Source organism: Meriones unguiculatus, chromosome 8 (assembly GCF_030254825.1).
Source record: "Meriones unguiculatus strain TT.TT164.6M chromosome 8, Bangor_MerUng_6.1, whole genome shotgun sequence".
Taxonomy (NCBI): domain Eukaryota; kingdom Metazoa; phylum Chordata; class Mammalia; order Rodentia; family Muridae; genus Meriones; species Meriones unguiculatus.
The window spans coordinates 47,932,247-48,004,335 of NC_083356.1; positions in this window are offsets into that span (position 1 = coordinate 47,932,247).

A 72,089-nucleotide genomic window follows, 5' to 3' on the forward strand; every position below is an offset into this window, starting at 1 on the left:
AGCTGTTCTACAGGGCAACAGTAATAAAAACTGCATGGTATTGGCATAGAAACAGAAAGGAGGATCAATGGAACTGCATAGAAGACCCAGAAATAAACCCACACACCTATGAATACTCGATATTTGACAAAGAAGCCAAATCCATTTAATGGAAAAAAGACAGAATCTTCAATAAATGGTGCTGGACCAACTGGATGTCTACATGCAGAAAAATGAAAATAGATCCATATTTATCACCCTGCACAAAACTAAAGTCAAAGTGGATCAAGGACCTCAACATAAAACCAGATACTCTCAATCAGTTGGAAAAAAAAGTGGGGAACAGCCTAGAACTCATTGGCACAGGAGACAACTTCCTGAACAGAACACCAACAGCACAGGCTCTAAGAGCAACAATCAATAAATGGGACCTCATGAAACTGAAAAGCTTCTGTAAAGCAAAAGACACTGTCATCAAAACAAAACGACTGCCTACAGATTGGGAAAGAATCTTCACCAACCGTTTATCTGACAGAGGGCTAATATCCAGTATATATAAAGAACTATAGAAGCAGAAAAGCAACAAACCAAGTAATCCCATTAAAAAATGGGGAATGGAGCTAAACAGAGAATTCTTGAAAGAGGAACATCGAATGGCAGAGAAACACTTAAAGAAATGCTCAACCTCATTAGCCATTAGGGAAATGCAAATCAAAACGACCCTGAGATTTCACCTTACACCCATCAGAATGGCCAAGATGAAAAACTCAAGTGATAACACATGCTGGAGAGGTTGTGGAGAAAGGGGAACCCTCCTCCATTGCTGGTGGGAATGTAAACTGGTACAACCACTTTGGAAGTCAATCTGGCGCTTTATCAGACAATTAGGAGTAGTGCTACCTCAAGACCCAGCTATACCCCTCCTAGGCATATAGCCAAAATTTGCTCAAGTACACAACAAGGACATTTGTTCAACCATGTTTGTAGCAGCTTTATTTGTAATAGCCAGAACTTGGAAACAACCCAGATGTCCCTCAACAGAGGAATGGATACAGAAATTGTGGTATTTTTACACAATGGAATACTACTCGGCAATCAAAAAGGAGGAAATCATGAAATTTGCAGGCAAATGGTGGGATCTAGAAAAGATCATTCTGTGTGAAGTATCCCAGAAGGAGAAAGACAAACATGGTATATACTCGCTTATATAGACCTACAAGATATGATAAACATAATGAAATCTACACACCTAAAGAAGATAATCAAGAAAGTGGACACGGGTAAAAATGATCAATCCTCATTTAGAAAGACAAATGAGATGTGCATTGAATGTATGACAGGAGTCTACCGCAAAAGGCATCTGAAAGACTCTACCTAGCAGTGTTTCAAAGCAGACACTAAGACTCATAACCAAACCCTCGACAGAGTGCAGGGAATCATATGAAAGAAGGGGAGTTAGTATAATATGGAAAGGATAGGAGCTCTACAAGGACCAAATATATCCGGGCACAGGGTCTTTTCTGAGACTGACACTCAACCAAGGACCATCTATGGATATAACCTTGAACTTCTGCTTGGATGTGGCCTGTGGTAGCTCAGTAACCAAGTAGTTTTCCAAAGTAAGGGGAACAAGGAGTATTTCTAACAGGATCTCAAGGGCAGGCTCTTTGACTCCCCCCTCCACAGGGGAGGAGCAGTCCTGTTAGGCCACAGAGGAGGACTCTACAGCCAGCCCTGAAGATACCTGATAAAACAGGGTCAAATGAAAGGGGAAGAGGTCCTCCTCTATCAGTGGACTTAGAAAAGGGCAGGGAGGAGACCAGGGAGGAAGTGTGGGGTTTTGGAGGGAATGAGGGAGCGGGATACAGCTGGGACACAGAGTTAACAAAATGTAACTAAAAAGAAAAATAAAATTAAGAAAAAAACCTGTACTCCACAAAAGTGAAAAACTAAATGAAATGAATAATTTTTAATAATAATTTTTATTTTTATATTAATCACAGGTTATGTACTTTGTATCCCAACAGTAGCCCCTGCCCTCATTCTCTCCCAATCCTACCCTCCCTCCCTCATCTCCTCCCTGCCCCTTTCCAAGTCCATTGAGAGGGGAGGTCCTCCTCCCCTTTCAACTGACCCTAGCTTATCAGGTCTCTTGAGGACTGGCTGCAATGTCCTCTTCTAGCTACTACTTATCAGAGTTAAACTTACAGTATATAGACCTTGACAGGTTATTTAGCAACAGTTCTCAAACTGACAAACCTCTATCTCCCAAAATGTTTATGTTACAATTCATAACAGTATCAACATTACAGTTATGAAATGGCAACACAAATAATTTCATAGTTCGTGGTCACCACAACATGAGGAACTGTATTAAGATTGGTATGCAAATTAGGAAGGTTGAGAACCTTGATACAGGAAGGCACCGGGTGGGGCACATGGATCTCCCTGGGAGGGGAAATAGAATAAATTTCATGAGTAGACTGGAAGCATGTAGTGATACAATTCAGAGGATCAAGTTGAGTGAGGACAGGATATAGGGGTGAGGGGGGAAATTTGGGGAACATTTGAAGAATGGCATGGAAACCTAGTGAGTGGGAAAATCCCTAAAATATATCATGGTAATTCTGTATAAGTACCACGAGCTAACCGATTGCGCCACTGGAGCTCCTATTGAGGTAATTCTAATGAGGCCTCCTGATAATGGGGGTGATGAAGTCTCAGCTGGCCATCTTTTGTCACCAAATGAGGCTTCCAGTGCCAGAACTGGGTTGCATTCAGTTGAATTGTTGGCCAAGGGAGTCCCATGGAGATCACCAAACAACCCAGTTTATTGCTAAGACAATGGTTTTTTTTTTTGTTTTTTGTTTTTTTTTTCCCAAACTGACCGCAGGGCTCCATTGCTGAGGACAATATCCATACAACTCACTGAACATGGAAAGGTGAACTGGAGCCCACATGAAGACTTCAGTCCTATTTTTAGTGTCTATGGTATGAGTAGGTACTCTGCAGGCTACTAACAAAGCAACGTAACCCACCCACAAAACCTTTGACCTACAATATGCTACAAGATGACCTACAATATGACCTATAAGACATGCTAGGAAGATGGTCCACAGAACTTGTAGGAAGAGTCAAACAATGTCTGATTTGACTTAAGGTCCAGTCCACAAGAGGGAACCCATACCTGGTACTGTTTGATGACTTAGAGCCAGAGACTAGATAACACAGAGATGTAGAGTAAAACTAAACATTACTGGTCTTAAAAAAGTAACAATAAAATGACTGTTAATGTATTCTGCTATACCCATAGATTGGTGCCTTGTTCAGTCATTATCAGAGAAGCATCCTTCTGAAGCAGATGTGAACAAATACAGAGATGTACAGCCAGACATTATGGAGAGGGAGAAGAAGAAAAATAGGGAAAGAGAGGGGGAGGGATGAAGAAATAGGGGAGATCTTGGAACTCATAGCTTTAAATGGAATGGGAATCCTCCAGAAGAGAAGGCAAAAAGAACATAAGAGTCAAAGGGGATGGAGGACACCAGGAGAGCAAGCCCCTCTTAATCACCTAAGAAAGACTTATAAACTCACAGAGATTAAAGCAGTAAGAACACAGCCTTCACAGGTCTTCACCAGGTCCTCTGTGTGTGTGTCTCTGTGTATATGTGTCTGTGTGTATAATTTGTTATATACATACATACATAATTGTTATATATAATTATATGCTTTATATACATAATAACTTTCAGCTTAGTATTTTGTGAGCTTCCTGAGTGTTTAAACAAGTGTGTCTTTGAGTCTTGTACCTACTCTTGGAGCTCTCTTCTTCTGCTGAATTGTCTTGTCCAGCCTCTACGGAATGGCTTTTGTTTGATCTTATTTTGTTAAGTTTCATTGTTATCTCCTAGAAGCCTTTTATTTTTTTCAGTTTGAACAGTTATATTTATTTATATTTTTTCACAATTTAATAATTATATATCCAGATTGAAACCCCCTCCCTCAACTCCTTCTAATCCCACCTTCCCTCCTTCATCCTCCCCATCTCCTTCCCTTAATCCACTGAAAGGGGGAATTCTCCTCCTCTGCCATCTGCCCATAGCTTATTAATCTCATCAGGACTGCCTGGATCCTCTTCCTCTGTGTCCTGGCAAGACTGCATCGCTAGGGACAGGTAATCAAAGAGTAGGCAATCTAGTTCATGACAGAGGCCACACCTGCTCCTCTTACTCTGGTACCTACATGGAGACTGAAGTGCCAATTGGCTACATTTTAGCAGGGGGTCTAGGTCCTCTCGGTGCATGGTCATTGGTTGGTGTGTGAGTCTCTGCAGGACCCTGTGGGCTCAGATCCTTTAGCTTTTTTGGTCTCTTTGTGGGGCTCCTGTCCCCTCCATGTTCTTCTATTCCCCACCCCTTCTTCCATAAGATTCCCTGTGCTCTGTCCAAAGTATGGCCCTGAGTCTCAGCATCTGATTTGATCCCCTGTTGGATGAGCCTTTCAGAGGACCCTCTATAGCAGCTGTCATCTGGTTTCCTCTTTTCCACCTCTTCTGGTATCTATCCTGTTTGCCAGTCTGAATGAGATTTAAGCATACTCCCTAGGTTCCTCCTTAGTGTTTAGCTTCTTCAGGTCTGTAGATTTTAGTATGGCTATCCTGTATTATAAAGCTAATGTTCACTTATAAGTGAGTGTATGCCATGTCTGTCTTTCTGGTTCTAGGTTACCTCACTCAGGATGATCTTCTCTAATTCCATCCATTTGCCTGCAGATTTGATGATTTCCTTGTTTTTAATAGCTAAGTAGTATTCCATTGTACAACTGTGCCACAATTTCTCCATCCATTCCTCCTTGAGGGACATCTAGGTTGTTTCCAGATTCTGGCTATTACAAATAAAGCTGACACAAACATGATTGAGCAAATGTTATTGTTGTGTACTTGAGCATCTTTTGGATATATGCCTTGGAGTGGTATGGTTGGATCTTGAGGAAGCGCTATTCGTAATTTTCTGAGAAAGCACCGATTGATTTCCAGAGTGGTTGTACAAGTGTACATTCCCACCAGCAGTCGAGGAGGGTTCTTTCTCCAGCATGAGTTGTCACTTGAGTTTTTGATCTTAGCCATTCTGATGGGTGTCAGGTAAAATCTCAGGGTCATTTTGATTTGCATTTCCCTGATGACTAAGGACATTGAGCATTTCTTTAAGTGTTTCTCTGTCATTCTCTGTTTAGCTCTGTAGCCCACTTTTTAATTGGATTACTTGATTTGTTGCTTTTTAACTTCTTAAATTCTTTATATATTCTGGATATTAGCCCTCTGTCAGATATAGGGTTGGTGAAGATCATCTCCCAGTCTGTAAGATGTCATTTTGTTATATTGACAGTGTCCTTTGCTTTACAGAAGCTTTTCAGTTCCACAGCTACCATTTATTATTTGTAGATCTTAGCACCTAAGCTATTCGTGTTCTGTTCAGGAAATTGTCTCCTGTGCCAGTGAGTTTGAGGCTCTTCCCCACTTTTTCTTCCAACAGATTTAGAGAGACAGAAAAGCAGTGGATCAGAGGAGCAGTAATGAAGGGAGGTACAGGAATCGATAGAGGGAGGGTAAATTATAATCTTACTGTATGAGAAAAGAATCTATTTTCATAAAACAAAAAGAAATAAGATTAAAGGCTAAATTTTGATGTATTTGTTTTATATATAATACAAACACTTTTTTGAATTAGTAAATTGGTAAAAAAAAAAGATTGTCTAGGGATTTATGAATTCTATCTAAAGTTTTGGTTCTAAGAAGAAAATTATTTTTTCAGGGGGCTGGGGGATGAGTCAGGTATCACATATACATTGCTGTTCTTTTTAAAATTTATTTATTTTTATGTACATTTGGTGTTTGGCATAATATATATCTGTGTGAGGGAGTTGTATCCACTGGAATTTGAGTTACAGACAGACAGTTGTGAGCTGCCATGTGGGTGTTGGGAATTGAACGAGGGTCCTCTGGGAGAGCAGCCAATTCTCTTAATGGCTGAGCCATCTCTCTAGCCTCACTCCCATTGCTGTTCTTTAACTTACCTTGCAATAGAGGTGGCCTTAGAATTTATCTTCTTGCCTCTACTTGCTAAGTGTTGGGATTAAAGTGTGCACCACCATACTATTTAGATGTGAAGTAGCTCTCAATCAGACGCATGGGAAAATGATCAGAGCTTTATTTTCAAACCATAGTATGTTTTCTGTATAAAAAGTAGGTTGGGAGAAGACCATGTGGATTTCTTGGAAGGATACTGGTAGATGATGGTAGCTTGATTTTGGGTGATAAGAGTGGAGTTACTTAGAAGTGAAATGTGGTTAAGAGCTAAAAATGAAAACCAAAAATTAGTGAACTAGGTTAAATGAGAAATTAAGAAATGGAAAGATGCCAAGATCTATGCTTCTGGAATAAACCTCAGAAGAAAAATATTAAACAATGAAGAAATATATTTGTGATACAGTTGAATGTTTAAGAAGAAACATTTATCTTAGAACACACGACAGTTGAGGTGTTCATGAAATGGCCAAGGGAGTGATGGAGATAATTAATGAGGACGGAGACAGACCCAGAGTAGAAGTGGTAGAGAGAAAGAGAGGGAGGGAGACTGAAAGACAGAAGAATAGATATGCACACACATAAGAGAGAGAGAGAGAAACAAGGCAAAGAAGGCTAAGACCAAACCTTAAACAACCTTAAAATTTAAGACAGATTGTGCATCACCTTTCCAAATGAGTTTCTTTGGAAGAGGAGCTGGAGAACGTGTAATTGGAGAAGCCAAGAGAGTATTTCTGGTAAGAAAGCTTGATAAAGAAACACCTAAGAGGAAGATTGGAAAACAACATTGGATTTAGTAATATGGATAGAAAGCAGACATTTATAGCCTCAGCAAGAACAGATTTAGTTGAGTCATGGGAACAGAAGCTAGAATGAATTCACATGACTGTAGCTTGATCTTGAGTGGAGGAATTGAGATGGGGTCAAGAGGTAAAGGTGAAAAAAAATAAGTTGACAAGAGTGAATGTGAAATTAAAAAAATGGGAGGAGCCAAGCTTTCGGTCCCTGGAATAAAAATTAAAACAGGAACTCAATGACTGGCTCTTTGACCTCCCCACCTCCCAAGGGAGGAGCAGTACTGTTAGGCCACAGAGGAGGACTTTGCAGCCAGTCTTGAAAATACCTGACAAAAGGGAGTCATATGAAAGGGGAGGAGGTCCTCCCCTATTAGTGGACTTGGAAAGGGGCAGGGAGGAGATGAAGGAGGGAGGGTGGGATTGGGGAGGGAATGAGGGATATAGCTGGGATACAGAATTAACAAAATGTAACTAATGAGAAAAATAAAATTATGTAAAAAATTATATATGAATGATATTAAATAATGGAGGAGCATATTTGTGATACGGGTGGTATGACACAGAAATGAACACTGCTTAGAAAGACAGACTTGAAATAAAAGTTGTTATTACACACAAAGAGGTCGGTACCTTAGGCAACTGGGGGGATGCTGTTGCTCCATTGATTTTAAAAATGGGCTAGCAAGCCATTGTAAATATATGTAACAAGTATCAAGAGGAAGGGATATTTTGAAGGTATTACCACATTGTGGAGAAAACACAGAAATAGTTGGCAGAAAGGCAGATGTCAAGAGGGCAACAGTAAGACATACTGCAAGTATGCAGGACAAAGGGACAGACAGCAGAGAAACAACAAAACCCTGAAGATGTGAGATGTGCCACGAGAGAGACACAGATGCAAAAGTAACAACAGCAGCAGCAACCACACATCCTAGATATGGCAGACAGTGCAAACTAAACTTTTCGTTTCAGTTTAACAGACATAACCCATGAGAGGCTCCATGAAGGTGCTTTTATATTTTTGTTCCTTGTTGTAACCCCAGGACCTACACCTATGATTTCTGTACAGAAAGGCTTCAAAAAATAAGTGGTCAACATCAAAATAAATTAGGTTTGTCTGTTGAAATTTTATTGGTGAGTGAACTGAGAATTAGTGAGGTTGGGTGATATCCTAATCATGAAAGCAACAAATAAGAACATCCAGATTCCTTCATGCTCAAGACCGTTGATTGACACGCCAAGCTCCCTTTCCTTTGGAATCATACTGGATGAAGCAAACATTTTCAAATAATTTTATGTTCAACATTCTATATTCATAGTGCTAAGGATTCTGAAGTATTAACTTCAAGTTTACGAAAGGCATGTCTGCCCAGTATCAGTTTGATAACCAATGATAGAATATTATTGCCAAGCTATCCAGACAACCAACACTGGTTTCAGTTTCTTTTTTCTTCAAACAGTGCAGTATGCTAGATCCAGCCATCTTTTTTAGCATATGTACACTCTTGTTCTGAGCTTGTGATGCAATTTTTTTTGTTCCACTCTAAGCCATCAAGATAGCTCGCCTAACATTCTCTAACTTGAGTTCGCAATGATAATTATATTTTTTTCCTGTTATCTTACTTCTCCCTCTAAATCCAAGTGACCAAATCCAATTTTCTTTCCAAATTTTCAGAGAAGCTAGTATCTCCTGAAATTGTGAAGCCTAGGGATTTCCAGGGAGCCAGGGATTGTGCCACCATGAGACTCTCTGAGCACTCCACATTTTAAACCTTTGTGTGAAGCAAAAGTTGAGCTTGGTGAATGCAAATGCTCACTCTGGCATACCAAGAAATCAAAGGAAATAATACAGAATCAAACCTATGGAGAGTAGGAAATGTTAGCAAAACAAGAAGAAAAGTGCTTTCTTTATATATGCTGACTTTGTTCCAATGAGGAAGTCAGAATTAGGAATATTATTTTTAGTATGTTATGGTTGGTCAAATTCCAGAGTATATGGTCTTCACTCCCATTCTCACATGTGAGTTCTACTCTCATATATTCAATCTTTGCTCGTCTCAATAAAGGTACACTAAAGAACCTGCAAAGGTATTGTCTAGAGGTCCTCAGCAGAGTTAATCCAACTGACTTTTGTTGTCAGCACACTTGTAATGAGTACAGAGAGTTTTATAGAGAGCACTGTTATAAAATTTGGCATGACAAGTCTCGTTTCTATTCAGAAGTGTTTGAACATTTTGGGAGGGATAATTTAGACTGTTTCAATTCTCTGCCTTTGAGATATTGAAAGTGGACTCATACTTATGCCTTAACTTTGTGCTCCCAGAACCTTGCATGAAAATAGCCATGCCTCCCACTCTCTTACACTGTCATTGTTTTGCTTTAAAATGATAGGTGTTAGAATTTCTATAAGAGAGAAAAATGTTACTTTAAAAAAAATACATCATATTTTTCTAGTTTCCAGCTAAGCATTTACATATTTTACACTTTCTGTGTTCTGGTACCTCAGTCCTTAGACACCAAGTTATCCAAGGAAAGAAATACGACAGTCCTTGTTCTCCTTAGTCAGAAATTTCAAGTTAGTTAAAGGTACAGAGCTTTTTGTCCTCTGTACTCTTTTCTGGTATAACCCAATGGTAGTTCTTCCTACAAATGGAAATAGTCTCATGGGATCCTCCAGAAGAGAGAGAAGAGTTCAGAGTTCATATTAGCTTTCCCATGTGTCCTTACATAAGTGAGTTGACTTCCTGGAATATGTGCTTCCAGATTGTAAAATAAAGTTTTTAGTAAAGAAATGCATTTATTTAGATAATTGTTTTATTTCTTAAAGGCCCTAAGCATTTTTTTTACCCAAGATACAATACTGAACAAGATAGATTATGCTACTGTTTTCATGGACCACAATATATGGTAGCTGAGAAAGATATCTAACACTCATGTATTAAAATTGTGAAATTAATATCAATGAGACTATATGCTTCAAGATCTCATGTTCTTGACTTTATCAATTATTGTACTACTCAGCAATTATTTGCATTTCTTTTAATTGTACTTAATAATTATTTGATTCTCTATCACCTCTGTGACTATAAACGTTTCCATTTCTTGGAACAACACTACCTCATTGATATCTACTTAGTGTTCAAGATCCAGATTGAGTATTATCATCCAAGAAAATGTCTAAACATATGGGTTTTATAACACAGACCGTCTTGAGTATCCCTGGCACTCAAATGCTTCCTGCAATCAAAATATCTTGATTGTCTTTATTTGCCAATACCAATGTTAAGCACTGACTCATGAAGTGCAAGTATTTCATCTTTTGCCTTTTATTCCCTGAATACAGAGTTATGTTTGGCAACTGTTTTATAAATTTGATGATCATATGAATATCACCTTAATTTAGTTACTTCTAGGTGCCAGATGATGTGAATAGGTTTATTATGTAAGCTTTTAAAAATTTCACAACCACCTTGTATTGTGTTTGTAAAATTACTATCTCCCTTTAGATATAGAGAAACAAAGGCATACATTGGCTTGGTAATTTCTTCAAAGAAATATAGATAGAGAGCTAAAAACTGAGCTTGAAGCTGACTTTGCACAGATTTATTTTTTATTCTACCATAGGGTGAAGAGTGCAGGTTTTCCTGTATTAACATTTATATGTGGAGCCTAGTATTTGCAAAGGCAATACTTTTTCTAAGAAGTCCAAGGCTGGTGTTGAAAATGGCCTTCCTATGGTAACTTGTGCACCTTATGGCACTCTAGGTGGAAAAACAACATACTTTTTCAAATGAATGGAAATATATGCACAGACTCCTCTGTTGAGTATGGTCAGGGTGTGACTAATCTGCAACTCTCCTTGGGTCACATGCATGCATACATGTGTGTATACACATGGTTTATAGATATATGTATATATCTCATCAAAACAACTGTGTATATCTAAGAAGAAGTATATACTAAGAAGAAGCAGACAAATACTAGATGAGCTCATATCTTGGGTCTTGGGAATCTTAAGATAATTCTAAAATAAAGATGTCTTCAGTTTTCAGGAACAAGTCTATAGCTGTAGTAAACCTCAAACACAAACTTTGAGGTTTTGGCAATGTTGACTCTTACAAACAAGGTGCGTGGAGGTGGCTAGAGTATGTTTCTGTTGACCAGATTTAGAAAGCAAAACAGAACTATCTTCATTTGAAGGCAGAAGTCTCAAGTTCCCCCTTGACTAGGTTCTGTGAAAGATACATCAGATACCGAGGCTCAGTTCCCAGAACACAATTTACACGGGAGTTAGGGAATTAGGTTAGGGTTAGTTAAGGGTCAGGACCATGGTCAGTGCTGGACCTTTGCTTTCAGGAATTCAAAAATACAATTAGATAATTGAGACAAAAATGTTGGTTCTTTTTCATCTAGAGGTAGTTGCATTTTGTAGAAAATACTGGTGTTTCTCTCATAGTGCCAACATTTGTGTTACTAAAAACTCAGACATTGTACAACACAGAACAGTGAAAGTAACAAGACTGATGGGGAAATAAAGAATGCAGAAAGACACTCCAAACTGTGCAATTTGGAAATAACATTATGACAACAACAACAAAAAAAAAAAAAAAATGAAAGGGGCACAGATTTCTAGCTTCCGTTAGACATCCTTCTAGTTCACATCTGGCCAGAGAAGGACTTTGTCATAATCAGCCTTAAAGTACAGAGTTCTTTGTATTCCTTAAAGATGTAAAGATTCAAGTCTGGAGAGCTTTATAATAACTAAAAATCAGTTTCATAAGGTCACATTTATGCCATTACCATGCAGTGTTTATTACTATTGCTCTGGAACCTAGCATTGCTTTTTTGTGAGAGGCTCCACACAGCAGTGGATTGAAACAAATGCTGAGACTCACAGCCAAGCACTGGGTGGAGTGCAGAAGGTCTTGTGGAAGAGTTTGGTTAAGGACAGAAGGACCCGGAGGGGACAGAAGCTCCATTAGAAGACCAACAGAGCCAACAAACCGAGGCCCTGGGGTGCTTAAGGAGACTGCACAACCAGCCAAGAACCATGCATGGACCAAGGACCCCTAAACAGATGTATCCAATGGGCAGCTCAGTTCTCATATGGGTGGCCTAGTAAGAGAAATAGAGAGTGACTCTGACATAGCCTCTGTTGCCTGTTTTTTGATCACTTTCCCCTGTCAGGGCTGCCTCACCAGGCCACAGGGGATGAGGATGAACTCAGTCCTGATGAGACTTGATGGACTTGGGTGGGTGGGTGGAGTTCCCCTTTTCTGAGGAGTAGGGGAGGGGAAATAGAAAGAAGAGGGAGGGAGAATAGGTTTGGGTGGAAAGTGAGTAAGTTAAACGAACAAACAGAAAAAGAACTAAAAATCAAACATGAAATGTAGCCTCTTTCCTTAATCCATCATTTTAGAGAAGGGATTAAAGTCTGTTACTGTGTGTTGGCAGCTTGCAGTGAGTTTAAGGCAGCAGAACAAGCAGAGCTGGCCCTGAAGCACCAGATGAAAGTGCTTGTGTAGATGTTCTACATTTTGAAAAAAGAACTTTATGCATTATTCTCATTTTATTTAATTTTGACAAAGCTTTCTGTGGATTACTTTAAAATGATAGTCACTGGATAACAATACATGAAAACCAACATTATTTCTATGCATGTGGATACCTTTTCCAAGTCACAAGCCATATACACAGTAAAAAATAAACCAAAGAACTGGTTAATTTGAAGGAAGAGATCATATAACAAACAATGTTATATTAGCCAGCTTAAAGTTTTCCTTACAGTTTCTGGGACCCACGTTTTATTAATCTGTAGAAGTGTCCTAGAGCACACGGGCCAGGAGAAATCTCATTCAGGAAAATGCTTGCTGCCCAAGCCTAAGGACTAGAGTTGGATCCATAGCACTCACATTAAAAGCCATGTGATGTAAATTCTTAACATCAGAGCAGGTGCATGAGAGGATCTGTGAAGCACCTTGACCAACCAACCTAGCTCAACAGATGAGCTCCATATTGAGTGAGAAACACGTGCTCAAAAAGTAAAGTGGACAGAGTGGCAGAGGCAGGTACTTTGGCATTGACTGCTGGCTTCTAGATGCACATTTGTGCAATGCACCCACTCACATGCACAAACACTCAAGGATAAGTACATAACACACACACACACACACACACACACACACACACAAACTCAGTCAACGAGACCTTGCTTATAGACAAGCAGCATAGCTAGTGAATGTTATAAGATGCAGGAAAAAAAAAAGATGAAATGGCTTTGATGACACTAATGAATAGTTTTCATTCTGTTAACTAGAGCCTTTCAGTGACTATTCTCCATTAAATCTGTATTCCTTTTCCTCTTTTACCTTCTTTTTCTCTTTCCTTGCTTTCTTGTCTTCAACTTTCTATGCTTCCACTAGTATTTTCTTCTTTTGTTCTTTTTCTTTATTCATGGCATGTTAAATATTTGTCATGGACTGAAAAAATAATTGCCAGATCCTAAAGATGAAATGACAAACAAAACCAGAGCTTAGAATGTGTGTCAGAGGAGGTGGTAACATAAAGTCAATTCCCACAAATCAATGGGTGGTTGGCTTCGCCAAGGAAAAAAACTGCTTCCTTGAGGAAATAACCTCAGTGGAATGAGAGGGAGTAAAAGGATGCTGAGGAGGGAAAGACTTTGCTGACAAAGACAATTGCTTTTGAGAAGACCCTGACATCAACACACTTTGGATGTAGGAGTAGTGGACAGTGTGGTAGACAGACAGCACTCAGAGGGGTTTTGAAGGCAGACATGTTTTGAAGACAGATATGTGAGGACTGGATGACCATGGCTGGAATGAAGACTCACACTTTTAACCCCAGACACACAGGAATCACTGAAATATACCAAGCCAAGATATCAATGATTTGGCTAAATTGGTATTTTGCACATGTATTTATAATCATAGTAAAATAGCACTGATAACTGCATTTTATGTTTATTGCAATTTACATCTGCAACATACTTCCCCTGTGAGGAAAGAGCAGCCCTGATGTTTGCATCCTTATTGTCATATTGTTGATAGAAGGAAGGCCCCAAGGAGTTTGTTTCAGTAGGTTTGTTTTGTTGCCTGCTTTCAGTGCATGAGCTATTGCACCCTGTGAAATCACATCATAGATGGAAAACAAAGCCTACAGATAAAATAATTTGATGTTTCTTTGAGCATAAGTCCCTCATGTTGCCTACTCTCCATCTGGAAACAGCTTCTAGTTCCTCCTGAGCTCTCATTTATAAGTTACTTCTGTTTCAGTAACATTGAGGGTATTTCCAGGTTTTTCTGCCTCATTAAATGCACACATCTCTAAGATGTATCATCAAAATGAAAACTTTGGAAGGAGAGATCATTAGAATTGGTAAAAGAATAAAAGGAAAAGGAGTTAGAGTCTTGGCAAAAGACCATCTACCTGAGGCCACATGGACTCTTTCCCTTGGCAACCATTCCCGCTCTTAAGAATTTTTCTGAATAATTCAAGTTTTCTCATTTGCATTCTTTATCAGCCCTCCAAGATGGAGACAACACAGTTTGTTTCCTTATGTAGGAGCTTCTGGTCAAGGTAGTCACACTTCCTCCTGCCCTTCTGTTGCCTAAGCCTTGGCAACATAATATTAATAAAAAAAGGATTGCGAGTGCTCAGTCTTAGGTGGAATATTTATGTCACACCCTCAAGAGAGACCACAAGAACATCCCAAAGAGAAGGTAGGAAGATTGCAAGAGCTGGAGGATTAGGAGGAGTGCTATTGCACACTGACATCCAAGACATAGCAACTGCAACCATGACCTCACAGCAGCTGTGCCTATGTGCACAGAGCCTACACACAACTGAACCCTTCAACATACCATTGTAGATGAGGCATAATGCCTATGAGCTTCTGTTCTTCCATGAGGAGCAATTGGCAATTCATGGGTACTGGGGAGGAGTGTCGTTTTCTTAAGTGGTGTAGGAGCTGGTGAGTTTCAGGTTTATCCAAGATTGGTAGATGAATCCTATCCAAAGACATGAATGTAGGAGAGAGACTAATTGGAAAGAAGAGGCTCATGGGGGTGGGAGGAAGGTAGAAGAGGGTAATGGTAGTGAACATAATAATTGAATATCTATGCATATATCTATATATAATGCACATTATAAAACATGAGGGTAGCTTTTCATTGTCATTTTTTCTTGGATATATTCTCTCTTTTTCTATCTCTCTCTCACACACATGCCTATATTGCCTTTTGGTTATTATCACTCCCACCCTCATCTGTTCTCCATTACAAGTTCCTTTACATATACATGCACTTATAGAGATATCTATTATATATAGGGAACTACATATTAATAAAATTAAAAAAGACAGAGAAAAATTTGAACATTGTGAATTTTCTGTAGAATTTAATGGAACTGAATATTTCCTGGTAATGTTTCTATAGAATTCTCCACCGAAGCGTGCTTTGTACCCCCTTTAACTCCATCTCCTTCCCCTCCTCCCAGACAGCAGACTTGCTCTGAGGCCATCATCTTAATGAGCATGGTTTCTGTACTGCTGATGGTAATAATCCTCTCAGACCTTCTCTCTGGAGACAGGAAAGCAGCTCTACTCTTTTCAGTAGCCTGATTTCGGTATTTCTAGGCTTCAAAGTAGGGAGTCTGGTTCAGAGAAATCACCTTATCATGAAAGTATATGGGGCAAGAATTCTCTCCAAATGTTTGTCACTATCAAATCTTTGAATCTCCCAGATGACAAATGGGCACCATATAAACATATATAGAGATCAATCATTTTTTTATGTTAAAAGTTATTATTTTTGCTTTTACTGACAATTATTTTATTTTGTATTTATAATACATCCCAACTGAAGCCTCCCATCCCTCACCACTACCTAGCTCCCACCCCCCTCCTTCCCTCTTCCCTTTATCTACTGCTGTTCTGTTTCCCTTTGAAGGGTCATGCTCAATCATATTGAATTTGAAAGGTCTTAATAAGTATTCTCATGGTCACACTTGGTCAACACTCAAGGGTCACAAAACAAAATGAAAAGCAAAGAATGTGGGAAAGAAACTTGTAGAATGGTGAGTTGGAATGGGAGGGAGATAGAAGAGTGAGTATAATCAGGATGCAATATAATATATATATAATACATATATGTAATATGCATGTGTATAAAAAAATACACATATGTGAATTGGCAAAAAACAAATTTAAAAAATAAAAAAGATAGTCTCATGATTTAGAATGCACACATACATTTACAAACATGTACAACTTATCAAATGGTGACTAAGGTAGCAAGAACACAGTCTCAGCATCAACCTCTTGGTAGGAAAGTATTTAGTCATGTATGAGGTAATGTTCTGACATGGGTAGGGAATCAACAGGTTTTGAAACAGTTTAGAAAGTCATATAGTCTCCACAAACACAAGGAACAGCTTAGAAATAAACACAAAAAGGACAAACTACAGTAATGGAAAGTGAGTAACAAGGGAATGTCAAACAAAGACTAAATGAATAAAAAAAATGAAAAAGGAAACATACAGAAAGTACAATTTTTAAAGCAGCCAAAGTTGTGAGGGCTTGGGACCATAAAAGACTACACAATGATTCTAGATAAGAAATGGACCCGGGCATATGGTACTCTAATTAATGATATATTGTCTCTAATACATCGAGAAAAAAAACAATAAAGAATCAACAAGTACTTAAAGTAATTTTTTATTATCTTTAACTTTCTTGCATTAAAAAGTGCATATATGCCAAACAAGGTTAAGTGTTGCTATTTTATTGTAATTCCCTAATAAGAAACAAGGGAAGAAAGAGAGGAGGAGGAAAGTGTAGGCTTTGATTTTTCACCAAATCTTCTTTATTTAGGGTTCTTAAACACCTTTTACTCCTTTATTACCCCCTGACCTTAGATATGAGATTAGTAGGGAAAATTGCTTCAGACCTCTTTAACTACTTCCTGCTGATTAGGGTTGATGGGTCTTTATGGGATTACCAAACCCAGTCATCAGGATACCAGCAGTCCAATCCAAAGGTCAACCCCAAGCAGCAATATGAATCAACAAGTCAGCAAAAGCCTCAAGACTCAGTTGGATTGCCCCGAGAAATTCTCTGGAATGTTACTCTCTTTGAAGTCAAGTGTAGAAGCATGAAGATCAGCACAGCAATTTTGGTCTAAAAAGCCATGTCTCACTGTGTGTGGGACTCTATATATCTCCTATCCTCAGAGTCTACCTACAGATGCACTCAGGTGGACAAAGTCACGCCCATTGCAGAAGAGATCTTACAGCAAAATATCACATGCCCTCTCATAAGCCAACCTCCAGCAAAACCCGTGCCCAGCTTGCAACAAAACATCACATGGCAAAACAGAGTCTTCAAAGAAACCAGAAACCTCCACTTCAGGAGAGAGTGACAGAAGGTGGGGAGAGAGCTCTTATAATTGTATTATCTATTTACATAGTGCTTTAAAATCTGTCACAGAATTTTGCCTTATTTCACTTGAACCTCAAAAACACCCTTATAACTCAGATAAGGTGTAAACATTGATCATTTTACAGACAATTCAAATTGAAATAATATCATCTTTATCAAACTAATGGATACTGTACCAAAATGTAGGCCTTCTGCTTCCTTTCGAGTTCCATCTCCTTCTGCAAACTGGCAGAACATAAACTTTTTTTTTCATAAACTTTTTTGTTCTTGTTAGATTTCCTTAGAACTACTTGCGAAAACTTTTCCATAGATTTATTGAGGTATACTTAACATATATTAATTGTGTTTACATAAGGTATTTCATATGATGATTTGATACAAGATTGTGAAATGATCATCATGACAAAGCTAATTAACACGTCCATCATTTCATGTAATTACCATTTTTGTGATGTGAATGCTAGAGACACAGCTTTAGCAAACTTAAAATATACAATGTATTATTCACTACTTCATCACTAAGCTATAGGCGATATCACCAAGACGTCTTAATTTAACAGCTAAAGATTTGAACTCTGAACAACACCACCTCTTCCTGTGTGCTTCCAATCCCAGCCCAGGCAACCTCCATGCTATACTCTGTTTCTGTAGGTTAGCTCCCTTAGGTGCCATATATAAGTAGGAACCTGTGTTCTTTTGATTATTGGCTTATTTCACTTAGCACAATGCCCTCTGGGCTCATCTATGCTGCCCAACATCAATTAAATATAATGTTTAATTTATCCCACTGCCATTTTGAATGTTAGAGAAAAATACCCTCATGTCTTTAGTGATGCTGTTGTAAGGGGGATTATTTTCTTAAGTTTCTTTGGAGAAATGTTCATCAAACCCCTAAAACCAACTATTTTCACATTAAATTCTCTCTAAGATTTTATTTTTACGAACTTGTTGATAGATGATAGACAATAAAAGAAACACTTCCCAGTTTACCTTATGATACCACAATTAACTGGATAGCAAAAGCTTACTAAAGTATTATCAAACAATGATACACACTACTATCCTTTTGTATGCATTAAAATGATTAAAGTATAAGAAAATTGGCTTTATTATTGTGATAAAGGGAATTATATTGTAGGAATGTGAGATTTGCTTTTTAGAAATTGGCTAGAATTCATTATATTAATAGATAAAATCAGAAATATATACTTAACAGATGATGGAAAAGAAAACAATACTCATTTACTATATCATTCGCAAATTAAAAGCAGAGGTATTTTCCCACCTGACAAAGCCCACTTAGAACTCTGGAGCTAGTGCCATGTGAATGGAGAGATGTTCGACACCCTGCACACTCAGTCTCTATTGCACTGGAGCTCCTATTCACGTTAATGACTCTGGAGAGAGTAAACATGAGACACAGGACAAATAAAAGCCTGTTTCCATTTATACATTAAGCTATTATTTAGTTAGAAAATGGTAAGAATTATATCAAGTTGCTACTGCTCGGCAAAAAAATACAGGACATGAGATAAAATTTAAAAAGCAATTATATTTTATTCAGCTGAAGAAAACAATTTTAAAATTAAATTTAAAACGATTCCATTATTTTATCAACAAAACATACACAATGATGAATTCCTTTTAACAAGTTTAACCAAATATCCTAAAATGAAATGAGCTCTTTAGTAAAAACATCTCATGTGTCTTTGAGACAAAGAAGACTTAGAGACAGATACTATTAACTATTAGTATCAACTATTAACAATCCATATATATATATATATATATATATATAGAGAGAGAGAGAGAGAGAGAAATAAAGACTTACACTACATGACTTCAAAACTTACTCCATTGTTATAGCAATCAAGTCCTATGGTATAGGCACAGAAATATGAGTAATACTATAGCCAAGAAATAGCTCCTCAAGTAGTTAGTGATTTTTTGAGAAAGTCACCAATGAAATCTAATAGAGGAAGAAAATACTTTTCAACATAAGTGAACAGCTATACTCAAAGAGTGCACAATACTCTTTCTTTCATGCCACACAAAGTTAAACAGAGATGTATCTAGATCCAAATTTAAACAGAGCCATAAAATGCACAGGTGTTTTATGTAGCACACAGAAAGATTTCTTTCAAGCCTCAGGGCTGCACCAAGCTTTATATTTGGACACGGGAAGAAATAATCAAAGGAAAATACCAATAAGAGCTTAGCAAAACAGAAAATGTTTTGTCCAGTAAAAGAAACCATTTAGCTGGCACATGCCTTTAATCTTAGCATTAGAGAAGCAGAGGCAAGCTCATTTTTTGTGTGTCTTGTCTATATAATGAGTTATGGGCCAGTCAGGGATAGAAAGTAAGACCCCATTTCTAACTAAATAAAGAAATATAAAAAGAAAGTAAAAGATTTCATTGGATTATGGCAGGTTAGCAAAGTAATAAAATTCTATTTAGCAATTTATTGGCATTCAAAGTATACACAGAGTTCATAAAACTCAAAAATAAAAGGATGTCTGACCCAGTGTAAAGTTGGAAAAATCTCAAAGTACATTGCATAATAGAATATATATATATATATAAAACCATATGAAAATATGTTCAACATCAGTCATCATGAAATTCAAATTAAAATAATAATAAGCTACCACCGCATGATCACTAGAGGGGCTAAAATTAAAAAGCTGAGAACACCACGTGTTGGTGAGGATGTGAGCAAATGGAACGCTCATGTGTTACTTGAAGGGATTCCAAAAGTTTGCATCCACTCCAGAAGACAGACCACTAGTTTCCTTATAAAACTTAAATCATATATTTTTGCTTTTTGTTTTTTTTTTTTTGTTTTGTTTTTTGTTTTTTTGACACAGTCTCACTGTAGCCCAAGTTGTCCTTGAACTTACAATGATTCTCCTGCTTCATAGTCTCAAATGCTGGGATTAGGGTACCTGTCCATTGCATTTTAACTTTAAAGAGAAAGAATTCAGATTCCTGCATATACACATTGCCTGCACTTATCTTGCTATGCATACGCCTGAGAATGTCACCAAATAAACCGAGTACCAAACAACATACCCACCACTTCCGGTGTGCTCTTTAGCAGTCTGTGGGTTTCCTAAGAAGAAGAAACATCATTTGAAAGTGGGTTCTTTTTAATATATTTAAACTGTTTTGATAAACCCAAGCATCATGTAATTCAGAAAAGCTATGAAGCTTACTCTACTCATCCGTGACCAATCGCTATTATATCTAAGAGAAAACAGTTTCTCTTTCCGATGTGGTGGCACACTGCCCTCTGGCTCTCAGGAGGCAGATACAAGAGGCTTAGAACAAAAATGAAGGCCAACATTCTCTAAACAGCAAGTTTTAGGCCAGCTAGCCACCTACCACTACATAGAAAGACTGTCTCAAACAGCCAACAAGATAAAACAAAACAAGTCAGACATATATAAAACCAAATTTCCACGTATCTCTCTCCCCACCCCTGCCATACCAGTCTGAGTTTTGTTTTGACAGCTTTGGACACCTGGCATAGGAGAAATCAAGAATTTTTGTCTTCCCGTGGCTACCTCATTTCTCTTAGCAATATGTCCTGATTGCTTAGCCAGGTTATTGAAAATGTTGGCATGTTTCTGCATCTGCTGGGTAAATAAGCAGGAGAGATGGCTGTGTCATTGTTCATCTTTCTGTGAAAATCAAGATATATCTACACTACAACTCAGAAATCCTACTTCTACAAATTTACACTGCCTGTAAAATTATGTTAACAACAAACCTTGTTCGTGAACATCAACAGCAGCTTTGTTTATATTAGCAGAAATGGACACAAAATGCCCATCACCCCTCAAAATAAATATATGTTAAAAACATTATTCCAAATGAAAGAAATCTTGTACTTATCATGTAAACTGCCCATGATGCCATTTTTATGAAATGTTAAAACCCAGAAAATCTAATCTGTGGTAGAGTAACATCAGAACAGTATTGCCTATGGTGATCAAATTGAAGGAATAAATTGGCGAGGAGCCTAAGGGAAACTTCCTCTGTGTTGGTAATGTTCTATATATTTTAATAGAGGTCTGGAAGGTACAAGTACTTCCATTTATCAAAATCTCCTAATCGTGCACATTAAATTGATGTATTTCATGGTGTGTAACTTTTATAAAATGAAAAAACTATGAGAAAATATTGAAGTTTTGTTGATCATGCACATACCATTTGGAAGTCTGATTTTTTTTTGAAATCTTTGAAAATCAAGACAAATAGAAAGAGCATGTGCTATAATGTTGGTGGGAGGACCAAGGCCTTGTCTTTGTCACCTAGATTCGCTCACGGGCATTTGCTACACCTGGACCATCAAATGCTATCACATAGTAAAGGTGTTTTGGTGCTGGATGGGAATGACTTCCGCATGTTTTGAATAGCACAATTCCTTGGGTCAGGGTGTAATGTGCAATTCATTATTCCTCACCTATATTTAAGAGCAAACATTAATGCTATGATGTGAGTGTTTCTGTTGCTCCACACTCAATGCCTAATGCATCAGTACTAGGAGGTGCACCAAGTAGGATGAAATTAAGTCACAAGGATGCTGCTCTTACAGCTGTTACTATGAAAGGGCTCAAGGAAAAGAATTCACTCTTCGTCCTCCATAAGTCTCTTTGCCATTTAGTATGCAGAGAAGTTGTATCTTGGAAGCAGAGACCTGAAGTCTTTAGACACTGAATTTGATGACTTAATTTGGGAATTCTTAGCCTCTCAGAACTGGGAGAATACATTTATATTATTTATAAGTCTAATATTTTTTGTAGCAACAGGAGTGAATCCTCTCTGTCTGTCTGTCTGTCTGTCTCTCTCTCTCACACACACACATACACAAAAGCACACAAATCATGCTACTACTACCTTCTCCATTAGATTGTGATTTTGAACCATTTAAGTTCTCAGAAAAAGTGTGTGGCAAATAACAATGTGTGTGGCAAATTCTCAAAAAGTTGAGAATTTCAAGGTATGAAGTAAGAATGTAGCAGTTCTCTACACTTAAATCTGTTTGGTACATTTAGTTATGAGTATGTTAACTATGGATTGAACGTCATTTCTCTTTTTTTTTTAACTTTCTTATTTCATTTTATTTTGTCCATTAACACTAAAGGTAAGTGTATCTCATTTTATATTTCCATTGAACAACACTGTCTTAATCCATACCTATACTTTTTACATATTTCATAATAAACATAAAATATTTGCTTTGATTTTGCAATAAAATCTACATTTTACATTATGGGTAAAAACAATAGAACTAGTTAAATGTAACATAAAAAAGTCAAATTATTAACATGTTATTGGTAAGTGTTTCTTTTTTTTTTATAAGTTACATTTTATTAACTCTGTATCCCAGCCGTGTCCCGATCCCTCATTCCCTCCCAGTCCCTCCCTCCCTCCCTCATCTCCACCGTGCCCCTTTCCAAGTCCACTGATAGGGGGGACCTCCTCCCCATTCATCTGCAGGGCACCACAGCCCTCCAGTTTAAAACGTCATTTCTCTTTAATCTGTTTTCAGATTCAGTCTTCCATGGGTTTACATACAAGCTAGGCAGAAGAGACAATTCAAGACTATCTTCGTTCAATTATTCTTTGTTTTAGCACTTATTTGCATAGTTTATTTTCAAAGTTTTCCAGTGAACTTTGTGAAATAAGGCCTGTTATTCCTTTTAGTATTGTTATAGTCTAGGCTATACTATTTTCTTAGTGTCTTAATCAATTTCTTCTTTATAATAGTTGACTAATAAATTCCTGTTAAATAAGTTAAGCAAAAAAGATGTATTTAAAATGTTATTTAGAAGTGGTTGTCTGTATGGCATATTTTCCTGTAGAGACATTTTATAAACTATACAATATTTTAAAATTACAAGTTTGACAAAGCTGTCTGAATATTACATATACTCCAGCAGTGCAGAAAATCTAAAAGTTACCTCATAAACAATATCTACAGTCTTGAGTATAGATGGTTTTTATTATATAACATTTTCTCTGCAATAGAGAAAACGTTGCCAGTTACTAGCTTAGAAAAATAGATGCTGTATCAAAATAAGTCATTTATAAAAGTCAGCGATATAAATAACAATGCCTAACTTAACCAGGAATCAGATTTCCAGTGATCTCAAAGTGATCATAAATCCTTAAGTAAATGAAGTGGCCTGTGAATAAAGACAATGTGAAGGCATAAATCTAATGTGCTTTATTCTAAGACTAAAATATATAGCAACTGATTGACTCGACATGCTGAAAATTCAGCTTACTTACAGAAGTCTCTTTCATTTTAGAAAATTTCAGACTGTCTACAATACAATACTGTGGAAGCAACAGCATTGCTTATAGTAAGAACTAAGATTAATCTTAGTCTCAGGGTCTGGAAGCAATTATCAGAAAAATAAAATCTACGTAGAAATGTCCCCAAGGACCATTGAAGACAGTGTAATAATTGAAATTCATGATGTCTTCCTACATCCCTGAGCCTGAGTTCTGTCAGAGCAAAGTTAGCAGAAAGAACAGATGTGGCCTCAAATGCTAGCCTAGTCTTTTATGAAGTAATAATTTTAATAATTCTTGGAGGATTTCACGTGGCGTATTTTGATCATCTTCACCTTCCAGCATTTTCCCTAGACCCACCCCAACTTTCCCACAATGCGATGTTTTGAAATCACTTCACACTCTTTCTATCCTGTGAGCTGCCTCTTGGTTCCACCTGCAGTCTGCTTTGCTTTACTTTAGCCTTTTGAATGACGGAGATCCCATTTGTCAATTGTTGATCTGATTTTATGTGCTCCTGGGGCCCTATACAAAAAGTTTACACAGCCCTGAAAGTTGAAGTATATCCCCTAGTTTCCCTTCTAGCATTTTCAAGTCTTATGTTGGGATCCTCAGCCTATTTGCAGTTGATTTTTGTTCAGGGTGGGAGGTAAAGGTCTAATTTCATGCTTGCTTCTTGAAATCCATATTTCTCAGCACTATTTGTTGAAGATGTCATCTTCTATCCCAAATTTATAATGTATTTGTCAAAGATAATACAGCTGTGGTCGTATGGCATTGTACCTGTGTCCTCCAGTCTGCTATGGTGACCTATGTGTCTGTTTTAGTGCTAGTACCATGCTGTTTTCTTTACTATGGCTCTGTAGTTTAATTTGTAATCAGATATGTGGATATCTCTTACAGTGTTCATTTTGTCAGGGTTGCTTTAACTATCCATTGCTTTGTGTCTCAGTATACATTTTGAGATTACTACCATGTAGATGAAGAAAGATCCTCATATTTTGATTTGTATTGCATTCAATCTGTAGACTGCTTTTGGTTAGGTGGTTATTTTCATAAGATTAGTTACTCGAATCCATGGTTATAGGAGATCTTTCCATCTTCTTGTGTCTCCTTTATTTTTTTATTTAGTCTCTTAATGTTTTCACTGTAGAGATCTTTCATTTCCTAGGTTATGTTTATTCTCAGGTATTTTAAGTATTTTGGGGGGAGTGTTGGATGGGATTGCTTCTCTGATAGCTTTCACTAGTAGACTTGGCCCTGCTATGTAGTTGTGATATTAAATGCATTGTAAAATATAATATATATATAGTTAAATTATATATACTGTATATATATGTGTGTGTATATATAGTAAAATCATTCACATTTGACTATGGAACTAGGGAAGTAAACTTTTTATTTTATTAAATTTACATGTCAGTGTCCACTGTGAACCCCACGTATCATGTTATATAATGTAAGGTATAATAATGCTATGTAGCTCCTCTGAAGATAGTTTAGACCATGTAGTGAGAATTTTGACTTCTCTGTCTCTTATACCTGGCCTATTTCCTTCATTATGGTCTTTGTCAAGTGGATTGTCAGCTTTAAAAATTCAGAAATCAGTTGTCTCCCCTGATATACACTTTTCTCATCCAACCTTAGATGCATTGATTTTTTTTTAAATTTCTTATAACCTTATTTCTTTTCTTTCTCTGGTATTCTCAGATATTATGTGACAAAATTACTGTTATAAAAAAACTGACTTATGTAACAGTGCCTGACAGAATAAAAACAAATCTTGGAAATTAACAGACTCAATTCTGGCATATATAGCATGTGACCAATATGCTGGATTGGGTCAAACTGTTAAATCACATATAACATTTCATTGCATGTAGTTGTTTGTATGTGTGTATTTTCCTATTAGACCATAAATTCTCACAGATGCAGCCCATGACAGTTCAGTCTCCTAGTGGGTTCCATAGTAATGGGGACAGGGACTGTCTCTGACATGAACTGATTGGTCTGCTCTTTGATCACCTTCCCCTGATGGGGGAGCAGCCTTACCAGGCCACAGAGGAAGACAATGCAGCCACTCCTGATGAGACCTAACAGACTAGGATCAGAAGGAAGGAAAAGAAGACCTTCCCTACCAGTGGACTTGGAGAAGGGCATGCGTGGAGAAGGAGGAGGAAGGGAAGGTTTGGGAAGGGAGGAGGGAGGGAAGTACAGGGGGGCATACGAAGTAAATAAAGTATAATTAATTTTAAAAAAAAAACTGTTGTACATCTACACAATGGAATACTATTCAACTATTAAAAACAAGGACATCCCAGGCCACAGAAGAAGACAATGCACCCACTCTTAATGAGACCTGATAGACTAGGATCAGAAGGAAGGGGAGGAGGACCTCCCTTATCAGTGGACTGGGAGAGGGACAAGGGTGGGAAAGAGGGAGGGTGGGATTGGGAGGGGAGGAGGGAGGGAGGAAGAGGGGGGATACAAAGTGAATAAAATGTAATTAATAAAGATAATTTAAAAAAATAAAATTCTCAAGAGTGGACCATGTTGATTGAATATTTGTTTAGCTAACATGAAGACAGCATCAAGTATAATGTCAATCATCAATTAATGATACAATTAATGATAAGAAGAATTCCATACAAATCTTCAATTAATCTTTGATCTGAATTGTTTCATGAGGCATGAAGGACCAAGGCTGGATAGTTTCTGGTGCCCTTGCATTTATATTCTGATGAAGCAACTCTGACACTTTGCCCTCAGTGAGCAAATAATCAATGATTATGGTTTCCAGAATAAAACCACTGTTTTACATTGCTTTTCTTTCTATGGGACTCTGAGAAAGTATGTGACAAAATGTTGTGAAGCAAGCTGACTTATGTTTCGGTACCTGAAGTAATGAAAATTAATCTTGGGAATTAACAGACTCATTTCTGGCATATACAGCATGTGACCAATATGCTGGACTGGGTCGATTTCGGTGACATTTCATCTTAACGAATTCTCACAAAACAATACCTTGTGCAGCTTATAGAGAGATTTGAATTAATGTTTCTGCTCATATTTCAACAATATTTATTTCCTGTGACTAAAAATACAGTCCTTTACTGGTTGCTACTTTACTGACTGAACTTTCAGAAGAGCTGAGTTGTCACCTTTTTTTTTTTTTATTATGTTCTATTTATTCCTGCAGTGGTCTGTGCTTCCATAAGAGATACTCTCTGGCACACATGTCTGCTGGCAGTATATTCCTTCAGCTTTCACATTTCTTTCAGTTTTCCCCCCACATTTATTGTCTGTTTTTTACTTTTGGACAGCTTTCAAGGCTGGAAGTCCAGGTTTTATTAGCCTCCATAGTTTCTTGTCGCAAGTTTACTATCACTTTTACAGTTGCTCATTTGAAGTTAATTTGTCTTCCAACTCTTAAAATCAAGGCTTACTCTTCTGTTGGTTAAAATCATTTGAATATATTTAAATATATACTGACTTTTAAATCCAGCATGGGCTTTGCTAAATGTCTTGAACTTGGATGTTAGCTTCTATCAGTCCCAAACTTTCTCAGTCGCATTTATTCAAACAGAAGATATTTTTCTTTTTTGCATTGGAACTCCCATTGAAAGGGTTAGACTAACTTTGTAACCTATATGTCTTCTAAAGCCTATAGTTTTGAGTTTTAGGTCCAGGTTAAGCTAAAGCCTCTTAGTACCTTTCCAGAGAGTGAAGGAATGTGACCCTATCTGTGAGGACAGATATAAAAAAAGGGGGCAAGCAAGCAATGACCTTCACTCAGCAAAAGAAGGACCAGACCCTTGTCCTTGAGATAGCGTTTCTTAGCAACGAACCTAGACTTCTTTTGAGTAGCTTTTGACCTCCAGCCAAAAGTCTGTAGCCCCTAATCTTCAAGGATGAGCTAACCACCCCCACCTTAAATTGCAGCTGCATCCATACTTGGCAGGACTGGCCAAGCTTGAACACCTAAGACTAACCAATTATCTTACTTTATAGCTTCCTCATCCAATCCTAAATTGCCAAAACTGCAACTTCAAATTTCCCGCAATTTTTCTTTTAAAAACCTAAAGGCCTTTGTCTCCTGGTGCCACTCTTTGCTGACCAGAGGGGTGACCCCATTGTGCAATGGTTAATAAACCTCTTGCTTTTGCAACGAGTCTTGGTCTGGGGGAGTTTCTGGGAAGGGCATGATCTTGAACTCCTGAGCTGTGAGACCCCAGGTCTTACACCATTAGTGTGCATTCCTCACCCCAGTCTATAATTACTTTGAAAACAGTGTCTTTCTAGAGTTCTAACTGAAACCCTGAGATATTTATGAAAGTCTTTCTCTTTTTCCTTGGACCTGATAAACATTTTTTTTTTTGTAGCGGTGTTATTTGTTTTTGTTTTGTTTTCATATTCTAGTTTTTAAAATTTTTTATGTATGTATTTTTTAAAATTTTTTTCTTCACAATTTATTCATTATATATCCCAATTGAAGCCTCCTCCCTCAACTATCCCAGTCCCACCCTCCCCTTTGTTAGGATTGTACAGTGGCGTTATATGCTGGTTCATAAACCAAGCCATGTGACTGGTTCCATGTGGGAGGTTTTATTAAAGGAAGGGGAAGGGGGTCACAGAGACTGTCTTTGTGCACAGTAGGAGAGAGAGGGAGGAGAGAGAGAAAAAGACATGGTGGGGGGAGGGGGTGCCCTGAAAGAGGGGAAGAGCAGGAGAGAGGAAGAGAACACAAGAACAAAGACGGCAAGAGAGAGACAAAGTGGCTGGTTGGTACTTTTATGGAGCAACTTAACCATGCCTGCCAGGTGTAACTACCCGGCAGGAAACACATGATAACATCATAGGTTGCCTACCTACAAGCAGGCTGCCTAAATACTAACACCTTTCCCCTAGTCTATTGAAAGGAGGAGTTCTCCACTCTAGCCGTCTACCGACCTGAACAAGCTAACCACTAAGGAGGACCCTAGGAAGGATGCTTAAATCTCATTCAGAATGGCAAACAGGATAGACAGCAGAAGCAGTGGAAGGGAGGAAACAGGATGGGAGTCTACATATAGGATACTATGAAAGGATTCACCCAACAGGGGATCAAAGCAGATACCGAGACTCAGGCCATTCTTTGAGCAGAACGCAGGGGGTCTTATGGAGGAAGAGAGGGACTTGGAGGAGTCAGGAGCCCTACAAGGAGACCAACAAAACTAAAAGATCTGAGCCCAGGAAGTCCTGCAGAGATTGGTGCAACAATGGAGGACTATGCATGGAGAGGACCTAGACCCCCTGCTCAGATGTGGCCCATAGGCAGCTCAGTCTCAATGGGGGTCTCTGAGTGACAGTATCAGGGCTGCCTCTATCATGAATTAAGTTGACTGTTCTCTAATCACTCGCCCCTGATGATGCAGCCTTGCTAGGCCATGGAGGAAGAGGATATAAGCAGTCCTGATGAGACTTATCAAGCTGGGCAGATGACAATAGTGGAAAACATTTTTCTTATCACTCTGAAGCCTTGTGATTTCTGTTCAGTTCCCCAGTTTCTGGTTTTCCTGTGGCACTAGGTGGTGGTTTGAATAAGAATGGCCCCCATAGGCCCATAGAGTTGAATGCATGGTAGTTAGGGCATGACACTACATGAGAGGGTTTAAGAGGCGTGGCCTTGTTGGAGGAAGTGTGTCACTGGGCTTTTGGGCTTCTAATGCTCAAGCCAGGCCCAGTCTCTCTCTCTGTGTCTCTGTCTATTTCTCCCTGCTGCCTGCTCAGATATACAACTCTTAGATACCTCTCCAGGACCTGTCTGACTGTGTGCTGCCAAGTTTCCCACCATGACAATAATGGACTAAATTTCTGAATGTAAGCAAGCCCCAGTTAAATGCTCTCTTTTTAAATGTAAGAGTTGCAATGGTCGTGGCATCGCATCACTGCAATAGAACTTTGACTAAGACACAGGACATTGGAGTCTTGACCTATAAATGTGCAGAGCAGGAGCTTGTCAAGAGTCCTATGAAGAATGTTTATTCAGACTTTGAAGAACCTTAATTCTGATTTCTCCTATGTAATAACATGTCTTGTAATGCCAGCATTTTGGAAGCTTAAGATTCTAGACTAGTTGCTTTATTCAGTGAGACTTTTGTACTTGTCTTGGACTTTATTTTTGTGTATAAAAAACGCTATCATAGAAAGCCAGTATCCATGTGCTGTTCACCTTATGTTCCTTCTGTTTTAGTGAATATCATGCGTAGTGGTTGTAGGACAGTGTCTGGAGACAGTTATTTTCGTTTTTTGCTTACCTCTTACACATTCCTCCTTTTTTTTTTCTGGCAGGAAAATGGGTTTGGTACCAGATATTCTGTCTTCACCAGAATCAAAAAGCCCTCTTGGCATTTGGTATTTCCATGAGCATTCCCTAATAATGTCATGGTCTTGTATTTTCATTCTTTCTTAACCCCTTTCTCATTCCTGGCTTATTCTCAACAGCCGTAAGAGTCTTCCTATCTTTTCTAAGAATAGGTGACTTCAAACAAGTTATCAAGCCTTCCTAATTTTTTTTGTTCAATTAAAATTTAGCCATAGTGCCAATATATAATGCACAGTATTTCTCCAAATGTATTCTGCACCCCACAGATATTAGGGTTATGTGGAAAAGATTGATAAAAACATCATTTTCTGAGATATTTTGAAGTATACTGACTCAGAATCTCACCTTATTCAGCTCTGGGGATCTTCCTCACACATAGCAGGGACGCACTTGTATAAATCAAAGCTGAGAACACTGGGATAAGGCTGTGCAAAGATTAAATGAGTCATATTTGAAAACACCCAGACTTTGGTGCTTACTAAGCATCAGGTTCACTACAAATCGCCCCCTCATGTACCTTAGAATAATACTGCATTTTAAATTTTCTTCACTAAACTTTAAAACTAATATGCAAAGTACTGGGTTTCATTTTGGCATATGTGCTTTTTTCTTATTTATCTTCCTCTTTGACTTCTTGTTTTCTCCCCTCAATCTTCTTTTTAAAAACTGTTTCTTCTATTTCCCCTTTCTTTGCTATCTCCAAATCTTCCCGTAAATCCTCCTTTGTTCTCTTTCAAATTCATGGCCTTTTAAAAATCCATTGTTTATGCATGCTTTTAGGGCTGACCATTTGGAATTGGAGAACTGGCATGTTTTTCCCTCTGGAAGAATATTTCTCTTATTCTTAACACTTTTTAGTTACCTGCAGTTTGTGTGTGAGTGAGTATGTGTGTGCGTGCATGTGTATATGGTACTGAAGCCTGGGCCTTCCTCTCATCCACTTAATGTCTGTTTTTGTTGTCCTTGTTCATCTCATATTTAGGCAGTCATGTCGGTGAAACTAGAGTATGGTGTCTGGCATTCCTAGGAGATCAATACCGCAGCAAGCTCTCTGTTCTTCAGGCTCTTAAAATCTTTTTCTGCCCCTTCCCCTTTTGCAATGTTCCCTGAGCCTTGAATGCAAAACCATACCCCACTTAGTTATCTTCTCTCACAATAGCCCCCTCTTCTGTGTTCATGCCATAGGTATTCCATTATATGCTCTTCTTAAGATCTGCTCCTCCCCTCTCATGCTCCTTTAGAAAGTTATTTTAAACCCCTGTCAATATGTGAAACACTTTGACCCTTTTCAGAGAAGAATTATATATATTTAAAATCACTGAAATATCCCATAATCCAGACTTTCTTGTTAGCTATCGGAATGCTCAGTGAAATAGGTCAGCTATAAACTTGATGCATGGTAATATCAAACTCGAAAACCTATTAGTAGTCAAGATCTGTCAGAACTTCTCAACTTTGTGAAAGGTGGCGAAGAGTTACTATTTCTTCCTTGCTTCATAAATTCTGAATAAGAAACTTAAATTCAACAGGGTCATACACTGTATATGAGAAAAGAGAGCCAAGAACACTGCTGTTCTGCCGTGTGCTTCATCAAAACAAATTCTAGTAAAAAACGGAACCGAGAAACCAAAAGAGCTCTCAACATTACGGTCCACATACAGTTAATTGTCTTAATTGTTACAAGTGATTTAGAAGCTCTTAACATTTATTGAAGTAAAATAAAAATGAATAGCCCCCTAAGTCAGAGCTTCCTTAACTAACTGGCATACATAATCAATTGTGTACGGCATTTAACACGCATTTTTAGAAAATTGGCTTCCTTTTTAGAAATGACATCCAAGGCATAGCTGCAAGGCAATCACCATCAATTACCTGATTATTTCTGTTTTAGTAATGGCACAGTTCTCAGAGGAAATAGATTGTACCGTTGGCTTTTAAGGGTAATAATTAATCAAATGTCTTCTGCCCTCTAGCACAAGTTTGGAATCAACTGAGAAAATTTCTAGGAGTGAGATGAACAGGGATCAAACTCTTAGCCTTATTTTAGTGAGCTCAAATTGGGGAAAGTTCTTTGGGTCCCAAGGGACTGCGCTTTCTACCACCTTTACCCTGACTCGAACTGTGGAGTTGAAGTTAGACCTGCCAGTAAGCAAAGTGGCAACTCTTATTAACGGTGACTGAGAGAGATGGGATACAAAACTGTGTGTTCAGAAATGTTTACCCCTAATCTGTATTGGTTCACCTCAAGGAAGCAGGTCCAGAGCAGAATGTACTACCCATGTGCAGATGTAAACAAAGAGAATTGGCAACACACAAGTCATGCCTGTTTGATTCTTTCACTAAATACTAGTATACAAAATCTATTTCAGGATCCACATGAGACGTTGAAATGAAGAATGCTGTAACACTTAGGGTCATATAGAAATGTCATTCTAGGACATTTCTGTGTCTTTTGAAGGACAGAGAACTATAGATCTTTGTCAACCATTCCCATTCCCTCAGATCTCCCCAGCACAACCAACACAACTAAGTAAACTCAGAATAAATTGATCATAACCAAATGCTATCATCAGAATAAAAATATATATATTTTTAAAAAATCTCACATTTGGAAAGATGTGACTAGGAATGTGTAGTACCTATAGTATTTTTTTCTTCTTTTCTTTTCTTTTTTAATTAATTCAATGTACATCTTGGTCGTAGGCCCCTCCCTTCTCTCCTCCCAGTCCCACCCTCCCTCCTGCACTAAAGCTGTTACATAAATGAATACATGTAGTAACTCCCCAGTGTGTAAGTCACTGAGATGAAAACTAACCTTCAGGTTTCAGAAGGAGCCTGACTCTAGCCATATATACTAAACTCTTGTAGATTCTGCAAGTTCATACACTGTTGCATGGTAAGGCCTGAATGATGGGAGAATTAATGCCTACATCCTCTTATCCACCTTGGGTGCTCAGATCTAGCTCCTGAACCAGTAGATCAGTATCAAAATTTTCCTCCTCCTCCTCCCCACCTCCTCCTCCTCTTCTTCTTCTTCTTCTTCACCAAGCACACTGTTGACATTTTGCAGTATAGATACTGAGAACAACCTCTTCCTCCCACAACCACCAAAATGACAAAAACAAAGTCACTCCCACGAGGCATTTGGTTGATTCTGTGTTGTACATTTTACTGGAAGTTTTGGATAGAGGGATGGTGTCAGCAGAGTGACAAAGATGAACAAACACCGCTATTTTTCACAAAATGTAACATCATCAGCATGGTCCTTTCTACCCCCATTCCTCCCCTGCTTCCCCGGTATGATGTCTTTCCCCAACAGCTAAACTTGTTTCCAAACTATCAGCATTTCTTTCAGTTTCCTTCTTTCTCATTCTGAAGTTTACTCAAAGGCTTCAAGGTTAAACGTGCAGGCAGGCCCGTTTTGAGGTTTTGTTCCTCCTTCCTTGAGCTGTGAGTGTATGGGAATAGAGGTGCTGCCTAAAATTTATTTCCCCAATAAGATCAGAAGCACGATCATATTAGGAGCATCTTCCATCTAGTTTTAGTTTTAAATATTAATATTTTGTCTTCATTAAACACAAATTGGGTATCTGTCTACATATTACCTGTTATCTATCTCTCCATTCATCATCTGTTCATCCATACATTGATTCTGACCTATCGTCTATTTCTGTCTTTAAACTCAAGAACATAGTTATTTTCCATGTGCACAATCTTAGTGCTAGCTCTGTAGTTTAAGGAATGTGATTGCAAAATTTTAAAGTTTAGTGGACATTTGATTGCTTACCTAGTTGTGATGATAATTTTAATCTACATTGTGTGATTTCAGAATATTTAGTATACCTAACCCTTATAGATTTAAAAACCACTTTTTCTGTTTCTCTGTGTAATTTTTGACATTTCAACAGCTGTAACTGAATTACTTTTATTTCACACAGAAATGACATAAGTTAATATAAACATATCATATTGTATATCCCTTAAGGCAGTTTTTGGTTAGAAACTAGGTAGGCAGACTACAGCTACTTTGAATATTTGAAAGTATGCTTGCACTCAAGAAGCACTTAAGCTAGTTTTTATAATAAGGTAATCCTTAATATACTTTAAAGGTGAAAGATGCATAAAACTCTCTTTAGAGGCTGTGGGTGATGGCGCACGCCTTTGATCCCAGCACTCAGGATACAGAGGCGGGTGGACCTTTGTGAGTTTGAGGCCAGCCTGGTCTACAAAGCAAATTCAGGACAGCCAGGGCTCTGTTATACAGAGAAAAAAAAAGTAATAATAACCAAACCAAATAAGGGAAGAAAGAAACAAACAAAAAATTTCTTTGGTATAATTTCTTTCAGGTGGGATACAAAGGGAATAAACTGTAATTAATAAAAATAAAAATAAAATATTATAATAAAAAAAAGTCTCTCAGACCAGTACAATAATACATTCCCTCAAGCAAGTACATTTTGGACATCATTCAATGCTAATGATTGTGTACTTCACGTTCCTGGTGTTTGGAGAGATCAATCTAGAAAGACATTTTCTAATGAATGAGGCTAGTTCTAGAGAAAGTTTGAAAGAAACATGAAAAGCTAGTGAAGAAAACTCCTGTCCATGCTTTCATTTTTCATAATTTTTAATTGTGAAATCTCACCTTAATTTGACTCCTTGCTTCTCTGAGATACACTTAAAATTCTTTCAAGCTGATGGCAGTATCACCAGCCCTAACGTAAGATTTTGTTATTGAATGACAAAATGATTTAATAAATGCAATGATTTCCATGTTAAATAGATTTAACCCACAAACTTACTTTGGTGCTCATGTATGGAAAATTTTTAGTAGACATACAAATCCAGCAGGCATGCACCAAGTAAAGGGACTGTAAAATTGAGACACAGACTGTAAAAATGAAAGTCACAAGGTGATGGTTTTATGACAGTGCCTGTACACATTTGATTCTATTGCTTTGACAAGTGAAAATTTCCCCAGCTGAGTCCTTATTTCAAATTAACTTTAGTCTCCAGCAGCAGGAATAATTATTTAGACCTGCATTTAGAGGCAGAAAAAGGAAAGAGATTTTTCTTTTATGCCTCATTAGACTGCAGAATAAGTAACACAACACAAATGTCCCTGAAAGGATTAATGACTCGACTGAAGATAGCTACTATTTGTTCTAATTGGAAACACGGTCATCATTTGCTCTGATCTTCAGATCTAGGGATGAGCAAGGATCACAGCTGAACAGTACCGAAGTAGGCAACTGGAAAGAGATGAAATCAGCCTATCATCAGCTGTTTTCAGTTTCTACTTCATCCCGCACTCCTAAGTTTTTCATTTTCATTGATGCAGTAGCAACAGAACTCCTTGGGCTGGCTCTAGTATTACTGAGGAGTAAACTATTGTTCTACAGACTACAAGTCTGTATTAATAAAAGTTATGCCAATATTAATAAAAGTTTTAGGAAATCCCTATGGAGATGCTGAGAACCTAAACAAAATTGTAAACAGTGGCATAATATACTCTTAGGGAATGTACTTCAATTATTAGTTTCCTCAGTTACCAAAAAAAAAAAATAGAGAAATTTGTTGTTTAAGACAATATATTATATTTTATAAAAAAAATAATAGAATGGCAGCACTGTGCTATTACTAACAAAACATCGCAGGAAGCAACTGTAGTTATCTATTATCTACCCTGTTATCTCCTAAGAGTGCCATTGACCAATAAATGAATGCTGAAGTTTGGTCTTCCATTACTAGTTATACGGTAAGAGACAGATTATTTGACATCATTGCCTTTGATCGCTTTCTTCTAGTGACTGAAGATTATAATACTCCCTTCTTCATACAGTCATTGTGAGAATTACATGAGCTGATTCGTACAAAGTGCTTCAATATTTTGTAGATGGCAGACTCTATCTATGTCACACTACTTTTTATAGAATACTTAAATGCAACAAGATTTCTTTTCTGCTAAATTAGTTGCTTCATTGTTACTATGATGTACATGCTAGAATGCAGCCTGTATGAGTGTAACACATTGTTCAAATTGATTACCCTTGTGCAGCTAGAGTCTAGACTGACATTTCATAGGAAGTAGGTAGCCAATAAATACTTCTTAAATTAATGTGTCAAGTAGAGCCTATGAAATCCAGATATATGACCACTCCTGGACTAGAAAATATTAAATACTTAGAGAACAAATGAATAGAATGAAGACCCCAGGGAGGAGAGCAGCCAATTTTGGATCTCAGTGTAGCTAATCCACCTAACAGTTGTATGACCTTGAAGAGATTTGTTTACTTTTATAGTTTGGAGATGATGCATTCTGCCTCCAACAGTTGTTTTTGAGAACAAAGTAAATAATGTAGGTAAAACTGACTTGCACGTGGTAAACAAAGCATTCTTCAGAAACAAAGTGAATTCTAACACTAATATAGCACTTCATAATTCACCAAATGCAAGTTTCATCTCATTTGTTCCATACAACAATAGGAAGGATTGTGGATAAAAGAGAGCTTTTTGTGTGCAAGGATAATTATTCATTACATGGCTACAGACGTAAAACTGCAACAAAAATTTCATGGTCTGAAAGGGAAAAATGATTCAATTAAGGCCTTATATTTTAAAAATAGAGTTAAAGTAGCAAAAATAATGTTGTTTCTCTTAAAAAAAAAAAGCACTTTTAGTTATAATGACCATGAGTGCCAACTGTTGAAAATAATGGGTTTTATTAAAAGAACATAATTTCTGGCAAAACTATGTGAGAACACAGTGCAGCATCCTTTCATGTTTAATTAACTTACAACACATCGTGCAAAAGGAGATCACTTTTGAGCAATGGGCAAGGTTTAATCAGCTTTCCCAAGGACTTTTATTATTCTGATATTTAAATCCTTTTGCTTTAAAATTTGCATCTTGTCACTGGCTTTATCTTTTTCCTTTTCTAAGTTCTGAGCTGCTTAAGTAGGCCAAATCCATGTCTGCCAGTTGCTGTGTGTGATTCACACCCTTCTCCATTACTACTCTCATATTGCTTAAAATTCTGAAGCCTTTCTGAGACTTAGTATTTTATTTGACAAAGGATTTGCATGATATTTATAGACTAATGATCAAAGACATTGATTTAATGGTTGGAGATAGATATGAATCTTCAGAGAGAAGAGATGTGGAGAGCAGACTAATTTTATAAATGATCAACTCATTAGAGCATTAGAGAATATTTTTATGTTATGATGGCTCTTGCTTTCCTGTGCAGCCTCATTATGGTGCAGACTTATAATAAAACTGAAATAATGAGGAACCTCTGTATTATTACTGTCTTCATTTTATAGATGATTAAAATGTAACCCAGAGAAGTCTAGTGACTTAAGGCAGCCCAGCAAGTAAATGCTCTCTTTTAATCCATGCTCCTTATGCAAAGAAGCAGATAGGCGAGGAGTCAAAACTAAATGTGCTCTTCCCACCTCTGTCTCTCAGTAATTATTTGGATTTGTGCTTTACTGTAATAAGAAGTCTTTTCAAAGGACTCATTGCTTTAAATAGATATTAGGACTTTTGAGTGATCTCTGTTCACAGACTTAGATCTTTCCTTCTGGAGTTGAATTTGACCTCCACGGGAAAGGGTCATTGGTCCCATGTCCAAGGGTTTTCACTTGAGGAAGATCCAGTGCAATAATAAACAGAATGTTGAAGTGAAAGTCACAATGTCTGAGTTCTACATATCATCTCTGCTTTTGAGAACTGTTAAACTTAAGTATGACTACATGCATATGTTTCATATATTAGTAAAAATAAATGTGTTTGAATTCAAAAAAATCATTTGAATTTGGCTAAGGAAATTTCTCACTCTAATCCTTCATTTTCTTAAACTGTATGATATGAATATAGTAGTCATTTCAACTCTTTTCATATAAAGAATTGAAACAGTCAGGGAGACTGAAAAAATGTTGCAGTGATTAAGAATATTTGATGCTTTTGCAGAGGACACAACTTAGGTTCTCAGTATTTTCATCAAATGGATAGCAATTCTCTATAACTTCAGCTCAAAGGCATCTGATTTCTTGCTCTTTTTTTCCTATTTTTTTAAAGTTTTATTTTTATATTAATTACATTTTGTTCACTTTGTGTTGTAGCTGTAGCTCCCTCCCTCATTCCTTCCCAACCCACCTTTCCTTCCTTATCTCCTCCATGCCCCTTTCCAAGTCCACTAATAGGGGAAGTCCTCTTTCCCTTCCATCTGACCCTGTCCTATCAGGTCTCATCAGGACTGGCTGCATTGTCTTCCTCTGTGGCCTGGTAAGGCTGCTCCCCTATCAGGGGTCGGTGATCAAAGAGCCAGCCTACATGGAGACTGAGATGCCATGGGCTACATCTGTACAGGGGTTTGAGGTTATCTCCATGAATGGCCATTGGTTGGAGTATCAGTTTCAGAAAAGACCCCTGGGCCCAGATTTCTTGGTTCTATTACTCTCCTTGTGGAGCGTCTGTACCCTACAGGTCTTTATATCTCCCTGTTTTTAATAAGATTTCCTGCACTCTGCGCAAAGGTTCCGAGTCTCAGCATCTGCTTTGATACTCTGCTAGGTATCACTCAATGGAGAGAAACTTAAATCATTCCTACTAAAATCAGGGACAAGGCAAGGCTGCCCACTCTCTCTGTATCTCTTCAACATCGTACTTGAAGTCCTAGCTAGAGCAATAAGACAACGAAAGGAGATCAAGGGGATACAAATTGGAAAGGAAGAAGTCAAAGTATCACTATTCTCAGATGATATGATAATAATATACCTGAGCGACCCCAAAATTTCAACCAGAGAACTCCTTCAGCTGAAAAACACCTTCAGCAAAGTGGCTGGATACAAAATTAACTCAAAAAAATCAGAAGCACTCCTGTATACCAAACACAAAAGGGTCGAGAAAGAAATTAGGGAAACAACACCCTTCACAATAGCCACTAATAACATAAAGTACCTTGGTGTGACTCTAACCAAGCAAGTGAAAGACCTGTTTGAGAAAAATGTGAAGTCTCTGAAGAAAGAAATTGAAGAAGATATCAGAAGATGGAAAGAGCTCCCGTGCTCATGGATTGGTAGGATTAACATAGTAAAAATGGCCATTCTGCCAAAAGTAATCTACAGATTCAATGTAATTCCCATCAAAATACCAACACAATTCTCACAGGCCTTGAAAGAAACATTCTCAACTTCATATGGAGAAACAAAAATCCCAGAATTTCCAAAACTATCCTGTACAACAACAGATTGTCTGGAGGTATCTCCATCCCTGATCTCAAGCTGTACTACAGAGCAATATTAATAAAAACTGCATGGTATTGTCATAGAAGCAGAATAGAGGATCAATGGAACCAAATAGAAGACCCAGAAATAAACCTATACACCTATGGATACTTGATTTTGACAAAGAATCCAAAACCATTCAATGGAAAAAAGACAGCATTCTTCAACAAATGATGCTGGTCCAACTGGACGTCTACATGCAAAAAAATGAAAATAGATCCATATTTATCAGCCTGCACAAAACTAAAGTCCAAGTGGATCAAAGACCTCAACATAAAAACAGACACATTAAATTGGTTAGAAGAAAAAGTGGGGAAGACCCTAGAACTCACTAGCACAGGAGACTACTTCCTGAACAGAACACCAACAGCACAGGCTCTAAGATCAACAATAAATAAATGGGATCTCATGAAACTGAAAAGCTTCTGTAAAGCAAAAGACACTGTCGTCAGAACAAAACAATAGCTTACAGATTGGGAAAGGATCTTCACCAACCCTACATCTGACAGAGGGCTATTATCCAGTATATATAAAGAACTCAAGAAGTTAAAAAGCACCAAATCAAGTAATCCAATTAAAAAATGAGGTACAGAGCTAAACAGAGAACTCTCTGTAGAGATTTGGAGAATGGCAGAGAAACACTTAAAGAAATGCTCAACATCCTTAGTCATCAGGGAAATGCAAATCAAAACGACCCTGAGATTTCACTTTACACCCATCAGAATGGCTAAGATCAAAAACTCAATTGACAACACATGCTGGAGAAGTTGTGGAGAAAGGGGAACCCTCCTCCACTGCTGGTGGGAATGTAAACTGGTACAACCACTTTGGAAATCAATCTGGCGTTATCTCAGACAATTAGGAATAGTGCTTCCTCAAGATCCAGCTATACCACTCCTAGGCATATAGCCAAAAGATGCTCAAGTACACAACAAAGACATTTGTTCAACCACGTTCGTGTCAGCTTTATTTGTAATAGCCAGAAGCTGGAAACAACCCAGATGTCCCTCAACAGAGGAATGGATACAGAAATTGTGGTACGTTTACACAATGGAATATTACTCAGCAATTAAAAACAAGAAAATCATGAAATTTTCAGGCGAATGGTGGGACCTAGAAAAGATCATCCTGAGTGAGATATCCCAGAAGCAGAAAGACACACATGGTATATACTCACTTATAAGTGGATAATAGACCTATAAGGTAAGACAGCATAAACTTACTAAAATCTGTACACCTAAAGAAGCTAAATAAGAAGGAGGACCCAGGGTAAGAAGATCAATCCTTACTTAGAAAGACAAATGGGATGGACATTGGAAGTAGGAGAAAACGAGAAGCAGGATAGGAGCCTACCATAGAGGGCCTCTGAAAGACTCTACATAACAGTGTATCAAAGCAGATGCTGAGACTCATAACCAAACTTTGGGCAGAGTGCAGGGAATCATATGAAAGAAGAGAGAGTTAGTAAGACCTGGAGAGAACAGGTGCTCCACAAGGACCAAATATATCTGGGCACAGGGTCTTGTCTGAGACTGATTCTCCAACCAGGGACCATGCATGGATATAACCTAGAACCCCTGCTCGGATGTAGCTCATGACAGCTCAGTATCCAAATGGGTTCCCTAGTAAGGGGAACAGGGGATATCTCTGGCATGAACTCTATGGCTAGCTCCTTGATCTCTCCCCCACCCCATGGGAGGAGCAGCCTAACTTGGCCACAGAGGAGGACATTGCATCTAGTCCTGTTGAGACCTGATAAACTAGGGTCAGATGGATGGGGAGGAGGACCTCCCCTACAAGTGGACTTAGAGAGGGGCAAGGAAGAGATGAGGGAGGGAGGGTGGGATTGGGAGGGAATGGGGGAGGGGCCTACAGCTGGGACACAAAGTAATTAATATAAAAAATTATATCAAAAAATAAAAATAAAAAATAGTGTGAATATTGGCCCTACCTATCATTACAGGTATGTCTGCTTGTACACATGTTTATGAAATCAACATTTACTTATTTTATTTATCTCATCTTTTATATTCTTGAGTTATTTTATAAAAAAGTTACTCACAAAAAAATTTATAAATATATGTGAAATAGCTGTTGTTAGGTTAATCTTCAGTGCCTAGTAACTCTCTCACATTGCCATTACTGCTACATAAAAGAGAAAATATATTTGATAGCTTTATTAGAAGACCACAGAAATTGTTAATGGTGAAGAAAAAATAACAATTGAAATGAGTTAAGGTGCCTATTCAGAGAGGGAGTTTATTTTCAAAGTTGAATGCTGAGGCCGCTGGTAGTTTCATGTCTGTCCAGTTGAAGTCCCTCACCAAAGCACTAATATGCTAACATCTCAGGCAACTGTTTATTTTTCTTGTTAATCTCAGAAGGCTTGTTGATTTTGTTGGCAAAATAATAAAAGGATCAGATCAGCCTCTGAAGGTACTTTTGAGTACCCCATTATCTCATTTATGACATTCTTAGATGGGCTGAATATATGGGCTGAATATATACGCTCTTGAGCAATATTCATATCTTCTAGACAAGTTTTGGCAATTCAGTTTTCTATCTATCTATCTATCTATCTATCTATCTATCTATCTATCTATCTATCACCTATCTACTGACCAACTGGTTTACTAATATAGCCACCTTATGAAAACACTAATGTTAAATAATTTCTCGATTTTCACTCTAAGCTAAATTCCTCAATAGTTTTTCCAGGGAAAACATATACAACTCTTTCAGTAATTTTGTCCAATCACTTTTCAGGTTACTTCCCAGTATCTCAGTGAAAATATTTTGATGTCCTATGACATTTTTGTTTGAATACACAAACACACACACACACACACACACACACACACGAAGGGGGAGGGAGAGGGAGAGACAGCTTAAAAGAGAAATCCCTAAGGAAATCTTGGTCATACTTTACTGATATCTGTTCTTTGGTCTCCCTTCTATGCACTTACCTGTTGTTTAAATGAAATTTGTTTTAATCGCAAATGCAATCCAAATGTAAGTAAGTAAATTCAGTGTCTTTTCTCCTTATTTTGTCCCTTTAAATAGAAAAATTCTAAATGCCTTTTAATGGCCTAGTGGCCATAATTAACACATCTATAGTTTTATACAGACTATAACTTGGGTCTTCTGAACTTTTTCTTGAACTAGGGATAGCTCAGGTAAAGAATTTCTGGGAAAGAGATATTACTGATGTAGTTGGTATTCTCCAAAAGGGAAAGATATTAACTGGTATGAAGACAACTAGGATTAATCTTTAGTAAACTTAGGACTATTGCAAAATTGTGCAAAGGAGCAAGTTTTATCAACAAAGTATCAGCACCCACAGTTAGAGCTTGGGGAATACAAACCATCCGTGCTTACCTAACCATGGTTCTCAATCCATTTCTGTTGCCAAAATGGTTCCTGGTAAGGTGCCACCCGTGATATTTACTTCCTTTGATCTAAATAATCACTAGTGGAAAAAGACATTCCTAAACTGAAACGTTATCTCCTAATTGTGGCTGATGGCTGATGGCTGATGGCTGATGGCTGGAAAGATAGCACCACCTATTACACTTGGGGAAAACTCTCTCTCACAGTTATCTGCAATTCATCAGAGGCACAGCGTTCTCATGCTCCCCAATTTTGCCTCATCTTTAATTAAAATTCCACTTTATGGAATTTGTTTATGTTATGGACATTTGCATATTATTTGAGGAGATTCAAAATGTTGAAGAAAAAAAAAAAGGTTCCTCTCCCCAAAGCATTCAAAAGATATCAAGCTGTCAAGCAGGAGAGTCCAAGTCCAGGTCAGTCTTCAGATGTACCCATTCCACGTCACCTTATCAATCCCTGTGGCTGTCTGACAACAGAGAACAGGTCATTCATCATTTAATCCCCAAGCCAGGTGAATTATGCTACTGGCAAGAGAACTAAGAGGTGGCTCACAGGTTAAGGACACTGGTTGTTCTTCCAAAGGGACTGAGTTCAATTCCCAGCAACCTCATGGTGGCTCGTAACCATCTATAGTGAAATTTGGTGCCTTCTTCTGGTGTGTAAGCATACATGCAGGCAGAACACTGTATAATGAAATACTGTATAATAAAATAAATGAAAGTATATAATGTAAATATATAATATACAAAATATAATACTGTATAATAAAATATTGTGTAATAAAAATACAGAATACTGTAAAAATAAAAAGAAGGAGATGTATTTTCAGGTACATGATAAGACTTGGTCACCAAAAGATATACAGTGTGAAACTTCTTATGTTGGGAAGCTGTTTGTCTAAGTACATGTGACCACTATCTCAACTATTAATTTAGTTGTTATTCACATGTCCAAGGAATTTAATAGTACCTTATATTTTTTATACTCATGATAACAAAAGATACATAGTTCACTCAGAAGGAACCTGGTTTGTTTTGTACAAAAAAAATATTAAAACTCCACAGTGGTATTTCAAATGTTGATTCAATTACAGGACATTTTTCTAAATTTCAAAAAGACAAACTCTTGACATATACCTAGAGGTTAATGATAATTTGTCAGTGAGTGGGAAAGTACAGATTGTGTTCTAGTTAACTTTAGTTATCAACTCAGGCCTAGAAGAGAGTTTTAACTGGGGAGGGTGTCCAGATGAGTCTGACCTGTAGGTATATCAGTCAAGTATTGTCTTGAATTCTTTTTGATTTTTTTCTTTTTTAAACTTTTATTAATTATACTTGATTCACTTTGTATCCCCCCCCCATAAACCTCTCCCACCTCCCCTCCTAATCCCACCTTCCCTCCCTCTTCTTCACACATGCTCCTCCCCAAGTCCACTGATAGGGGAGGTCCCCCTCTCCTTCCTTCTGATCTTAGTCTATCAGATCTCATCAGGAGTGGCTGCATTGTCATCTTCTGTGGCCTGGTAAGGCTGCTCTCTCCCTCAGGGGGCGGTAATCAAAGAGCAGGCCAATCACTTTATGTCAGAGGCAGTCTCTCTTCCCATTGCTATGGAACCCACTTGGACACTGAACTGCCATGGGCTACATCTGTGCAAGGGTTCTAGGTTATCTCCATGCATGGTACTTGGTTGGAGTATGAGTCTCTGGAAAGACCCCTGTGTTCAAATTTTCTGGTTCTGTTGCTCTCCTTGTCCAGATCTTACTATTTCCCACTTCTTTCATAAGATAAAAAATAATAATAATAACCAAATCCTCATTGCTCAGTGATATTGTTAGTATATTGTTTTCACTCAATTTTCAAAAAGGCTATTATGAGCAATTATAAAGGATTAAGAAGGAAACCATACACACACACATATATAAATATAATATACATCTTTTTGAATGATTTTTTCTTGAGCTTTAAAAATTACTAAGCATTGCAAGCATGCTATGCTTTGTGTATTTTTGTAGTTTTTTAGTCTATAATATCCATTGACAAGCTTTGTTTGCCTTTGTGTATTTGTTTATATTTACCGTTGTAAATTGGTAGTATCTTCAGATATACATTGTAACTATATTTTAAACAACTTATTTGAGATTCACTATTAGAAATAAAATTGTAGGTTCTAAGTATAAAAAGAAAAAGGTAATCAAAGGATGAGCTATCTGATGGTGCAGCTGCCTTTGAGCCATCCATGCTCTTGTAAGTCCTCACCCATACTCCTGTAAGTAAGCACAGTAAACTCACTGGTTAACTAAAAATGAAGAGGAAAGGCAGCTAAGTATGAGTCTGTGGGTGAGTCAACAATTAACATTCCATGGTTTCCATTCCAAAGTCTTACTTGAGTTCCTGCCTTGACTTCCCTCAATTATTTCCTGTGGCATGGAAATGCAAGCCAAGTACATCTTTCCCTCCCTTAAGTTATCACAGAAACACAAACAATTTTAGAACAGTAATTGGTACCAAAGAAGTGGATTGTTGCTGTGATAGACTTGACCTCTATGTTTTTTATGACTTGTACTATTTTTTTAATGAGAAACATGGAAACTGTTGGGCTATAAACGCCATTGAGTGCTGTGGACAGAATTTGATGAGCTGTTCTCATGGGAACTTAGAACGTAGAATGAGAAAAGCGCAGGCAATGAAGGCCTGGCTAGTGATGTTTCAGAGGAAAGCAAGGGCTCAATTGAGACAAGGGAGAGAGGCTATTTCAGTAATTAGTCTGCCTGCACTGATCATCTGGGGCTGAAAAATCAATAGTGATCAGTAAGGAATCAGCACAATTCAGGTTAAAATCTCTACGATTCATTGGAGCAGGAGGAAAATAGTTCTTCCAGAGTCATCATATAGAATCATATAGAACCTGTGGTCCAAGAGCACCAAGGCTACCTCTCAAGCTGGCAGCTGAGCTTGGCAATGTGTAAAAATTGCCCATGTGGTACTAGTTTTGAAGGGATGAAAAGAGAGTGGCTGATGACTGGTACTGAAAGTCAGGGTCATAGTTTCTGAGGAAGTTGCAGTGGAGGCCTCAGGGTATTAGAGATACCTGGACAATGTATGAAGTGGTGGGCAGCTCCCAGGCCAAAGGTACAAGATAAACCTAGTGTTCTGGGAATGGCAGAGCTGGAGAACTGGGGCTACTAAAACCCTCTGGAGCTCAGAAGATCATGAGCAAGTCCAAGATGCCAGGCACTGAGCTAGAGGATTTTGAATTGCACTGATAGACTTTGGTTTTGATCCAATTGTTTTTAAGTCTCAGTTTTTCTCTTTTGGAATAACAAAGTACAAGAGCCCAGAGTTTGGACTTTCAAAGAGACCTTGCAATTTTAAAATGTTGCAAAATTTAACGACTTTGAGACTTTTAAAATGTATTTTATGTTGATATTAATATGAGATCTTAGGGATAAAAAATGGAAAGCTATGGTTTAAAAATGATGTGTTAGTGTGTCAAGCTGGCAAGGAGTGAAAACTCCTGGTTAGCGTTCACATGACACAGCATACAGTCACTCAGGAAGAGAAACTCAAAGGCTTTCTGTGCATGTTTCTGGGGGTTGTCATAATTGTTAAATGATGTAGGAGGGCTCATTCTGCTGTGGATAGCTCCGCTTCCTGGGAAGGTGGTCCTAGGCTGTATAAGAAAGCAATCAGCACCACACATTCGGTTATTACCTCAGTTCCTGCTTGAGTTTCTTCCCTGACTTCCCTCAAGGATGGATTGGGACTGGAAAGTGTAAACTAAATACTCTTTCTTTCCCTCGGTTGCTTTTGGTCAAAGTGTTTTATCACAGCAACAGGAAAGCAACTAGAAAAGATACCTCCTTCTCTTTTGGAAGTTATGACTCCGGACGTACTCTTTGGAACTTGCAAGCTCCTTTCATAAACATCTTTTTGAATTGAGATGATTAGCTTCACAAGCACGAGAACAACACAGATCAAGCCATTTCTGTTCCCAACCAATGCTGTTTTCTTTAAGCCAACACTCTGATCAAGTTGGAAACTTTGCTTGATCAATAATGGCTTATCTGAAAGTTATTAGTCTAGAACTGCGCGGATTGCCTTCAGGGGCTTCTGGGCTCTGCACATCTGTCACTTCTCTTTGTCAATCTGCAAGTATCTGTAGATACTGGTTTAATAATGCTGTCCTGATTTGTTTGACAATCCCTATGGTGGGACTGTAGGCTCAACACAGAGCCTGCATATGCTTAGCATACTGGCTGGCATTAAACACCTCATTTAACAACCAAGACACACAAAAAGGTAAAATACACTAAGTTCCTAGTTTTTTATTGAACTGCAAATAGGAGTGAGTGAGGCTTATGTGTGAAATTCTGCTTGGGTTGTTCTGAATCCAAATGGTTCATCTCTAGCTAAAGACTGGCTAGGGTATTTTGATACATGAGCATACCAAGAAAATGTAAAATATAATAACTACTTTATTCTCATGTTCAACCATTTATTTGCCAATTTAACAAGTATTTATTGAACCTCCACTATATGCTGCAGATGAAGCTGAGAATGAGATGTACAAATGTCCTGTCCTCACAGAGTCTACAGTCTGGCAGTAGGAACTGATAATGTTAATAAGTCAATATACAAATGCATAAAATAATGTCATCAGCAAATAGCAGTAACTCAGACACCACAATGTTTTCATTATCAGGATTCGCAATGATAGATAATGATCAGGATTGGCACTTTTGAGTCAGTGCTCTTTGGGTATTAGTGAAGAGGCATTATTTAGAGGCATTAGTGAAGTAAGAAAGAGAACCATGATAGAGGGGTGATGTTTTACACACACACACACACACACACACAAAGAAATAATGTGGATGAAATTGCATAGAAATGAGTGTGGACAGGACAACAAGGCATAATACATGAGAGTAGAAATGAACATATCAGAAAAGACATATTTTTTTAATTCTGTGATTAAGAAATCAATAGAGAAATCCCACTGAAATCAGCGACAAGGCAAGGCTGCCCATTTTCTCCATATCTCTTCAACATAGTTCTTCAAGTCCTTGCTAGAACAATAAGACAGTTAAAGGAGATCAAGGGGAAAAATTGGAAAGGAATAAGTCAAAGTATTACTATTTGCAGATAATATGATAGTATACCTGAGAGACCCCAAAAATTCTAACAGGGAACTTCAACAGCTGATAAACACCTTCAGCAAAGTGTCTGGATACAAAATTAACTAAAAAAAAAATCAGTAGCCCTCCTGTATACAAAAGACAAAAGGGCTGAAAAAGAAATTAGGGAAACAACACCCCTCACAATAGCCACAAAGGACATAAAGTACATTGCTTGACCCTAACCAAGCAACTCAAAGACTTGTACGAAAATAATTTACAGTCTCTGAAGAAAGAATGAGAAGAAGATATCAGAAGATGGAAAGATCTCCCATGCTCATGGCTTAGCAGGATTAACATAGTAAAAATGGCCATCTTACCAAAAGTAATTTACAGATTCAATGCAATTCCCATCAAATTACCAACACAATTCTTTATAGACCTTGAAAGAAAAAGTCTCAACTTCAAATGGAATAACAAGAAACCCAGAATTGCTAAAACAATCCTCTACAATAAAAGATCTTCTGGAGGTATATCCATCACTGATCGCAAGCTGTACTATAAAGCAACAATACTAAAAACTGCATGGTACTGGCATAGAAACAGAATAGTGGATCAATGGAATCGAATAGAAGACCTGAAATAAATCCACACACTTATGGACACCTGATTTTTGACAAAGATGCCAAAACCATACAATGGAAAAAAGATAGCATCTTCAATGAATGGTGCTGGTCTAACTGGATGTCTACTTGTAGAAAAAGTGCAAATAGATCCATGCTTATCACCCTGCACAAAACTAAAGTCCAAGTGGATCAAAGACCTCAATATAAAACCAGACACACTAAACCTGTTAGAAGAAAAAGTGGGGAAAAACCTTGAACTCATTGGCACAGGAGACAACTTCCTGAACAGAGAACACCAACAGCACAGGATCTAAGATCAACAATCAGTAAATGGGACCTTATGAAAATCTTCTGTAAAGCAAAGGACACTGTCGTCAGAATTAAACAACTGCCTATAGATTGGGAAAGGATCGTCACCAACCCTATATCTGACAGAGGGCTAATATCCAGTATATATAAAGAACTCAAGAAGTTAAACAGCAACAAATCTGTTAATCCAATTAAAAAATGGGGTACAGAGCTAGACAGAGAATTTTCAATAGAGGAATATCGAATGGCAGAGAAACACTTAAAGAAATGCTCAATGTCCTTAGTCATCAGGGAAATGCAAATCAAAACAACCCTGAGATTTCACTTTACACCCATCAGAATGGCTAAGATCAAAAACCCAACTGACAACACATGCTGGAGAGCATGTGGAAAAAGGAAAACCCTCCTCAATTGCTGGTGGGAATGTAAACCACTTTAGAAATCAATCTGGTGCTATCTCAAAAATTAGGATTAACACTTCCTCAAGATCCAGCTTATACCACTCCTAGGCATATATACAAAAGATGATCGAGTATACAACAAGAACAATTGCTCAACCACGTTTGTAGCAGCTTTATTTATAATAGCCAGAAGCTGGAAACAAACCAGATGCCCCTCAGTTGAGAAATGGAAATAGAAATTGTGATACATCTACACAGTGGAATATTACTCAGCAATTAAAAACACGGAAATCATGACATTTGCAGGCAAATGGTGGGAACTGGAAAAGATCATCCTGAGTGAGGTATGTCAGAAGCAGAAAGACACACAGGGTATATACTCACTCATAAGTGGATATTAGACATATAATATAGGATAAACATACTAAAATCTGTATACCTAAAGAAGCTAAACAAGAAGGAGGACTCTGGCTAAGATGCTCAATCCCTATTCAGAAAGGTAAAGACAGTGAACATCAGAAGAAGGAGAAAATAGGGAACAGGACAGGAGCCTACCACAGAGTGCCTCTGAAAGACTCTACCTATCAGGGTATCAGAGCAGATGCTGAGACTCATAGCCAAACTTTAGGCAGAGTTCAGGGAATCTTATGAAAGAAGGTGGGGGGTGGATAGTAAGACCTGGAGAAGACAGGAGCTCCACAAGGAGAGCAACAGAACCAAGAAATGTGGGCACAGGAGTCTTTTCTGAGACTGATACTCCAACCAAGTACCATTAATGGAGATAACCTAGAAACCCTGCTCAGAAGTAGCCCATGGCATTTCAGTAGCCCATGGGTTCCATAGCAATGAGAACAGGGACTGTCTCTGACATGAACTGGTTGACCTGCTCTTTGATCACTTCCCCCTGAGGGGGGAGCAGCCTTACCAGGCCACAGAGGAAGCCGATGCAGCCACTCCTGATGAGACCTAATAGACTAGGATCAGAAGGAAGGAGAGGAGGACCTCCCCCTCAGTGTGCTTGGGGAGGGACATGGGTGGAAAGGGGGGAGGGAGGAGAGGATTGGGAAGGGAGGCAGGAGGGAGCTACCAGGGTGATACAAAGTGAGTAAACTGTAATTAATAAACATAAAAATAAAAAAATGTAAAAAATAAATCAATAGAGGACATAGGATGAAGGAAAGATCTGATTCACATATGTCGGTATTAAAAGAAAGACAGAGACAAATATATCTATGGTCCAAGTCCTGAAAACTATATGTATGTGTTACATGACATCATAGCAAAACTACAATTAAAGTCTCAGATATAAGTAACACTGTCAACCAAAAAATGCTGAATGGCAGAGCTTATTTTATATGCTGAAGATGTTTCCAGTGTAAATCACAAGTTTCCTCAAGGGTAAAGGAACCTAGGAAAAGATGTCAAAGTGGTAAAGTGTGAAAAAGACTTAGTCCATGCTGTCTTTGACTATGGTGGAACAGGGCAGTATTCCATGAAATATGGGGAGCTTGAAGACGCTAATGAAGGGAAAGTAGTGGATTCTACACTCAAGTTTTTTTAAAAAAAAAAAAAGGCAGCCACACAATGCTGACTTTAGTCTATTGGCATTGAAGTTGGATTTCTCACCCACAAAAATCTTATATTGCATAAACAACTAAACTTGTGGCAAATAAAATCTGAATGTGCTCTGGTTTGTGCGGTGGACAAAATGTACCATATAGAAGTAGAAACATGAATCCTACTGGGTTGCCACTTTGGCCTTACATGGAGAGAAATGAAATGACCACAGTATGTTTCCTGGGGAGGGGGGGTCAAAGTGGCAACATTTTCAAGATTTCAAAAATTATTTTTGATCATCTTGGAATTTTGGATTAAAGCCATTGAGATTCAACATGCAGGTAAGCAGTGTATTTGCCACCATGGGGAAGGCAGAAGAGATATTTGTGGGTAGAAAAACAAGAGTTCTGATTTAGAAACTTAAATTTAAAAATTTCCTCTGATACCTGAGGGGAAATGTTGATTAGGTGGCTGGATAAACTAGTTGAAAGTTCAGGAGACAGGTCAGGAGCAGGAGCAGAAGTGTGAGGTGGCAAAGCTGCCAATGAGAAAAGGCCTTGGTCTTGCAAGCTTCAGTACTAGGATACCAACTCCAGATGCTCACATGTGAGACATTACACAGGGAGAGGTGCTTCTTTTTTGCCAATGGTCGTATTATTCAAAATCTTTTAGCTACTGAGCTGCTATCCTAACAACCCCTCCATCTTCATAATCACTTCATATTCAATATAATTTGAACTTCCAAATTGCTCAACTTGAGTCCAGAAAAAAGCAAGAATATAGCCTATTCTGCTGAATATTTAGGGACATATCCATGAATATTTCCTGATCATATGCTCTTGTCTAAACTTGCTGGTGCAAACAGGGTCAAAAAGACATCTGTGATTTGAGCAGATTAGTGGTTGCATACTTTATTTGTCCAAAAGAAAATGTCTCAATCACAAGGTCAGTTCCTGAAGCATGCTGATGAAGAAAAGTGAGAGGGGGCTGTCATTTCCTAATTACTACATGATCTTGCATTTGTGCACATCTCTTCTATGCATAATCTCTTGTTCGGAATATAATAGTCGATAGCAGTTAAAACATGTATTGTCCAAATGCATTAAGGGTAGTTGAGGTCTGGGCTTCTGTTACTAAAGAAAAGGTAGACATTGGGAGTCAGTCGTAATTCTGAGACTGGCTCACCCTGATATTCTTATGTATCTTTCTCTATTATTTGAAAACACACACACACACACACACACACACACACACACACACACACACACACACCTTCTCTGAAGGTCACAGTCTAATGATTGCTTCCAGCTAAGAGCCTCAGACTTCCAGAAGAACCTCTGTCCCCTTCAGGATGGAGAAAGTACGGTTCCTTGTCCAATATATTGAAACTTGAACCACTTATTATGTTACCTTTCATTTAGGGGCTCCCAACTCTTTTAATATATGTAGACATACACACACATTTGTAAATATTTGAGAATTTTATGTGTGCATACTGTGTTTACACAATTTCCACCTCAACCTCTCCCCTCTCATACTCCTCACACTCCCTTTCAGATTTCTGACTTCTCCCTTATTATCACACACATACACACATGTTCTATGTCTGGATACAACCTACTGAGTGTATTAGTGTTGCTCATATGTACATGTTTTTAGGCCTTACCATTTGGGATTGGGAAGGGCTCATTCCTGGTGGAAATAGATTTTCCCTCTTTCAGCAGCCGTTTATTGATTTTTTTTATTCTTTTAAAATTCATATATCTATACAATGTATTTTGATTATACCCATCCATCACTACCTCCCTCCATCCTTCACTTGTGCTCTCTACCCCTTTTCATCCCAACTTCATGCCCTCAAGTTTTTTATTGTTAATACCCCCTTGAGTTGTTTTGATATTGCAATGCTACATTGTCGTCTGAAAAATTCATGCTTGAGTGTCATGTAAACAACTTTACAAGTGGCAAAACCATCTCAAACGTTTTAAATTCGTGGTTTTGTGTTGACCTGTGTTCGTAGGTACTCTTGGCTGCATGCATCACATGAGCTGTGGGTTGGACAAATCTGAAACCTTTATAATTGCAATCAAAACTGAGAAACAAATTCCCATATCTCCTCACACAGAAAAGTGAGGTGTCAGTACAGGCAAATCCTAAGGACTCCTGTGTAAGTTCAAGAGAACCACTATCACCAAGTACACTAACCAAGATGCTTATGAAATAGCACTAGATCTTCTTACAAAAATCTGCAGTCAAGGTATTGAAAAGCTGTTTTCCTTTGATGTTTCTCTCCTTTGCTTGCAGACAGCCACCTCCCTTAGATCTACTCTCTTTCTTCTGTGTGCATCACTGTTGTCTCTTACTCCTTCATAAAGGATACAAGAAATTCTGGGTAAGTGCTTATCCCAAATGCTTCATTTTAATATATATTTGCCTCTAGAGAGGTAAATACAGTCTCCAAATACAGTCACATTCTGAGGTGCTCAGGGGTAAGACATCATATTCATTGCATAGTAGCTCTGTCCTGGTGAAAAGGAGTAACCTCCTTCTTTGGTGCACCTGGAATCTTTCATTCTGCTCTCAGGCAGAACATTCTATGCTTCTCCTAGAGATCAGACCACAAGGAATAGAAAGTGAAGAGAATGACGTGAAAGAAGGGAGTCCCATAGTTACAAAATCTAGGGGGACACAATGTGACACACACAAACACTTATGTGCACTCATATACACACACATGAACACATACACACATGTATGGTACATGCATAACGAACTCAGTAACTTATTTTTAAGAAACAAATTGTGTATTTCCAGGTGGCAGTCTAGAGTTTGAACACTGGTACAGGCTTTTTTTTTTCATCTGTTATTTCTGTGATATTTTCATACATACAGTATATTTTGATCCCTCTCTGATATTCCCTCAAGATAAAAGATTTTTAATGAAATGTTTTTAAACAAATAAAATGAATGCAAAGGATCTGTGATGAATGAACTATCTATTTTTAATAAAGACAGGATCAGTATTATTGGCTCTTCATTTTGCCTCAGGCTCCAGTATGGCCCCTATGCCATGGGTACAGATTTTATCATTATTTGCATTTTAAAGAACTTTTTATTATTGCAAAATTTGATATAAATTTTACTTTGTGAAATACTTACATTAAAATAGTTCCCTACTTACTGACTTTGTGCCATCTTTAATTTTTAAACTGAGGCCAGTATCTTAATTCATTCATCTAATCCTGCTCCCTAACTGCCAATTCTAGTCTTCTGGGAATTTTTTCTTATGTATTGACTTCTTTCACTGCATCTGATGTGGATGCAGGAGAGAATATACTGCTTAATGGTCAAACCTGCTGGTTCAGGTTCATAGACCTATAGGATTTCAGGTAGCAAACACTTTAGGCCATGGCAATCCTGGGTTTCCCCATTTATTTGGTAACATAATTTCCTCAAAAATGTCATTCTACTGAAGTCTATTCACTCCTAATCAATTCCATGGAACAGCAGTAGTAGCCAATGGTCTTGTCAAATATACTTATCAAGCATGACAAATTCAGTCTTTAATTTTCTCTCCTCTGCATACTGCCCACTGTTATGCTAGGCCTTTTCTCTAAGGTACACGATGCCTTAATCAGTTAAGAAGAGATTTTTATGAGAATGAAATATCCATTTTAGGATGTGTGCCACAGTGCTCTCTCCCATTGTCTGGCAGAAAACAGTGCCTGGGGAATAAGGAAGTAAAGCTCACACTGACAGCTTGGCTCCTGACGAGGCTACTCTTTCAGAATCACCCAAGCTGTTCGTTCATCAGTGCTAAGACTCCAAAATGGAGACCCTGCCCCAGGCCAAAGAGAAAAGAAAGAATAGTGTCTACGCACACAGTGCTGGAATTTCCTTCATGTCATCTTTCAAACAGCCTGACTTACTACAGTTCATTTTATTTACCATTGTTATATACAGATGAGAAAACATGAACTATGCTCCTCCAGTGGAGTTGGAGTGGACTCTGATTTGTAAGTTGTTTCTGGACAAGATGTGGTAGACAAAACTATGTCCTCCCTCAGAGACGTGCCCACCCCATCCTGAACACTGTGTGTACATTATCTCATGTAGCACAGAGGGATTAAGGAAGCAGATGCAATAATGTGACTAACTGGCTGCTTTAAAGACAGGAAACTGATCCTGTATCTTCTAGGTTGATACATTATAAGCACACATATTTTTAAATATAAATGAAGTAAGCAAAAGAAGATATTAATGTGATTTGTCATAAGACAGACTTGATCTGATGGTCCTACCTTTAAAGATGGAGGAAAAGGCCATATGCTTAGAATACTATAGAGTTCACACAGACAAGGACATAAGATGACTCTTAGAGCTGAAACAGAAAACAGCCTTGTTAGCATCTTGGTGCTATACCAATATGATCCATTTACGAATCTGAACCTCTAGAACTGTAAGATGATAGATTTTGATTATCTGATACTAACTCTTGTTGCAGTTTATACAGTAAAATACAAGAAACACAGGAAATAAATGCAGTGTTTTACCTAACATTTTGATATCAGAATCCTACCTTGAAACTTCTGTAATCATGTGACTCACTGTCTACCATTAAGCTAATGCTTTGTTTGTTTTCTTGTGTCATATCATTAACCAACATAGAAGTGTCAGATTCTGATCAATGAAGCACTTTTTCATATTTCTGGAAAGAGAGAAAGTATCTCATGAGGCAGAGCTTAGCCTCTGAAGAGAATTAGAGTAGAGCTGATGTGGTTATGTATGGGTGGATCATTAGTTTTCTCTCATTTTTAAGCTATCTCTTACTATTATTTGCAACCACATGGAATCCTTCATTATCACATTTTAATTACTGGTATGAAGACATCATAACTGTAAAATGCATACCTTCTCTTTGGGATATGTCTTGCAGGTTATGTACCTTGTTAATGTATTAGGCTGGCCTGAAACCTGCCACATACCACACCTAACTGCACTAAAAACCAGCAAGTGTAATCAGTATTCTGCTAGCCTCATGCTAAATTAAAATTAATAGATTCTATTACATAAACAAAAGAGGAATGATGAAAATATTAATTCATGCTACACTTTGGAGGTTATCCTGCATTGTGCAAAGGAGAGATGGACTTTAGCTTGTTCTCAAAGTAGAAAAAAATACCTCCACCGATTGGCTTAAGAATCCTTAGCATGAGTATGAGGTGGCATGGGGTCATCCATCACAGAGCCAGGAAGCACGCAAGGAGAGCAGAAGTATAGCAGACAATCTCAAGTCAGAGACCGGCAGCTGCCATGGTACATATGAGGGCGAAAACTCTACTCCCAGAAGAGGACATCCCTGAGCTTATATGAGCTTAGAAGACCAGTCTAGAAACTCTTTCCCTTGCCACTGTGGCAAAGACTTAACCTCAAACAACCTTGCAAAGAGAAACCAGAGACAGTTGCTAGAATCTACTGTGGACCATTTATAAGTGACACAATTAAGTATAGTGTTAAAATAATATATGGATCTTATTCCAAGTATAATTTGGTTATTGTCAACCAATTCTTTTATCATTTTCATGATAGTTTTAATTAAACATTCTCCATGATATATTATCACAGACCATTTCTTGGAGCAGTTAGAACACTCAATTTTACACAAGGTTCTGGAGACCTGAAAGGGAAAAAATCCAGATAAGCTGGTCCATTGTAAATCTCTGGATGTACCACTCAGGGAACAACACATTTATGAGTCACTAAACAGTAGTGTCTGAGAACTCTAAATCATGGTGTTTTTTTCAATCCATAAGTCTGACATTTGTTCTAAATATCATTGGCTCTTTTATTACTGGTCTGTGAGGAAACAATCCAGAAGCATCTTGGTGTCATAAGACTTGGAGTTTTGTTCCCCCTCCAGCTGATCTCCTCTTAACTGTAACGGAAGGAGAAAACTCTAATTTAGAACAGGGGAATTTTCATGCTAACTGCCATGTTATTGACAGTCATGCCTTCAATCCTTTGGCTCCTACTCCATTATCCTTTGTGTTATGCTTGCTTTTGCACTAGATCCACCCCCTTTTTCTACCTTCAAAAGCTTTCCAAATATTAAATGTATTTCTTATCTTTTAAATGTGATATTATACAGTCAGCAGGATGGTTTTAGTTCTCAGACATCTGAACTAAGAATTCTGAAAAGTTGACTATCCATGCCCTCTAATGTATGAATATCCATGAAATGCATACTTTGGTAGGACACAGGAAAGACTATTTCAAGTTTTTATAAAACATATTTACACATGTTTTATATTTATATAAATATTTATATAAATTATATTTGTTTTATTTTTACATTTATATTTTATATTTATATAAATTATGCCAGTCTATAAACATTGTTTTGAACTTTGTTTTCACTCTCTCAACAGCACATCGTTATGCTGTGTCTATTTGGCACACAGATCTAAATCTCTCCTTTTAGGTAATGTATGATACTTCATAATTCCACAACTCAAACATATCATATTTTATTTATTGGGCTTATTTAGCCAATTTTCCTTTCTTATATATTAATTTGTTTTCAATATTGATTTAAGGTAATTAAGCTGAATCGTTTAATATTCAAGGTTTTTAAAACTACTGAAAATAGTTCTAAAATGGGAATTCGAATTATGACTAAGGAAAAAGATGATGTGGATTTCTTAATTTTACATTGAACTGTTAGGCACTGTAATGTCTTAGACTTGTAGAATCGGAAGAAATATCCACAAGTCTCAAATTTCCTTTCCTCCTTTTGTAGAAGAAACAAGAGTTGTAAAGATTTTAACACCTCCACCCAAGTTACAAAATATTGATTGATGGTTTGTTTTTACTCATCTCTGCCCCGTGGATCACTTTACTTCCAGGTGTCATGTCTTTGGTTTTTGTTGTTGTTGTTGTTGTTGTTGTTGTTGTTGTTTTCACCTAAACATAGTTCTCCCAAGGAACCTTTATGGATCTCTTCTATTCTGTTACACTCAAACCCACTACTAGGTGATAAAAATTTTTGTTTAAAAAATAAACAAAATCTCTTTTGCTCATGCCCCAAAAGGCTACTCTATGAGAGCATTTTTTTTTATTTTTAAATTTTTTTTTATTTTTTATTATACTTAGACGGCATTTTTTAAATCAAGTATATCCTTAGAATCAATTCAGTCTCCATCTTGAGGATTCTCCTATGGCATGTGATGGGGAGCATACTTTGCAACCTCTGTCTGGAGCGCTGGCTGTCTCGGGACATGTGTAAAAGTATATATCACTTCACTTCCCTCTCTAGTTCCCACTCCTCTACAATATGATGCTTCAACTCTAAACATTCTGATTCTCACCAACCCTCCCAAATTCTACTTCTTTCCCTTTCACAACCTAATTGTGAAATCTGAAAATCCTTCTCAAGTTATAGTCTCCTCTATGAAGTCTTTGCTCTTACACTCTCCAGGGCTGAGATTTCTCTCTCCAGACTCTCCAATACCAAGGGGTTTATAATACATACTGTGATAATAGAGTTTCAAAATCTAAGCCAGTATTTTATCATCTGATCTCTTCAGTGAACCTTTAACAATGCTAAAGTCACTTATTCTTTTACTTATTTTTTTCAATCACTGATACTTACAAAATCGTCTCAAGATTCTAGTTGTCAGATACCTTCTTCAAGCTTCCTATTGCTTTACTAGACCCTTTGAAATGTTCCTATGCATTCAGAATGAGTTAGTGTGGGTTCTGGTCTCAGCTTCTCTCTACCCGTGTTTGTGTGACATCAGCCATTGTGATGATTTGAAAGAAAACTCAGGGATTATTGATCCACCATACATTTATTTTTTTAAGAAAGCAATTTTTTTCTCATCATACTTCTAAGGAGAAGTTCCTGAAGCCTCATGGGTGAAATCAGATTTTTTTTTTTTCTCTGTAGGCCACATGTGATTCTAGTGATGTTTCCTGAGTAATGTACAGGACTCTTATTTATTATTGTGTTTAATCAACAAAAGGTTACTGCATCTTCCATGGCTACAAAAATATTGTCAGAAAAATGACAGTTGATGTGTTAATCCTTAAATATAAAGCTAACATATGTGGTCATCCCACAAGTCTTCACTGTAATTCATCTGAACATCATTTTTTACCAAGTCCTCCTTGCACATATTACCACGTTTTCCCCTCTTTTTGTTATCAACACAGCTTTGTAAGTAAAAGAAAAATGGCATATTAATTATCCCTAAAACTACATGTGTCTTTAAGCCACAAACACAATATTTATTTGCCATTAAATTTGTTTATATCATTGATCTTATAATATCTTTCTTTTTATCTTGTCATCAGAATTTTTCAAGTTGATTTTTCAGGTCTGAGATAATGGAAAATTTATACTTCATGTAAATTATAGAACACAAAGTTGATGAGGATGAAGAGTAACAGAAATGGTGAAGGGAATTTTTCAAAAGAAGAGGGAAAGGAGAATTTGAAATGCAAACAGCCAAGTTCATTTTTCTTCTGAAACAAGCTACCGTGTATTTCAGGCCCACCTTTAACAGAGGCTTGAACTTCTGATTATCTTGTTGAGCTTAAGATAGAAATGCAGCACCATTGCTGGTATGCTAATGACTGTAACAGTGGGAAGGAAGAAAAGTGTCGCTGTGTGTAGTGAAGGGTTGAGTAAAAGCCGAAGTGAGTATTAGAAAGCAACGGAATTATGAGCATTAGAAGCAATAGAAAAGTTCAGAATAGAAGATGGAAAATAAATGTTGGTAAAAATGGCTGGCGAAGATGAAGATTCACTTCAGAATTAAAAATCATTAGCAGCAGAAAGATTAAAAATGCAGAATTATTGATGAGGCTGTATTCTTTTGTTTAGCAATTTGTAGTTTCAAAACCATTTAATAATATAACTGTGCCTTTCACAGCCATAAAATCGTACCAGGTATTGTAGAATGAGTCAAGGAAATTGTTAACTGACCAGATAAATACTACAATTTCAATATCTGCTAACACTCCTGTAATGAAAAGATTAATTCCAGACTTTGGCAGAAAACTGTCTGGCAAAAACAATACGTTTCTTGGGGCTTGGCATGAAACTCTCTTTACTACATCTCACCAGGCCAATTCCACACATAAAAACAGATGCAAGCAAAAAGAGTCATACTCAGGAGGGATTCTCCATGTTGGAAACACAAAGGGAGACTTTGAAAATCAAAATTTAAGGACTCATCTTTGTTAGTAAACTCCCTCGTTAAATGAATAGTCACCCAACATCTAATAAGTGCCAAATGTCACCATGAGTTCTAAGAATAAAGAGTTTATTGATATTCAAACATTACAGTGGATTGTTCCAGGACTTGGCAGAGTAAGCCTGTTAATCAAGTCTACTGCTGCCTTTTTTCAGTTTATTGATCAATTTATTCATATGTTGTCTGTATTTTATACTGCAGTGCAATGCAGAGTTGAATAGCAGGGACAGGACTATATAGCCTTGGAAAATTATATGCATATATATATGTATATATATTATACTCACACATATTTGTATTTGACTTTTATAAAAATGACTAGATAAACTCAATTGTTATAATGGAGTTAAATTCAAAATCATTAAATCATAGGAGAAGGATCCAGGAATATTAGTGGAAGCTTCAAGAAGATTTGATAGGGGACATTTGTTTTTATTTTTAAAATATATAAAGGAGTTTCTGGATACAAAGACATTAAGGTAGCACTTTGATAACTACAAGGATAAAAATAGTTGGAATTATCAGGTGAATTTAGGGGTCTGCTCACCGCTGTGCTTGCAGAAACACAGGTTGGAATATGTGATCAATAGGATGGTGAAGATAATTAGCCAGTAAAACCCACGCATGGTACAAAATGGCTTTGTGTTGAAGATTTGGGGGTGTGGACCATCATTCCTGGCTCTTTTCTGCTCATCTTCCTCCTTTTGATTCTGCCCCTTGATTACTTTTTCAAGACAAACTAGACAGGCCTCCGATTAATGATCCTTCCGTCTCTAGCATGCTGCAATTACAGGCCTATACCACCACACTAGCTTATATTGAAAAGTTCTTGCCTATGTACTCAGGATGGAAAAACACTCTATGTTAGTAGAATATAGTTTTGCCTTTATTAAGTTCAACTTCTAATAGGAGCAATGGATATTTAGTAAAGTTTAGGACACTGTTATAAATACCGTATACGATAATAGTGAGTATCTTAGTTGCTGTTCTGTTGCTGTGAGGTGATACCATGGCCTAGGCAAGTGTTATAAAAGAAAAGCTTTTAACTTGGGGCTTGCTTACAATTTCAGAACTTTAGTTTACCATCATTATAATGGATAGCATGGCATTACTCACCGTGCTGGAAAAGTAGCTGAGAGCTACGTCTTGATCTGCTGGCCACGAGGGAGACTCTGGGTGTGGCATAGGTTTTGGAAACTTCAAAGCCTACCCCTAGTGACACATCTTCTAAAATGGCCACACCTCTTAATCCTTCCAAGTAGTGCCATTCCCAGAGACTAAGTATTTAAACCTATGAGCCTACTGGGGCCACTTTTATTTAAATGGTTTTGTTTTTAATAAGGAAAATTATACCTTATTGTTGGATCAGGAAATTAATTAATGGTAATAATGTATCTTGAAGCTGAAATTTTGGGATTAACTGGAGATGTAAGCAGGCAACAGGAGAAGAAAAACTTAGAAAGAGACAGAAAAATTTTAAAAACGTTAAGAGATTTGGGGTACAAGGAAAACTAGTTTTGTTAAATAACAGAACTTGTGGACAAATCTTTGAGATAATATTTTAGAGGGCAGAACAACCTCAGTGAACAGAAGGTATGGATAAAGAAATAATGAAACAGAGATTGAGGGCATTCAAAAACAAAGGATTTCTTCCTGAACTTATTGAGTAACAAAGACAGTTGACTGCTTTATGTAATCAGCTGTTACCTAGAGGAGCTATGAGTTTCTCTGCTGTATGACTTGGAAGGGAGAAGAGAGAAGAGACATGTATTTTTATCTTGCTTTGTTCTATTTGCTAACTTGCTCCTTGAGAATCACCATCTCTGCAGTTCTGGGTTGGCCACACAGCCCTCCTGAGATGGTATGATCATCTACTTTTTCAGTCTGATCAGAGTACATGTTCCCCTGCCTCTCCTTGCTAGCCGACATCAAAGGTACAAACATCTTCTGTTTGTAGTGAATGTGGAAGTAGCCACCACACAGACGTGGTCTCGTGATCTTAGGGATGGTTCATAGTTTTGCTGGGGCCACTCAAGATAGAAAACAACTAAACAAATATGGTGGCATATAAATTGAGCGTGATATTAGGAATATTAAAAAGGTATTCTATATTATGGTGTAAACGCAAGAGGAATTAGAACATTTGATGGGATATGCCGAGTTCTTGTTAATGAGCATCTTGGGTTTAACTTATTAGCAAACAAGCATTAGATAAAGACTTTTCAAAAGGACACTATCTGTTGAAAGTGGCATACTTGAGTAGTTTGGACGGGGACTTAACATAGCAGCCATGTACAGAGACTTTAGAGCATCAGTTCTCAAACTGTGAGTCATGACCCCTTTCACAATTCTCTATGTCTCAGCATAAATACAGTTCATAACAGTAGCAAAATTACAATTAAGAAATAGCAACAAAAATAATTTTATAGTTGTCTTAGGACTTCTACACTGTGAAGAGACCCTGTGACCACAGCAACTCATAAAGAGAAACATTTAATTGAGTCTGGCTTACAATTCAGAGGTTTAGTCCACTATCGTCATGGCAGAAAGCATGGTGGAGTGCAGGCAGACATGGTGCTTGAGAGGGGCTGAGAGTTCTACATCTGGATCCATAGGCAGCAGAAAGAAAGTGTGAGCCACTGGGCTTAGATTGAACTTTTGAAATCCCAATCCCCACCCCCTATGCCCCATGCCACATTTCATCTAACAAGGCCACACCTCTTAATAGTGCCACTCCTTATGGCCTATAATGGCCATTTTCATTCAAACCACCACATCATGACAAACTGTGTAGTGTGATTTATTTTGTGTGTTTGCCCGTCTAAAGACCCCTATGACCTTCAGTGTCAGTTGGCTCTTGAAATTCTGGGAACAGGAAAGGATAGTAAAAGCCAGCAGAGGCTGAGAGATATTGTGGAAGATATTGTGGAAGAAGACTGTGGTCTATCTAGCAAAAGAGTAGGGTCAGAGAAGATGATTGGTGCAGAAAGATAGAAGACTAAATAAAGAAGAGAGAAGAGACTGAGCAGAGAAGAGAAGGCAGTTGAAAGTGCATTGGGCTAGCAGAGTGAGAAAAGAAAGCAGTTGATAGCAGGAGAAGCTGAGCTGAGCCAGAGAAGATGTTGTTGGGAGAAAGTAAGGAGAACTCATGAAACTCTCACTCAAGAGTAGCTAAGAGAAGAGGTAGGAAGGGTGGGATTGGGAGGGGAGGAGGGTGGGGCGTATGGGGGGGCTCAAAGTGAATAAATTGTAATTAATAAAAGTTAAAAAATTTAAAAGAGTAGCTAAGAGAGAAAAAAAGCTACAGAACTGAATTAAAGGGTTGTACCATTAAGAAGGTTGACAACCATTGTGTTAAAGCAAATGCAAATGGAAGCAGGACTAGTTCTGAACTAGAAAAAATCTTTATGAAAGGATTAATTTGCTTTGTTTTTTACATTTGGAATGAGAAGGAGATAGTATATAAGCTTTTAAAATAGTTTCCTTTCCAGATTTTCACACAGTTATTTTCTTCCTTAAATGAGACAAAACATAATTCTTCTCAGGAGACAAAATAGTTCTCAGGACTATGGCTATAATATATATATATATATATTCATTTTACAGCCAATTGATTGCAGCCTCCTCCCTCCTCTCCTCCCAGCCCCACCATGTCACCCTTTTTCCCTTTTCCCTCCTCCTCAGAAAAGGGGACTCCCATCCCAATCCACCCCAGCACAAGTCACATCAGGACGAAGAGAATCCACCTCCACTGAGGCCAGACAAAGCAGAGACTAAAGACCAACCAAAGGACTGTCTATTTCTAAGCACCAGGTGAATTGTTATTCATCTACAAAAGAATCCACCCAGTTCTTATTTTGTGATCTAGAATGTAGGAAGGTGAAAACTCAATCTCTTCCATCAAGAAGGAGATATTGAACTACCCGGGTAGACTGGAGAGAAAGATATAGCCTTTCCACTGAGTGTAAATGGACTCCATCTACTCTAATACCTGCCATAGCTTAACAATGAAGGCCCTAAAGAAAGGCTCTTCCAGTCCATCAATGTTGGGTGAGAAGAGGACTTAGCTGATGACCTTTTGGTTTCAGAGAAGGAAATAGCTACAATAGTCCTTGAAAGTTTTTTTTTTTCTTTTTATGTTCTTAAGGACAATTCTAATTATCTATGAGGTTCAGTTCATTCTTTATTGAGACCAACACTATCCCCTTGGTGAAGAAGAAAATAAAACAGATATTTAAAACTGTAGCATCCAGAGTCTGGTTAATTTCAATATGTGATTTTTTTTCCTAATTGTAACATTCTTAAATAATGCCATTTAAAGTTCAAAAAAGAATCAATGCAATCATAGCTTCTGAAGCTAGAATTCTTGGATTCAAACACTGATCTTACTCTTAACTAGCTAACTTAAGTCATTTAAAAAAACATTTATCTGAGAACTAGAATAGTTGTCTTTTAATAAGGCTGCTGAGAGGATTAAATAAAATAATATATGTAAATTCTTAGTGTAATTATTTTCAGAGCTTATCAATATTACTACAGGAAAGTAATCTCTTATTTGTAATTCTTAAATCCCCAAATCCGGAAAAATCCAAAGTTGTTTTGCAAAGCGTTTGGCGGCAAAACATTATCTGTGGCGATTTAGAGTCCTGTATGTCACATGCAGCACACTAACTTCATCTTTATCCTGAGTTGTTCATATTACATATGCCTCACTATGGAAATAGGAAACTGTTTCATTATAGGGTATAAATCCAGGCCAGATAGGTCCAGGTACCATATTTCTAGTTTAAAAGCTCCCGATTTTGCATTAAGAATTTCAGATGAACAGCATATACTTGGATAAGAGGTATAAAACTAACAATACAGGGATTGACATGGATTGTTCCTCTCTATTCTACAACTAAACCATATTAAAATTCTTAGAAAACTTTGATTTTCTCTCAAAACACAATTTAGTTGGTAAAGTTTTGGAAATTGTGTTACATTGTTTTGATCTGAAGGAAAAGTCCTAATAACCTCACCATTTTGGCTCTGTTCAGAGCCTACTGATGTGGGCAGATGTATACATGGTCTCACATTAGGGAACGGTTTAGAGGATGCTCTGTTAAGATTAGACTCCTGGAAGTTGGTTTGGACTCAAATATGGATGACTAGTAATTCAGTGATGAGCCTGCATTGGAGAAAACTTCATTAGAATTTTCCCATAAACGTTTCTTGACTTATATCCTGGTGGGATGTATTTTATTGTAAAATTTGACATTTCTCATGTCTGCATGTAAGGAACTAAGTCTTTACCTAAAAAAAAAAAAAAAAAATACCACTAAAACACGTATTACTTAGGTTTGTAACATCTGCTTGTTTCTAAGAAACAGGCAGGGGAGCTATTCAAAATGCTGCTGAGCAAAATCAAGTGCTGGAATGTGGCTGCTCTGCTTTTGGGTCCCTAAATGTTGCAGTTCTGTCTACTTTAAGGCTGGATGAAAAAGCACATATAGCTTTTGGTCTTTGTCCAAATAAAATGTAGTTATGATATTGGACACTAACAGTGTCTTTTTCTCAGCCATGTCAAATGTACTATTAGGGTGATTTTTCACTCCAAAATATTTCCCCCGTGTTTCAGCCTCTTCATTACCCCTGCTTCCAGACTTTTAGTTTCAGAAATACCTAATTCCTACTTAACAGTTTTGTCTCTCATTCTGTAAAATCTCACAGCTTCAAAAATTATTCTGAATTTCATTTTTTAAAGGTATGAGACACTCTATGATTAATTTTTTATGGCATATGTTCAAGTTTTAAGTGTATTTTTCTTTTTCTTGTTTTGAGTCTTGAATACACTAAGAGATTATTATAATTATAATAGATATAATTATCACATGGAAATTTAAATAACTTGTTTTTATGGAGGATTAATGCAAAATTAACATTGGACATGAAGTAACAGTGATCTTCTACTACTTAAATTCATGCCATGCAGTCATTCACTCCATGTCTGTCAGAAACAGATGACCAGAAACCTTCTACCCAAAGGAACACAGTTCCCATTATAAAACACGACTAAGAAGAAAGGAGGGTGCACTTTCTAAAACCTAGATAGATTCAAAGAAATGGGAAGGATATTCAATCACGAAGGTCAAGATTCTGCTACTAAATTTACTAATCAGATAATTTAATTGTCCTCCTGTGGAGAAAGATTAGTAAGGATGTAGAAGATGCTTAGGATGTTTGTCTAATGAAAACAGAATGTAGAAGGCAGTAATATCCAATAATACTCAGCTCTAATAATATAAACAGGATCATCAACGTCAGCTTTTGCATTCCTGTCTCTGTCTTGACCATCCAAGAACGCGGGAAATGTGACTCACAAGAAGCTATTAACCTTATAGGGAAAGCTTTGAAGGCTAGCCTCTCAGGTGATGGTAGTGATTGTCAGGTACCACAGGCTAAAGCTCCACTCCTTCAGAGGCTTAGTGATGTGAGTCATTTGTCACATACTTTAGGATATTAAGAAATCACACAGAGGAGGACTTTGCAGCCAGCCCTGAAGATACCTGATAAAACAGGGTCAAATGAAAGGGGAGGAGGTCCTCCCCTATCAGTGGACGTGGAAAGATGCAGGGAAGAGACCAGGGAGGGAGTGTGGGGTTGGGGAGGGAATGAGGGAGCAGGATACAGCTGGGACACAGAGTTAACAAAATGTAACTAAAAAGAAAAATAAAATTAAAAAAAAAAAGAATGTGACACTAGGAGTTTCTGTGAAAAAAAATAAATATCAATTAATGGATTAAAAAAAAAAAGAAATCACATACTATGGGTGAATTCTGTTTTTCAGTCTCAATGACACATACTTTATCAAAGCACCATGGAAGAATCAGAGAACCTTAATAAAAAAAAAAAAAAAAAAAAAAGTTTGAGGTTTCCAAGTGGATGCCTTCACCATGGCCCCTACAAAAGATATTTTACATACTACATGGGTGAAGAACATGTAACTCATATACATGATCAGATTGAAGCTCATTCTTCTGAAAAATAGTACCATGGCTTCCTTTCTTTCTTAGGACACTTCTTTGGCATTTGAGCCACATCAACAAAGCACACAGGAAGCAAACAGCTCAGTGGACAGAGGATGTGCTCCTAGTTCTTAGGTGGTGTTGTCAGCACCTTCATCTGCTTCTACCACCACTGATATATTTCACACACAAATATAAGATACTAAAATGGACAATGATTCGTTTTTTAAGACCATGGAGATCTGAGCTCAAAGGACCATGAGATATGTGTTTCTGAGAATAGTTGTTGGTGGCACTTCAGAGTGAAGAAAGAAGGGAAGACATGTAAAAGATGACATGAATAAATTAAAGTGGTCCTTATAAGCCCCCACAACAGATGACTGGGATCATTCTAGCTGGGAAATTCAAGGGGGGGGGGAGGTCCTGACCAAGATCTATCTCTTGGTCAATATTTAATATTTAAAAAATTCTTGCTTTGGATTTGTAAAAATAATTAATTAATTAAAGCATTAACATTTAAACATATAGAACATTGGAAATGCCAGTATGTCAAGTTTCTTTGAGCCACAAATACCACAGCTGAGATGCGTAAGAGCTCCTAGAGAGATAAGGTTGCCATAGATGAAATCTTTCCATTCTGAGAATGTTGTTTTGCTAATTGAGATAGAGGAGACATATGAAACAACACAATTACACATGGCAGGGCCTGTCATGGTAAGAACAGCTAAGAACATCTTAGGATGTCACTGCTTACTATTTTGCTCCACACACAGTAACCCATTCTCTGGTTATATAGACAAAACATCCATTCTTTAAAGCAAGTAGAAGACTTTCTAAGTAGCAGTACACTATATACGGTAGGCAAGTTCTTGGGAGATAACTTTCTAAAAGTTATCTTTTAGATGTACTACAGTCTTCTTTAACATCTAGTCACTGGAAAAAAAAAACACAAAACAATGCCTGACATAACTCATAGCCTAAGTAAACTGATATATAGTATATTTTTAGGCAAACAGGTGTGCCTGCTTTCACTTCTGTCTCTGTCTTGACCATCCAAGAATGCGGGAAATATGACTCACAAGCAGCTATTAACCTTATAGGGAAAGACTCCTTTCAGATGCTTAGAGTCATTAAAAGATCCAGAGGTGGGTTGACGGTCTTGCTCAACAGTGCCAATAGAGCATCTGTTGGAACTAAGTCTTTATGAGTTGGATTGAAAGGCCAGTATCTGAGCCATGTGCCTTTTGAGGCACCATAGTGTCAACCTGATTCAAGACCCACTGTATCAGGAACAAACTCCAAGGATTGGTGGGGCTCTGAATTACAACATTTCATTTCCTCTCATTTATTACAGACCCTAGAAGAAGGTGACTTTCTGTCCTTTTTTTTCTTCTTCTTTTGTGAATTTTGCAGTTTCTCTGTTTAGTTCTTTCATCTAGTTGAGGGGACTTCTCTGAATTCTAGCTAGCCTCTTCTCTGGTTCTTGCAAGAGTTCTATCCCATAGCTGAATTTTCTCCTTTGTGTTTCTATCTAACCGTAAGATATTCACAGAGATCAACCTACAGCTAATTATCTTTAGCCTTTCAGACTTCATTGCTGGTGTCTTCATCCAAGAATGCTGCTGGCACAGCCATCTACAAGTACCTCAGTTTGTGATTCTTCAACTCATGAGGATTCTGTCCTCATCATATTACATTATTGAATCTTTATTGCTTACTTCTGTACAAAACATGTGGATGGAGTATTTGTGTATCACCTTGCCTTGTCTTTAACACCACTAATTTTCAGCCCAGGACAAAGTGCACTGACCATAAAAAATAAGAAAAATGAGGTGATACTGGAGTGAAGGCCACATGGCTTGTCAATCAAAGATGTCTGAGCTAAACCTAAGTCTCTAAAACCTACCAAATGAGGAATTTGATTTTTCTTTGTCTTTGGCTATGCAGATTCAAATTCCTTTCAGCATTTTTATTCATTACATTTATTATAGTTAGTATTCTGAGCTAAGAACTTTTGTGAGACACAAAATAAGAAAATTGCAAAACCCTTCAGGCCACGAGTCAGAATTGTTTCAATTGCTTCTTTTCTTGCTGAAACACAGGATATAGGTCTTGATGAAGCCTCATCAGCACTTTTTCTGTTTTCCTTACAGAACAAATTGCCAGCAGGATTCCTATTTATGAGGGTAGGAATTGCTGGTACAAACTTCCCATAAGAGTTTTGGTAGGATGCTTCTCCCTGCTAAAGCAAAAGATTCACTGTGCTTCTGATTGTAGGCATATAGCCAGAATATGTCTGGGTTCCCTTAAGCCCATCAAAATACCCTTCCCCTCATCTGTACATTTGATTTGTTTGAAAAAATGCAGTTTATTTCTATAATTATCTCAGAAGGGAAAAGTCAAAGTCTGTGTAATTATGCTGTTCATGTATATTGAGGGTTTCTCTAGTTTGAATGTCAGCAGGGTGCCCAAGGCAGAGGCTCAATAGTGAGTTAAAGTGTTGAGACCACAAGCAGGGATCAGTGGAAGAGAACTCATAATGACCTTCCAAAACCCAATTCCATACTGATGAGTGCAGCTGTGAGCTGCTGGGTAAAGCAGAAGCTGCAACAGCAATGGCCATCCTTGTTAGGCTATTTCACTTTGAACAGAAGTATGAATGAAGAATCTTCCAAGGTGACATAAAAGGTTGGAACAGTGATATTCAAACTAAATAAGTCTTTGCAAATAATGTACAATGTAAAGAAGCAATTAGAGTGCAAATGTATCCTTTAGTGAAAGATACTGAATGGAATTCCAAACCCATAAATCAGACATTCAGTGGTACAAAGAGAAAACAGGGAGGCTGAAGCATATGCAGAGTTAATATTAGTTCATTTAAGGGTAAAATGGTACATCATCAGGGACAAGAAAGACTACAAATTGACTGGTAGATCTCTTTAGGAAATGATACCATATCAACCGATGCAATGTTGGTTTCTTGTTGGCAATGTAAACAGAAGTAGGAAAAAAACTTTCTCTGCCTTGATCAGAGGACCCCCAACTCCAAGCTCATCTGTACGGTTTATCTATGACACAATAGCTACTCAGTTCATGAGTCCATTGCCTAATCACTAGGTTTACCAAGGATAGAGACTGGCTGACAGCCAGTGGATGCATTATATTGTATTAAGCATTCCTACAATAGACATTCTTTAATGAATATTGCGAGGAGAGTTAAAGATCAACATGGTTTGGACTACTTCCACTGGCGTCTTTCACAGATGACCTTGTCTCTGGTCAAGTAGTGCTTTCTAAGCCTATGTTCAAACAGAGAATCTGGTCAACAGAGTTTTTAAAAAAAAAAATGTGGGAATAATCCTCACCTCAAGGCAGTTTTCCATCCATGCAAAGATAGTGATAAATTCTTATGTTGAGACTTTTTCCCATTTGGAGACTTACCCTCTACCACTCTTTATGTCAAGTGGTGCTGTATTTAACTAGTTTGTTTTTAGCTCAAATGTGTAAAGAAAGAGCAATAGCTCAGATTTTTTATTATGCTTCTATCATTTATCCATAGGAACACCTCCCTTGCTCTTCCACATAATTAAGGTAATAGCCAGAGGAGTCAAGGACAGTACAAGAATATTCCCCATAGAATCAACTAAGCAAGGTTCATAGGGACTCACAAAGACTGATATGACAACCAGAGAGCCTGCATGAATCTGAACAAAGTCCTCTGCATATACTTTATGGTTGTATTGCTTGGTGTTCTTATGGGATTGCTAACAGTGACAGGAAGTGGAGGTTGTCTCTGACTTTTTTGCCTATTCTTGGGACCCTTTCCTTCCCATTGGATTGCTTTACTCAGCCTTGTTATGATGGTTTGTGGCAGTCTTACTGTAATTTGTTAAGCTGTATTCGGTTAATATTTTTGGGAAGTCTGCTCTTTTCTGAAGGGAAACAGAGTAGGAAGGGATACAGGGAAGAGGGGAGGTGAGGAGGAAAACTGAGGGAACTACAGAGAAAGAAGGCTGCCATTGGGATGAATTGTATGAGAGAAGAATCAATTTTTAAAAACCAGCCTCTGAGTTTATAATTTGAAGGCAAAAATTGGGTGAATGGTAACCAGTTTACTATTGGGTTGTTTGACAACAGTTATCCCTTGATTTTGGTGAAGTGGGTAGGGTAGGGATTATAGTAATTCAAGTTGACCAATTTCCTCATGGTTGTCCATCTGTCTTGTGTCCTAGCACATTCTAAGAATTATGTAGATCTCCTGAGGTCAAAACAATTTGACTGATCCCTGGACTTTCCATTATGATAATCACATCTGCTTTGCTCCTAAAGGCTAACTGCAGTCACTTGGCCTTTGCTGTTTGGCATACTTTCATAGTCTTCTAATAGAAAACAAACCAAAGTAGTGCATGACAATGAACAAAAATCTTCCCTGATTTTCTCATATTCGCTTTTCATCACCACCAGATCCTTCATTATGGCCTCCATAAGGCAGTATCTGTAGTTTCTTTGTGTTTGTAGTTGATTGTGTTTTTTTGGCCTCAACCATTGAGCCTACTCTAACATTCTCACTTCCTCTTAGCACTTTGGCTTTTCATATATTCTGTCTAGGCAATCCTGGCATCTGCAATTCATTTACTGTAGTCCATTACTTTGTACAACCTTCAAGAAACTATCTAAGCAGTAAACTGGGAAAAGTTCCAGATCTCAATGCCAGGACAGTAAATCCTGAATCCTTGTGCAGACTATGCTCAGACAAGATCCAAGTTATTGGTCTTGGCAAAAAAAAAAGAAGAAGAAGAGAGAGAGAGAGAGAGAGAGAGAGAGAGAGAGAGAGAGAGAGAGAGAGAGAGAAAGAAAGAAAGAAAGAAAGAAAGAAAGAAAGAAAGAAAGAAAGAAAGAAAGTTATTACTGGTAAGTCTAGAAAAGGAAAAGTAATGCCTCATATTCCATCTTTCTTATCTTTCTTGAGTGAGCCTTTCCAAGGCTCACTATTTGAAGTGGAATGTGTGTCCTCTGCCTTAAGCACTAAGCTATGATGCCAGAACTTTTTTTCTTACTTTTACTTTTGCCACAAAGTACCCTTCTCTGTCCTTTTGTGTGGAAGCTTCCTTCTCACCATTCAAAGATCACTCCTCCAATAAGA